Source organism: Myxine glutinosa, chromosome 9 (genome assembly GCF_964187855.1).
Source record: "Myxine glutinosa chromosome 9, kmMyxGlut1.1, whole genome shotgun sequence".
Lineage (NCBI taxonomy): Eukaryota > Metazoa > Chordata > Myxini > Myxiniformes > Myxinidae > Myxine > Myxine glutinosa.
The window spans coordinates 123,297,959-123,362,091 of NC_136269.1; the positions used below are offsets into that span (position 1 = coordinate 123,297,959).

At 43.6% G+C, this 64,133-nt stretch overlaps 2 pseudogenes; both read left to right on the top strand.

The window, feature by feature from the left end:
- Window positions 1–23,830: 23,830 nt before the first annotated feature.
- LOC144893734 (uncharacterized) lies at window positions 23,831–43,948 on the top strand (annotated as a pseudogene).
- A 64-nt stretch (window positions 43,949–44,012) lies between these two features.
- On the top strand, window positions 44,013–46,249 carry LOC144893735 (uncharacterized; annotated as a pseudogene).
- Window positions 46,250–64,133: the final 17,884 nt, after the last annotated feature.

Here is a 64,133-nt window from a genome sequence, read left to right on the forward strand (position 1 = left end):
CATATGTTGACATGTGTGACACATGACATTTATATATATATATATATATATATATATACGAGGGCATATATAAAATATGGATGTATGGATGGATGTATGTGCAGGCAGATTTTTTGGTGCCATGAGACCAAGGTAAAGTTAAAACACGATATTGCAACTGCAACACTTGGCCTTAGACATTATAGACAAAATGATAGTTGCCTGTAATCGGAAGTTTACAAGAAACAACGCCCTTGAAGACAACGATATCCTTCCTAAGTTTGTGAAAAGGTAAACACAACAACTTTGGAAAAGGTTTACTGCATACATTTTGAAAGTCTAAGACCAGGACAAATACAGTTCAGTTCATTTCAAACAGGTTTGTGTCCTCACATCGAGAAACAAAAGTTCTTGCGTTTCTTGTTAATTTTTAGGTCTGAAAAAGTATTTTGCTGTCATATGTACATACGGGTGTGTGTGTGTATGTATATATATATACACAAAGAATTAAGTTAAGCACCCCTACACAACGAATTAAGGTAAGCACCCCCTAATATATATTCTTTGTGTATATGTATACATTGGCATATATTCTAAGGTATGTGAGATCAAATAATGATTGGTATGACATTAGCAATTATCCATTGATGAAATTGAGTGATCAAAGTGAAAAAAAGTGATTGGTTGAGTCAGTGCTCCGATCACGTGGGTCCTACACACGTTATTGACGCAAAGATCGCTAGAGGTCTTCTCAGAACAATGACTGTACGTTAGAAAACATAAACGTCATCCACACTGTCCGTGATGGACCTATAGCTCCATACTTAAATTGAGGTGAAAATATGCCTAAAATTCCCAAAAAATTTCACCTTAAATTATTCAGAATAAAATATTGAAAACGGCATGATTGTTATGTTTTTATGTGACCATAATATCACTTCTCCAGAAAATATAGCAATATCATGGGTATATTACACTGTTTTGACGACAACAAACTTGTAATGTGCGAGGTTGTAAAAAAACGGGGGGGGTGCTTAACTTAATTCTTTGTGTATATATATATATATATATATTGTTGCCTTTCGTCGTGGACTTTTTTGAATTTCAAAATTGTACTCGGCGTGCTGACCCAACGCTTCATTGACAGGTTTAATGAAAAGACAGGATATTGTAGTTCACAAACATATTGCATGTCTGTCTGTGAATCTCAATGGAGATGTAAAATGCCGTAAAACACACAAATAAAGGATATCGCCATGGTTGTTGTTCTTTGTGCGCTCCTTCCATGTACTTTTATATATTAATGTGCTGCTTTGAGTAATATTATTATATTTCCTTTTGTTTTCTCCTCCCGTGGCCTTATAAAGGGTTCCTGCTGTCGTAAAATAATAAATGTTATCTTTGGAACCGCTACATTAAAGCTCAAGACCTCGCATCTTCTTCTTCAAATCTGGAAACACGGGCATTTAAAAGAGGCAAGATTGAGATTCAAGGAACTAATTTTTGCTCCAAGTAATTGGCGTGTTAGCTTTCCAATGGTACAACTTACATATTCTACAACAGTAGAAACTCTTTAGAATAAAGCGATACGGATGGAGAACCTCGGCTCCTTTTACAGTCACGTGGAAAAGTAAGGACACCCCATGTAAAGTTTTGACTTTTTCAACATATTTCAACATACAGCTATTTGATCTTCATTTCAACAATATTGATAGATAAAGGCGATATAATACAACAAATATCATGAAACATTTACATTTTGTAGTCCATTGTATAATTTAAATAAAGATAAATGCAAATTTCGCATGTGGAAAAAGTAAGTACACCCCTACATTTATCACGACTTCAAATACCTAAAATTAGAATGAGGTGCACCAGCTCAGGTGCAAATGATTAGAACATCGCGAGAGAGGATCTTGGAGGAACCTGCCTTCTTTAAACCTCAGACATATAGTTTGGTTTGCTCTTTGTTTTTGAAGTGTGCAGCATCACCATGCATATATCAAAAGAGCTCTCTGAGGCCTTCAGGAAGAAGGTTATAGATGCCTACGAGTCTGGGAAGGGATTTAAAAAGATCTCCAAACAATTTGAAATCAATCATTCGACTGTCCGGAAGATCATCTACAAGTGGAGAAGATTCCAAACAACTGCCAACTTGTTCAGGCCAGGCCGCCCCAGCTAGTTCAGCCCGAGAGCAGACCGCAAGATGCTGAAAGAAGTCTCGAAGAACCCCAGAATGTCATCACGGGACCTACAGGTAGCTCTTGCCACTGTTGATGTCAAAGTGCACGAGTCTACCATTAGAAAGAGGCTGCACAAATTTGACCTACATGGGAGGTGTGCCAGGAGGAAACCTTTGCTGTCCAGAAAGAACATCAGGGCAAGACTAAAGTTTGCCAATGAACACCGAGGCAAAGACCAGCACTTCTGGAACAATGTCCTCTGGACAGATGAGGCAAAGGTAGAGCTATTTGGCCACAGTACCAGAAGAAATGTTTGGCGAAAACCAAAGACAGCATTTGACCACAAGAACCTGATGCCAACTGTAAAGCATGGTGGTGGAAATATTATGGTTTGGGGCAGCTTTGCTGCATCAGGGCCTGGGCTGCTCACCATCATATAATCCACTATGAATTCTTCATTGTACCAGAGGGTGCTTGAGGATAATGTGAGGCCATATGTCGGAAAGTTGAAGCCCAACCGAAGGTGGACCTTGCAACATGACAATGACCCTAAACATACCAGTAAATCCACCAAGGAATGGCTGAAAAGAAAGAGATGGAGGGTTCTGGAATGGCCAAGTCAAAGCCCGGATCTAAATCCCAACGAGATGTTGTGGGTGGATTTGAAACGAGCTGTGCATGCAAGAAACCCCTCAAACATCGCACAGCTGAAAGAATTCTGCATGGAGGAGTGGGAAACAATTTCTCCCAGTCGATGTCAGAGACTAGTAGACAGTGATAAGAAACGCCTACTTGAGGTTGTTTCTGCCAAAGGGGGCAATACCACCTATTAGAGCCAAGGGTGTACTTACTTTTTCCATAGAAGGAAATGGCATCTCTGTTAATTTTTTTGTTGAATAAATTATTGCAAAGTCAATTGTTCATTGTTTTTTGTTCAATTAGATCACCTTTATCTCTAGGTACTGTTTCAATGAAGATCAAATATTGATATGTCCACATATGTTAAAAAGATTTTTTTTAAACATTTCATGGGGTGTACTTACTTTTTCACGTAACTGTATGTATATGTGTATACCCTTGCACCTTTTTCAAATAACGCACCATTTTCTCTAAAAAGTAAGTTCAAATTGACAAAAGTATTTCGTCTCCACAATTCTTTATTTCACTGTTAATATTACAGAACCTTTGTTTTTGATTCAGAACTTAATATATCCTTTTAAATCAGGAAATAAAAAGAAATGGCATTGTCAAAATTATTGACACCCGAGACTTAATATTTGGTAGCACATCATTTGGACAAAATAACTGCAGACAAAGCGCTTCGTATAGCCATGAATGAACTTCCTACACCTCTCTACTGGCAGTTTGGCCCACTCTTCTTGTACAAACTGCTCCAGTTCTCCCAGATTTGAAGTGTGCATTCTCCCAACTGCTGTTTTCAGATCTCCTCACAGGTGTTCAATGGGATTTAGATCTGGACTCATTTCTGGCCACTTCAGAACAGTCCAGTGTTTTGTCTTGAACCATTCCTGGGTGCCTTTTGAAGTGTGTTTGGGGCCATTGTCCTGCTGGAAGACCCATGACCTTCGACGGAGACCCAGCTTTCTGACTGGTTTTAACATTGTGCTCCAAAATGCCTTGGTAATCTCCTGATTTAATGATGTCGTGCATACATTCAAGGCATCCAGTGCCAAAGGCAGCACAGCATCCACAAAACATCACTGAACCTCCTCCATGTTTGACTGCAGGGAAGGTGTTATTTTCTTTGAAGGCTTCATTTTGTTTTCTGTAAACATAGAGATGATGTGCTTTACCAAAAAGCTCTAATTTGGTCTCATCTGTTTACAGGACATTCTTCCAGAAGGATTTTGGCTTGTTCAGGTGTGTTTTTGGAAAACTACATTTGGGCTTTCTTATGTCTCTCTCAGCAGTGGGGTCCTCCCGGGTCTCCAACCCTAGAATCCCCTTTCGTTGAGTTGATGACAGATGGTGCGAGTTGAAACTGTCGTACCTTGTGTCTGAAGGTGAGCTTGAATCTGTTTGGTACTTACTCGAGGTGCTTCTCCACCATTCGAACAATCCTTCGCTGCAATCTTTGATCAAGATTTCTCTTGCGGCCACATCCAGGGAAGTTGGCTACAGTGTCATGGGCCTTAACCTTCCTGATAGCATTGCATATGGTGGACACAGGAACATCAAGGTCTCTGGAGATGGACTTGTAGCCTTGAGATTGTCCATGCTTGGCTACAATTTTGTGTCTGACCTCAGACAATTCTCTGGTTTTCTTTCTTTTCTCCATGCTCATTGTGGTACACACATGACACACAATAGCAGAATAACTCCTTTTCTCCATTGAAACTGGTTGAATGAGTGATTTTTTTTTTATTGCAGGCACCTGCAACTCACCATAGGTGAGTTAAATTCCAAAGTAAAGGAGAATCACCTCCTTGAAATCTAATTATTTCTTACAACTTTTAAAAGGTGCCAATAATATTTTCACGTCAGCCCGGCGGTTAACACCGCTGGATGACGGAAAGCCGTAATGGTCCCCAATTCCGAGGTGCGCAGCCGAACCGGGTGGTTGGTCTGTCGCATGCGGGTGAGGGAACCAAAGTTCTTTCCTGGACAGAAGCCACACGGGTTTATTCTCGTACCCGCAAACAAAGAAACACAACACAACAAATAAAATGCAGCACAATAATTTGATGAAAACAAATGCAATACAAAAGTGGGGAAACAAAACTAAGATTCTACTTTGAGACGTCTCTACTCAGACACAAATGTACAATAGGGGAATGATACAATATAATAAATTGTTTTCACTCAGCTCTGGTTCAAAATGTGTTGAAGGGCTTGTCGGTCGTCGCCGCCGGCCCAGCCACTCGCGCGGGAAGTGCTCTGACAATGGCGCCGAAACCCCGCATCAAAAACGCCCAGGCGCGAAGCAAACAGTCAAACGGCCCTTCCTCGCTTCCACCACCGAGTGCTACGTGCCCCAGCTTCCCCAAAAAGCACCACAGTCCAACAACACCCCCTCCTTCAACGTTGCAAAAAGTTTGCACGAGCTCCGAAAAGTTCTCCTCACGCTCGAACACGAGCCAGGAACATACAAACCAGAGATAAAAAGCGATTGCCTCAGACGAAAACCAGACCGAGAGAGACTCTTTCCTCCCTCCTCTCGAACTTTCCCACTCTCACGTCACGCTGACAAGTCGCCGAGCTCTCGAAACACCCCCTGTCCTCTCGACCAATGACGAAGCTCGGGGCGTGGCCTTCCCGCTCTGCTCTTTCTAGATGCGGGGCTTATTTGTCGATCGAGAATGTTCGGGCTTCTGTTGGCAATTACCCTGTTATCGTTGGTTAATGGACGGTTGTTGTTGTTGTTGTTGTAATATTGTTGTTGTTGGTTTTTATAGCCGACCTTGTGGTAATTGTAAAAACATAAGGAAAAAACACCGAGGGCAATCACACACTGGGGAAAAACAGGTCTTAACCCCCTATCTAATTACCATAGCTTCACCCCTCGTGTGAAGACACATAATCAACTTAAGCTCCAGTTTCCCTACTTAAATTTCATCGAGAGGTCTCCTACTTGTCCACGAACCATACTACACCTATACGATCCTACCTGTACGATGATATTTCATCATCTACCCCCACAAACGTAACAATATTGTCTGGGCCATTTTAGCATTTCTGTGTGGAATAAGCTAAGATTTAGCAATTTTTTCAGCTTTTTTTGTTTTGTTCCACTGCAAAGAAAGAAATACACATGTGGATGTGAAAAGATTTTTTAATTTCAACAATTTTCTGGAAGAACAGTGCATTATTTGAAAAAAGTGCAAGGGTGCCAATGTTTTTGGCCACAACTGTATGGGTAAGAAACCAGGACAATGATTAAACCGCTCTGCACCTTCACCTCTGTAACGACATCATTAAGCAACCAAGTGTTGAAGAGGTGGTCTTAGACATCTGAAAGCCAAAGTTTCCGGTGCAATCTTGCCACATAAAAGGCTACCAGCAGGCTACCAGCTGGCAAAAACATGCAATTACAGTCCAGGTCACAGACTTTACAAAATTAGCAACATTGCGAACACAAAGGCACAATCAACTCGGACAGCAGTTTGTCAAAAGTACAAAGAACCTGAAGGGCTCGCGCGTTTCAGGTAGTCGGTGGTATTCACCTATACAGGTTGTGTGTGACCTGAAGGTAGCAGAGGGATTCTCTGGGTGTCGTTGTCCACTGCAGACCTTTGAGGTGAGCATTAGGGCTTTTTGATAAATACTTTCTTAGTTGATTGGTTCTGAACAAAATGCTCCTAAAATTTTAGTGGACGAAGTCAACCAACTACAATTATTGGATCTCACCTACTCTTGATGAAGGACGTGGTGGGATCTTTAACGTCCAACAACCAATGCCGACAGATGGGACCCCTAGTTTTAGCGTCCATCCAAGGTCCAGAATGATATTTTATAACTGGGTTGGTATTTGAACCCAGGTGAGTCAGCTCAGAAGTGAGTGTGTATACCTCCAGGCTCTCCTGCCAGCTCCCTAACACCTATGGAGGTAACATGAAGTTGATGTTTCGGGCGTTAACCATTTGTTGGAGAAAAAAACAAACATTTCCTTTCCCTCCGCTCCTCCTACTCCTATCACTTCCAACCCTCCCTTTTCGCTCCGACGAAGGGTTAACGCCCAAAACGCAAGCTTCTCCTTTATTCCCACGGCGGTTAACACACTTGGATGAACGTGCTGTTGATCCCATCCAATGTTCGACCCCTTGGGCTGATGCAGACCGACATTGGCCTTCACAAACAACACGAGTTCTTCATTTAATGACGAGTTTCTCTTGGATCCTTTGGCCCCGACTGAGGTCAACGCACCCACAGCAGTCATACCAGAAACTGCTGATTTGGGGAATTTTTACATTCCATCGGTTCCTATAATGTGGGAAATTGAGAAGTCCAAAACGAGGTTACAGTGTGCCAAAAAGAAATGTTATCATAAAGAACCATCTCTTCATTCCATAAAAAAATGTGGTGGAAATTTTCACTACCCCCCAAACCCCGTCCTACTTGTCTCGTACATTCCCTTTCCCTTCCTCCTTTCACTTCCCAACATCCTTTCCCTCCTCTTTACACTCCTCCATCCCACACTTCATTACACTCTCCTCCTCATTGGCTCTTAATCTCTTCCTTTTCTCACTTGTATTTTTCACAATCGAAGCCTCTGCCTCCCCTTGCATCCTCATCCGTTACCGTACGTAACAAATAGACATGGCCTAGCGAGGTTCCATTCAAGGAAAATACATCATCATCCGTTACCGTACGTAATAAATAGACATGGCCGAGCGAGGTTCCATTCAAGGAAAATACATCATCATCCGTTACCGTACGTAATAAATAGACTTGACCGAGCGAAGTTCCATTCAAGGGAAATACATCATCATCCGTTACCGTACATAATAAATACACATGCCCTGCCATCGCTGCCATCTAATTGCTTAGCGATTAGGATAGGATTTTAGGATAGGATATCCTATTAGGATATCCTATTAGGATAGGATAGGATTAGGATAGGATTAGGATTAGGATATCGCTTAGGATAGCGTAATAAATACACATGGCTTAGCGAGGTTCCATTCAAGGAAAATGCATCATCATCCGTTACCATACGTAATAAATAGACATGGCCTGGCGAGGTTCCATTCAAGGAAAATACATCATCATCCGTTACCGTACGTAATAAATAGACATGGCCTAGCGAGGTTCCATTCAAGGAATATACATCCTCATCCGTTACCGTACGTAATAAATAGACATGGCCTAGCGAGGTTCCATTCAAGGAATATACATCCTCATCCGTTACCGTATGTAATAAATAGACATGGCCTAGCGAGGTTCCATTCAAGGAAAATACATCATCATCCGTTACCGTACCTAATAAATAGATGGCCTAGCGAGGTTCCATTCAAGGAAAATACATCCTCATCCGTTACCGTACGTAATAAATAGACATGGCCGAGTGAGGTTCCATTCAAGAAAAACATCATCATCCGTTACCGTACCTAATAAATAGACGGCCTAGCGAGGTTCCATTCAAGGAAAATACATCATCATCCGTTACCGTACGTAATAAATAGACATGGCCTAGCAAGGTTCCATTCAAGGAAAATACATCATCATCCGTTACCGTACGTAATAAATAGACATGGCCGAGAGAGGTTCCAATCAAGGAAAATACATCGTCATCAGTGACCGTATGTAATAAATAGACATGGCCTAGCGAGGTTCCAATCAAGGAAAATACATCATCATCCGTAACCGTACGTAATAAATAGACATGGCCTAGCGAGGTTCCATTCAAGGAAAATACATCATCATCCGTAACCGTACGTAATAAATAGACATGGCCTAGCGAGGTTCCATTCAAGGAAAATACATCATCCGTAACCGTACGTAATAAATAGACATGGCTGAGCGAGGTTCCATTCAAGGAAAATACATCATCATCCGTTACCGTACGTAATAAATAGACATGTCCTAGCGAGGTTCCATTCAAGGAAAATACATCATCATCCGTTACCGTACATAATAAATAGACATAGCCTAGCAAGGTTCCATTCAAGGAAAATACATCATCATCCGTTACCGTACGTAATAAATAGACATGTCCTAGCGAGGTTCCATTCAAGGAAAATACATCATCATCCGTTACCGTACGTAATAAATAGACATGTCCTAGCGAGGTTCCATTCAAGGAATATACATCCTCATCCGTTACCGTACATAATAAATAGATATGGCCGAGCGAGGTTCCATTCAAGGAATATACATCCTCATCCGTTACCGTACGTAATGTTTCTTGCTCTTTTCTCTGAAACTACAAACACAATTTCAATGAAACTTCACCACAACCTTAATCACCCGTGATGTAACAATGTTTGTTGTCGCCATTAGAATAATTCGGAGAGCCTTTCACTCCGAAGCCTATCGGATTCGGAGAGCCTATCTCCGAGGGCCTTTCACTCACTCATCGCAGACAGGTAGGTGGTCTTTCTGTCTTCTACCGACTCCTCTCCGGCCTTGCTCCCCCAGCTCTCTCTGTGCTTTGTCCCCCAAATATTCCTACAGGTCGCACAAGATCTGCCAGCAACCCTCTTATGGTTAAACTGCCGAAATCTCGGCTCTGCTCACCTTCACTCTTTCATTCCTCTTTCCTCCCGCCTCTGAAACAAACACCCTCACTCCCTTCAATCCCACTCCTCCCTCCAGGTCTTTAAAACAGCTGTTCACCACCATCTCTTATCTTCCCCCATCCAAAACCTTGATCTTTTCTACCCCCACTAATTCACCCCAGATCCACCTTGTTTGAAATTCCAACTTCTTTCCTGGAAGTCCTGGCAGTGTCCATGTGTTTTATACCTCTCCCACCCCCCTTCCCATGCCCCCCCCCCCCAAAGCCATCTCCCTCCCACAGATCTCTCGATGTCCCTGCCCTCAGATGTTGTGTTTGTGTTCCTCCCCCTCTCGCCCCATCTTGTCTACCGCTCCCCATGTTATATGTTTTATGTGTCGGTTTGTCTTTCTGTGTGATTAATGTTAGCTCTTTCACGAGCCTCGATGTTGTATACAAAAAAAAAAAATTGGGGTCTGAGGAAGTATACGGGGCGTGGGGGGAGGGGGTAGAGGGTTTGACCCCCAAAATAGGTATTTTTTGTTTGTTTGTTTGTTTAAACAAAGTCTTATGATTATGTTAGTATGATTCTCGATGCTTCTCTGTCTTCTAGAAACCATTGAAATTGGTTTAAAATACCCTTCGTCGGTGCAGTATACTGTTTATTCTACCAGGTGAGCGCCAGGTGTATTGCCCCCATGTTTCTTTTTCTTTTACAATAATGAATGTCGCCAATAATTTCTAATAATGTTTATTTTTCACAGGAGGTGGGGGAGAAACAGAGAGGAGTGGGGGGAGACCATGTGTGTGTCCATATCCGTGACGTGTGTGTCCATGTACGCACCTGGTGTGTGTCCATACGGTGTGTGCGTGTGCATGTACATACCGTCTGCGTGTCCATGTGCATACCGTCTGCATGTCCATGTACATACCGTGTGTGTGTCCATGTGCATACCGTGTGTGTGTCCATGTGCATACCGTGTGTGTGTGTGTCCATGTACATACCGTCTGTGTGTCCATGTGCATACCGTCTGCGTGTCCATGTACATACCGTGTGTGTGTCCATGTGCATACTGTGTGTGTGTCCATGTGCATACCGTGTGTGTGTGTGTCCATGTGCATACCGTGTGCGTGTGCATGTACATACTGTGTGCGTGTGCATGTACATACTGTGTGTGTGTCCATGTGCATACCGTCTGCGTGTCCGTGTACATACCGTGTGCGTGTCCATGTACATACTGTGTGTGTGTCCATCTGCATACCGTGTGTGTCCATGTTCATGCCATGTGTGTGTCCATATCCGTAAAGTGTGTGTGTCCATGTCAGTATACTGTATCTATGTACATACCATGTTTACAATGTGTGTTTCTATGTACATACCAGTCATACCATGTTTACCATGCGTGTGTCCATATCTATAACATGTGTGTGTCCATGTCCATAGTGTGTGTGCATCCATGTCAGTATACAGTGTGTCTATGTACATACCATGTGTGTGTCCATGTCCATAGTGTGTGTGTGTGTGTGTGTGTGTCCATATCGTGTATGTGTGTCCCTGTCCGTACCGTGTGTGTGTGTCTTTGTCAGTACCGTGTGTGTGTCCATGTCCATAGTGTGTGTGTCCATGTCCATAGTGTGTGTGTCCATGTCCAGAGTGTGTGTCCGTACCGTGTGTATGTGTCCGTACCGTGTGTCTTTGTCCAGTGTGTGTGTGTGTGTGTGTCCATAGTGTGTGTGTGTGTGTGTGTGTGTGTGTGTGTGTGTGTGTGTGTGTGTGTGTGTGTGTCTCCATACCGTGTGTCTTTGTCCATAGTGTGTGTGTGTGTGTGTGTCCATACCATGTGTGTGTCCATGTCCATAGTGTGTGTGTGTGTGTCCATACCATATGTGTGTGTGTCCATACCGTGTGTGTCCATGTCCATAGTGTGTGTGTGTGTGTGTGTGTGTGTGTGTGTCCATACCGTGTGTCTGTCCATAGTGTGTGTGTGTGTGTGTGTGTCCATAGTGTGTGTGTCCATGTCCATAGTATGTGTCCATAGTGTGTGTGTGTCCATGTCCATAGTGTGTGTGTCCATGTCCATAGTGTGTGTGTGTGTGTGTGTGTGTGTGTGTCCGTACCGTGTGTATATATGTGTGTGTGTCCATACCGTGTATGTGTATCTATGTCCGTACCGTGTGTGTTTGTGTGTGTGTCCATACCGTGTGTGCATGTCCATAGTGTGTGTGTGTGTGTGTGTGTCCATGTCCATGTCCATAGTGTGTGTGTGTGTGTGTCCATAGTGAGTGTGTGTGTCCGTACCATGTGTGTGTCCATGTCCGTACAAATACGTAAGCTTTTTCGTTTTGTGGTTTTGAACTTCAAATCTGTTCCATGAACCTCAAATGATGTTTGCAAAATTTCAAATACATCGTCAACATCGTTACTTTATCAACATCATCACCACCGTCAGCATCACCATCATCAAAGGATTATTTTTCTCCACAAAATCATCATCATCGTCATTTTACGGGGACGCTATTTGTCAGCATAAAATTTCCCCCTATTATGTCCTACCTGTGTGTAATTCCTGCTTGTCAGGTTTGCGTGAAACGATTACACATTTAGCATGTCCCAGTGAAATGGACTTACCAAATGCTCGGATAACCTGACGGGGCAAGTCAGCTAATTATATATCTCTTCTTTTTTTCTTTTTAACCTCACTCGCTCTACTAAGAAAGGCCTCATAGGTCCTCTTACCTTCAACCCTCTTAACCCCCCGCCCCCAACCCCCCCCCCCGCCCCCCAAGCTCTCAACATCTCCAGCAGAAGACCCGTTTCCCAATCTACCACTCATCCCATCAAAGTATTCCTAAATTAATGTTTGCCATGTCCTTATTGTCGCCAGATGAGAATTGCATTGATCGCAAATAAAATTTTCTTCAATAAAATTGAATACAATAAAATTCCTTCTTCTTTATATTTTTATATACATATATATATATTGTCGTGTGCCTGCCCTATGGTGAACACCGCAGGGCGACACGGATGACCAATGAGCTTTAACTCCGAGGCGTTCAATTCAATGGCGGACCTTCGTTGAAGCCGAAGGGGAGAAGCCGTGAGCGCTTACCTGCACGGGTCCACCCGACGTCTTCGACCCTGCAATAATCAAATCAAACTCGACACAGAATTAAAATGTACAAAAATGCCGGCTTTATTGAAGAATGACGGTAACAAAATAACGCATGATAAAATAAAGTCCTAACAGGAGTGCCCCCATACAGACTCAAATACAAACAATGGGAAAAATAATTGGAAAATAAATATTGTGATTTGTGGCACTTAGCTCTAATCGGCTCTTGAACCTCGTCAGGAATCGTCCCGGCCCCGTGTCCTTGCGCACGAAAACCGCAGGCTGCACTCCGGTGGGCACGAACTAGGCCTCGCCACGTGGTCTGCTCACTCCTGGCTTTGTGCGCGAAGCGAACAGGCCTTGGCGCGCAGCTCGCTCTTTCAGCCGCGATTGTCCTCACAATCTCATTCACCAACACCAAAGCCAGACGATGCGAGCCAGCCACGAGAAGACAAAGAGGAGCGATGTCGGGACACGACCGTACATCGTCAAAGCCAGGACACGAGGACGAATAAGAGGAGAGCGGAAACCAAGAGGAGAGAATGAAGCCAAGAGCACAAAATGTCGGGAAGACGACCGCTTGCCACCAAACCCAGAACATGCGAGGAAATCAAGGGAAAGAGAAAATCGTGGTATCTCAAGGAATGTCCTTCGCTCAAGAGGAAGAAAATGTCGGTCAGAGTGCTCCTTTATAGTCAAGGTTCTGACATCATCCTACGACGTCTTCACCAATCTTATCGTCCCTTAGGGTTAGGGTCCTTTGTGGCCTTTGCCTTTTGTGTCCTGGACCAGTCCTTTGCGCCAATCAATCCCGGACCAATCACTGCTCTTCAAAGCGTGGCCTCACGGCCCTCCTGCGCCTGTGTCCTCACCAGGTCGATGTTATTCGTGGTAGTGCTCAATGTCCTGCTTCCGGTTGGTTTTTATTTAGTGTCATAAATGGGTGATTTCTTACTATGTGTGTGTGCTGCTGTTTTCATAAGGAACAGAGGAAAAATAACAGAAGCCATTACATACAGGGGATTATTATTAATCCCTAAGTAATTAACATAACCCCACCCCTCGTGATGGGAATGAAGATGTGCTCTTCCACGACATACGGTCTGACTCATGTACATCAAGATGCCTACACGACATTCGGAGCACACTACCTATGCAATTCTACCTGGACTAAGATATTGCTTACCCCCCACAAACATAACAATATATATATATATATATATATATATATATGTGTGTGTGTGTGTGTGTGTGTGTGTGTGTGTGTGTGTGTGTGTGTGTGTGTGTGTGTGTGTGTGTGTGTGTGTGTGTGTGTACATATATAATAAAAGCCAGTTCATTGTTATGTTTTAATGTATGGATGGATTGCCTTCTTGGTCGCCCCATTGGTTGAACAGCTTGCCTAACTCCACCCACAATTGTAACCTGAAAAAAAACTCATGCAACAGCCATTTTGTGAAGGCACATAGGCCTCAGGCCTCTGGTATCAGCCCATTGGCTTGTGCAATTGTAATTATGTACGTATGTTTTTGCTTCATGTATGTAACCCGGGTTATTTTTATTATTTTTGGGAGTGATCACAGCAGCGGTCTGTCACCTATACACTGCATAAATAAAGGGATGAGCATTTCTTACTATAATTCACGAACCAGTGTGTGTGTGCGAGTGTGTTTGTCGCGTTGCTCCTCCTGCAGTTCTGGGCCGTTTTTGTCCAGGCGTGCTACGTAGGATCAGCATGACCCCAATTAGTGCATACGGGTGTTTTTATCTTTGCCGGTGGTGTTGGGGTGACGAGAGGGGGAATGATGCAAATTCTCTATGTAAATGTGTGCCGTGTAGCGCCGCCTCTAGGTGGGAGAGGGTATTACAAGTGCACACCCTTCACTGTACAGTATTCCTGTCCGCACATTTTCCAGTGCAGTGAGGTGTTTTGAATTATGCAGCGAGCGGTATTTTGTGGAGGTATTGTGAATTACACGTTTGAATTATGATAATAAATTAACCGCCCTGGCCACTCCCGTGGGAGTGTGTGCTTCTAGTTTGTATAATAAATGAAGGTTTTTGTACATAATTTCGGTTTTAGCCTGAACTTTCAAGGCTGAATAGTGTGAAAATATAGAAGGGTCTTCCGTCGTTTTGTGCTCGTAAGGAATTTAATGTAGATTGTTTTTGGTGGGATATATGTCTCGTGAAGGTGGTATCTCATGCGTAGAGGATGGTGGACATGGTTCTCCATGAACGGTGGTCTTTTTAGGTTTATGGAACTGTTTTTAGATGGAAGCTCATGACAAACGACCTGAACTACTAGAGCTGTTTATTCAACAAATGCATCTAAAATGGTTTTGACCACAGACGTAACATCGCTTCCTGACCATATATTATGTCTGCAACTAGGGACTGGGTCATTTGTTATATCAACCATTTTGCTATAGTACATGGACAGACTGAAACAGCCCTTTGATGGTACATTGTGCCCTGGGTGAAATAATTTTCACCCGATAATGTTATTTTCCCAAATTTTGACTACATTCTGACAATATATAAACTATTTTGACTTTTTCGAGTTATAACGAGAACTTTGTTCTCAATCGGTTGCCAAATGTAGCTGTTGTAATCACACAGAAAGTTCACCCTGTTATTCCGGGTTGAGGTCCTGAGATTCCATTTCTCTTCGTATGAACTAAACGTTGATATAATTGTGTTTATGTGGCTGTCCGTAATCACACGATGAGTGATAGAAACACATTGTGAGTTGGGAGAGGTCGTACATCATCAATTGACCGATTTCACTCCATGGTTAACTTGGGTCAAGGAACCAGAGAAAAAGCATCAGTTTGACCTTAAACTTAACCCCGGCACATTTCAGGCACTGCTTTCATTCCGGCCGCAGAGAAGAGACTGCAACATCTGCTCCGAGCAGCTTCCCCTCACCCACTGGTAGAGCTGCTGCTCCTTGCGGAGAACGCACGCTCCGGAGCAGCGAGCCAGAGCCTCGGCTCGCTTTAATCAGCAGCTCGGGAAAAACAGTCCCCCCACACATCCCCACCTCGCTCTCAACATTATACATAGGCCTTCGTCCCAAGCTTTGCTTCAATACTTGGCATAATTCCATATGCACTCCAGCCATGTATTATAAACGGTGTTTCACCTGGAAGATCCAGCTGTTTCAAAGCTGCAGACGTTGCAAAGAAACCTTCAAAATGTAACATGAGACTCAGCGTTTTCAGAAGATTGTGAAACTTAGTAATTTGTAGTTTGTAGACATAATTTGAGGCGTTACTTCAATATTCCAGGAAGAATGTGAGAACAGATTTTATAAAGAATGATCAACATACATGTCAGGTTACCACCCTGAACCGTCCACCCCCACTAAATGTGTGGTAATGTTTTATTATATCTCTTGCCTCGTTGCTAGATTCCTACGGTTGGTTTACGCTGCATGAAATGAAAACAGTAATACATGCATGTCATAAAAATTTAATAATTGTCATTTTTAATATCAAGTATTAGCAGCATAGGATGCATGCGTGAGTGGTAGAGTACAACTTATGGCTTGGTTGCAGTGTGTGAAACATACAGGACCACACACTAATAAGTACATCGTCTGCTGCAACAACTGCTCACAGCAGTATCAGTCATCCTCCAGACTATTGGAGCCTTTGTGGCAATGCCAGCCTCACCTCTCCCTCATGGCTAGGGAATCAATCCACGGACGCGTTTCTGCCTCACCGGCCGCCATCAGCCCAGAGTGGCCCCCGATAGTTGAGCTGGCCAAATATATTCTGTGCCGTGGCTAATAATCTCCCCTTTCTGCGGCAGGGGTCAGTAAACCACTTGCATTGTGGCGCGTGCATGGGTGAAAATCATAAATCATCGTCCCTCGTCCCTCCTCACGTGTTTTCCTTGTGCATTTGACCTGCCACTGTGTACTACAAACATGTGTGCAACATTTGGTGGGGATCGACATCACCCAGTCTTTTTCTATGATTTTCAGACATACATATGCACACACATACAGAGAATTGCCTTATTTATTATCGTAGGATGGGATGATGAATAAACAGAAGTGCAGATTTTGTGTATTTGAAAAGACGCTAGAACATGAAGAGGCAAAACTTCACTCTGAAAATCACCTTCTCTTGTGGATTGAGTGCATCACCAATTTACGTTCGGAATTTGTTTGAACACCCTCATACCGAAACGGCAGTAACTGTGACATCAGATATTTATATTCGTATGCTGAAGTCTTACCTATGGAACAGGTAGCCATGTCCTGCATCTCCAATGAATGTCTCGCTTGGTTGAGGGAAATTTTTCTTAATCACCTTATCATTCACAGAATTGAATTCCCATCCCGGATAGCCTGGTTTGGGTTAACGGTTAGGGTGCGGGCTTGGGATCCTAGGATCCTGGTGTTCGAATCCCGGTCGATCGTTGAATTGACGCCAGGAGGGTTCACTCAGCCTGTCATCCTTCCGAGGTCGGCAAATTGAGTACCAGTTCACTGATAAATTGGTGCACTGCATCAGTGGCAAAAACGTGCTTCCAGAAAAATGATGCAACCAGCAGCCACAGCATGCATACGAAAACAACAACAACATCCCAGAACCCTTGATTTGTCATCACTGGATTATCTTTTTTCAGGGACTCGTCAAAGAGAGAATGTTTCTGTTGAAACAAACCACAATTACTGATTTGAAAGATGCAGTTATTCAGATTATCTCAGGAGTTACGCAAGACTCCCATCAGAAAGTGATGTATAAACCTGTTGTGCGCATACAAAATGTACAGAGCGGGAGGGGATGTCATATGGAACCACCTTTAGAGGCCATTTTTCCCCCACAGAGGAGGGGTTGGCCTTTTTTGGGCACCGTGGTCCCCTTTTTGGAGCAATGTTTTATGGCCGGATGCCCTTCCTGCCACCAAACCTGTTAGTCGCCTCTTGCAACACACAGGGAATTACCAGTGAGCTGGTACTCAATTTGCCGACTTCGGAAGGATGCACAGGTTGAGTCAACCCCCTGGTGTTAATTCTGCGATCGACCGGGATTCGAGCACCAGGATCTTAGGATCACCAAGCCGGCACCCTAACCGCTAATCCAACACCAGGCTTAGGAGAGGTCATATGGACACTTCGTTTATTATTTTAATCCTCCAGTCTGTGTGTGCATGTGAGCATGTGTGTGGTATGCGTGTATATTACAAATAAGTAACACGTGGGGGTGGATACTTGGAGATCTGGGAGGTCTCCGTTCCACATTCTGAAACCCACATTTGGAGATGACAACCAATAATACACGCACTACATTTGCACATTTTCCTACAAATGATTGAAAAATAAAAGAATAAAACCTTCAGGTGTCTTACACTAGTATGAGCATCTTGTTCGTGCGACTTTTTGAACTCCCTCTTGTACAGGGACCACCCTGTACCCCTATAATGACATATACTTTCCGCGCCAACTTTCCATGCTTGCGCAACTGCTGCCGTTTGCCCGGTGGCCGGTTAAACACGGTGAGGTGCTCTGCTTCGATTTATTTCACTGCTTCACCCACCACCTGCTCGTCTCTTCATGTAATTGACACTTCACTTGGGTAGAACAATGCGCCATGCGTAGTAACCAGTTGGATGTTCAAAAGGGAGCTGCGCGGACTTTTCAATATTCTGAGCAGGTGGAGAAGCTCAACCACCAGGTCTTCAATCGCATGAAACAGCAAGGTTTTATTTTTTTTATTTTTTGTATACAAGATCGAGGCTAGTGTAAGAGCTAACATTAATCACCCCAAAAAAAAACCGATACACAAAACATGCAATGAAGGGAGCGGGAGAGAAGATGGGGAGAGAGAGGGAAGCACACAAGCACAACAGTGGAGAACAGGGGACATCGGGAGATCTGTGGGAGGGAGAGGGCTTGGGGGGAGGAGGCATGGGGAGGGTTTGGGGGTGGGAGAGGTATAAAACACATGGACACAGCTAGGACCCGGAAAGAAGTCGGAATTTCAGAAAAGTGTATCTGGGGTGAATTAACAGGGGTAGAAGATATCAAGGTTTTGGATGGGGGAAGATATGGGATGGTGGTGAACAGCTGTTTTCAAGACCTGTAGGGAGGAGTGGGATTGAAGAGAGTGAGGGAGTTTGTTCCAGAGGCGGGAGAAAAGAGGAATGAAGGAGTGAAGGTGAGTAGAGAGTCTTGATTTTGGCAATTTCGTTTGCGGCAGAAGGTGATGATCCCAGAAGGTGATTGCGCCTGGAATGTGGAAGCCCTCGGATAATACACAACAAACTTCGGAGTAACTCAGTGCGCGACCTGAAATTCCAGGACGTTTTGTCCTGATCACGCCAGGTCATCATTAAGCTAAGACAAGTCTGCTCTCGCCCCGCACGGCCTCACATTGCCCGTCGATGCTATTTTGGACATTCAGATTACAGGTTTCACATCTGCGCAGGTCTCTCATCGCCTCCGTACGCATCAGCTGCGACAACGGTGCGATTTGCCGAGGGAGTGCCCAGAGATTTAACGCATCATTCTAATCACAGGGAAACCGTGACCACATATGTCTCTACGCATGACAGTGGGCTCGGGTATAAGGGCTGCCCTGGGTCACCTTAGGGGGTGAAAGGGTTTGGTGTTGAAATGTTTCTGTCACACACACTCATTGCTCTCCTTTTAGTGTGAGAATGGTGGGTACTCTACTTATTTAATACAGCTGCAAGTTGTTATGGGTTATGTGATCACCTTTGCTTTACAGAAGTGGTGACCACTGATCACATAAGATAGAGCAGCCACATTAATAACTAGAACGGCACTCAGTGGAGAGCATTCCTACCTCCACCTGGTTGGCCATATCACTCAATGGTGAAGAATCACTTAAGAAATTCTACTAGCTGGATCCGGATCTTCACCAAAATTGAATCGATTCTTCCTTGTCAGACACACAACCTGTCCAACAAGTTTCGTCCAAGTCCATCCATAACTTTTTTAAGATATCCTGCTATGTATCGTTTTTGTCCCTATCTCCCAATGGTGAAGAATCGCTTAAAAAATCAAATAATCCTCACATCCGAATCCATATTCAGAGCTTCACCAAAATAGAATCGTCCTTGTCAAACACCCAACCTGTCCACAAAGTTTCGTCCAAATCCGTCCACAACTTTTTGAGATATCATGCTATGTATCGTTTTTGGCCCTTTCCCCTAATGGTGAAGAATCACTTAAAAAATTCTAGTAGCCGGATCAGAATCCGAATCTTCACCAAAATCTAATCATTTCGTCCTTGTCGCATACCCAACCTCTCCACCAAATTTTGTCCAAATCGGTCCACGACTTCTTGAGATATCTTGTTCACAAACAGACAGACAGGAAGGATGAAAACATAACATGTGCTCACCTTCGTGGCATAGGTAATAATAATAGTATTAACCCCACTTTCCCCACATCCACACCTTCCCTTTGTGTGTACTTAATAGATGGATGTGAGCAATAGACACGTGTGCTTCTTGTAATTTCTGTAAACAATGTCTAACTCGATTTTCCACTTTTTGAGTGTCTTGAGATTAGCACGAGTGCATTGGAATTTTACAAAATAAGTAAGGAAAAGATAAAAGATTTCCAGTTCTAGCAAACTGTTTCGTATGCTGTTTCCAACTGAGCACAAAGCTCGTGATGCTGGGATCCCAGGTTTAGCTCTCATATGCCATGTTGAAATATGGATTCCATACTAGGAGAGCCGTAAGAGTGTAAGCTGGCATACGTTGGCAGGATATATTCAACACACACACATAATAAATAAAAAAACATTAAATTTAACCTAGAGCAATGCGACTATGTCGCCAATATGCCTCCTCAAAGTCCCACAACGGGTAGATGCCCTCGTTCACCGTCCTAAAAATAAACAAGTTTGATTTAAATCCCTTCAGCTGTTTTTAAGTATCACATTTTCACCAGCCATGACAGGTTTCGCATCAATCGGTGAAGCGGTTTCAGAGAAGGGATTTTCTTTAAATATCGGCTTTCAAGATAATATGGCTGCCACACCACGTGACATATGACCTTAAAATGTGCACTCTGCATATGTATGGGTAGGAGATCACGTTTGTGAAGTTTGGCGTTGATCGGAGAAGGTTTGTTTTTCTATCCAAGATGGCTGTCAAACCACGTGACCTACGATGTCATCATTTTCAAACTATATGCAACAATGGTGTTAGATGATATTTGTAAAATTTCGCATCCATAGGGTAAGCGGTTTCAGAGATACAATTATTTTATATTTTCCTTCAATCCAATATGGCTGCCAAACCATGTGACTAATGATGTTTTCGTAATCTTCTTTTAATCGCCATGCCTATTCAATGACACACGTAAAGTGGTGAGTCAATCGATTTGGTGATTTGGGAGAAGTTTTTTTTTTTTTCAAAGGTTTTCGGTGAAATCCAATTTGACTACCAAACCATGTGACCTATGATGTCATAAATTTAATATTTCAATACAATTGGGTCATAGATCATGTGCATGCTATTTCAGATTTTTAGGATAAGGAATTCGATTAAAACATTTTTGGCTGATATACCACTTCACCTATGATGTCATCATCATCATGCTTTTGTTCCCCATTGGGAGTAATGTGCCATTGGGAGTAATTTCAAATTTTTTCATTCAACGGTTTCTGAGAAATACATTTTGCAAATGCCATCAAACACCATTATTACATATAGTTTGAAAATGATGACGTCGTAGGTCACGTTGTTTGGCAGCCATCTTGGATAGAAAACAAACCTTATCTGATCAACGCGAAACTTCACAAATGTAATCCCCTACCTATACTCATGCAGAGTGTACATTTTTGATATCATATGTCACGTTGTTTGGCAGCAATATTAGCTTAAAAGCCGATACTTTAAAAAATCACTTCTCCGAAAACGCTTCACCGATCGATGTGAAACCTGTCATGTCTGATGAAAATGTGATGCTCGAGAACAGGTGAAAGGATTTTAATCAAACTTGTTTATTGTTAGGGCAGTCAGTGAGGGCATCTACCCATTGTCACGGGCAGAGACGAGGCAAAGGCATATTGGCGACACGGTCGCATTACTCTATTTATTTATTTATTTTTTTACAAATTTTCACCTGTTTTTTAAATCACTGTATGGGAGCTAAGCCTTTGTACGTATGTGAAAAGTAATATTAAATGATTCTCCGACCCCATTCTGGGTGTAAGGAAGTGTTTTAGCCCCCCCCCCCCCAAAAAACTCACCCCCCAAATAAATGCGAAAGAAAATCAAAATTTGATTTCCTCAAAATGCCAACAGGATTAGAACAGCACTGGGCAACACCGGGTACCCCAGCTAGAAAAAAAGAAGATATATATATATATATATATGTGTGTATGTATGTATGTATGTATATATATATATATATATATTGTTACTGTTCTACGCCGCCCTTCTTCCCCATACCAAGTGGGGATTAATCGCCTTGTTCTTGCTGGGCTTGGCGGAACCGAGGCTTGATACGTCCCTTCCTGGCAAACGCAAGGTAGGGTTTCGGGACCAAGTCTCGCACGTACCTAAATACCTGCGCTGCCATGGAAGCAAGCCTCGCACGAGCCATGTGTGGTTTGAGTATGCCGAGCGGATTGAGTACCACGTGGTCCGTGCAGTCTTAATTAGTGGAACCCGATTTGAGCGGTTCTATTCGTACCACGCTTAGCCAATGAAGAAACCACAGAAACGATAGAATGGAAGAAAGGAAGAACACAGGGTTAATTATTCCCACACGTATTTACAATGATCGGGGATGCAGAGACACAGAGCAGCCTTAATCAGTCTTAGCTTAAGTCCCAGACAATGGGCCCGTCACACTCACACAGGGAATTGCAGATGGGTAGGTGGTCAGCCAACGCGTCGACGTGGTCGTCCAGAGATGGCCTCCGTCCGGCTCTCCACGGTCCTAGCACGTCCCGCAAAGATGGTAGCAGGCGATGGCAGGAACCCGTAGCGCGTCTCCCGAACAAGGCAGATAACGAGGTGGAACAGCAAAGGGCGGGACTCTCAGCGCGGCTGGCGATTACACAGCCGTTTTCCTCACTCGCGCGTCTTCAATGCACTGTATAGTGATCGGCCTAAAACTCAACCGAGCGTCACTCATAAAAGCGCGTCTTTCAGTTCATGCGCATCGGCTTCGCTCGCGTATCTGGTACAGTTCTCGGACACTCACAACTCTTCTTCCTCGATCCTTCCAGGCTGGCCACTGCGCGTGAGTTCTTTGCATCGAGTCCTTCGTTCATCTGCGAGTCCTTTCGAGGGCTTTGCGCAGCGGGTTTTATAGCTACGGCCCCGAACCTTCTGGATCCCTCTCGAACCTTCTCACCACGCCCTGTGACGCAAACGCCACTGCTACCACCTCTGAGCCCTGATTGGCGGCTCGTGCTTACCGTCAGCGCTTCTGCCGCTCCGCCCTCGGCTCCGCCCTGGTCCTCCTAGCCTGCCTCGTGTTAACTCGCCCAAAATGAACCAACGTTAGCGCAAAAGGGCATGAGGCTACGGACGCTGTATAGTCGGTGGCAGTAGGGCCTATTCTCCTGACTCTACTTCAATGCAGAACTAACAATGGAAAGGAACTAAGCTCACAAATACTAAGACATAACTATACGATCACGAGGCTACATGTTGCTTGTGTGACTAACTATGAGGGGGTAATTTTAACCTTTATTAAAACTCACTGTACAAACTCAAAACCGCAACAATATATATATATATATATATATATATATATATATATATGCAATTTAACAAACAGGAATAAATTCCCACATGGAGCTCGTGTGAAAAAATTCTGACTCAACTCGGCACTCAAATCTAAAGACCTCATCACTTACGCGGTGACAGCGCACTGAGCTATTGAGTCTCCGGGATATCCACAGAACTTTCTCACACTAACACTGCAAGCCTTTTAATGGCCGATGCCTTATGTGCCTGCTCGGCAGACCCCGGATGTGAGTGTGTGTATGTGTAAGTGCATGTGAGATGAACTCATCGAGAAATTTAACAACTCAATCTGGGATCATGTATAAATATATGTATATACACAGACACCTCTTCTCCAACTTCATCACCTCCATCCCCTGCCCACCTTTCCCTTGCACTCTACACACTATCTATGTATCATGTATTAATTGTGGTAACCTATCATCCTGCAGCCCTGAACCATTTTTCAGGTGACCTTGAATGCCCTCCTACTGACTTGTTTTCTCTTAATTTTGTCACTCAGTATGACAGCCAAACAAAAGCAGACACAACCCTTAGTTTCAGGTGAGAAATGATCTGGTGTTCGTCACCGTACTGATTTCCACATCATGAAAACATTTTTACTCCACCTGTACATGGTTTTGGATCTTCCATCCGGTTTTCCTGTGAACTTGGAGATTGCCATACTCGCTGAATTCCAAGCTACTGGACAAATCATTACAATGGGAATGATGAGTTTTTCTTCGTCTGCAATTGAAAATAACATCAGCATGAACACCAATGAGGCTTACAGCTCTCATACCTATGCTATTATACACAGGTATGAACGAGTCGACAATTCCCCGGCGCCGCCACACACACCTGTTCTAGTGGGCGCCACTGCATTCCACTTGTATTTCAAAACAGGCAGTCCAGCATATCAGGTGCAACAAAAATCTATACGTGTGTTCTTCAGTGCAAGAGCTGAAAGTGGCAATATTATTAATTTATTTACTGGGTATTATTTATTTATTTATTTTCACTTGTGGGTGGGCAAAGTGGGCAAATGAGGTGATTAGGACAAGGTATAAGTGATGAGGGTAAAGGAAGGTTAGCTAGGATGACGTATACTTGCATTGGGTGACCTATTCATTTTGAAATGTACATACTGTGGGATTTTCAACATCAATGTGAAAGTTCTGGTGCACAGGATAGCAGCATTTAATTATATATATATATCTGCTTCCTGTTCTTTTCAAAGGTTTATGGAGGAGCTCTGACGTGCATTCCTTCCGGGATGAAGACATGAGAACACATCAAGGTACTTTTCTAACAACTGGAACATAAGACCGTCACTTCGCTGACGAGAATATCACTTTTTTTTTTCTTTTTCTTTTTTGGGGGGGGATACAAGCTCGAGGCTCGTGTAAGAGCTAACATCAATCACAAAAAAACGGACACACAAAACGTACAATAAAGGGAGCGGGAGACACGATGGGGGGAGAGAGAGGGAAGCACACAAGTACAACAGCAGAGAACAGGGACATCGGGAGATCTGTGGGAGGGAGGCATGGGAAGGCGGTGGTGGGGGCTGGGATTGGGAGAGGTTAAAAAACACATGGACACTGCTAGAACGTCCAGGAAAGAAGTCGGTATTTCAAAAAAAATTGGATTTGGGGTGAATTAACGGGGGTAGAAGAGATCAAAGTTTTGGATGGGGCAAGATAAGAGATGGTGGTGAACAGCTGTTTTAAAGACCTGGAGGGAGGAGTGGGATTGAAGAGAGTGAGGGAGTTTGTTCCAGAGGCGGGAGAAAAGAGGAATGAAAGAGTGAAGGTGAGCAGAGAGTCTTGATTTTGGCAGTTTCACCATAAGAAGGTTGCTGGCAGATCTTTTGCGACCTGTAGGAATATTTGGGGGGGGCAGCACAGATAGAGCTGGGGGAGCAAGGCCAGAGAGGAGTCGGTAGAAGACAGAAAGACCACCAACCTGCCTGTGGTGACTGTAATTGCATAAAAAAAGATTTAATTAAAAGTTAATGGGGAAAAAAATAAAATTAGGTGGTGTATAAATACCGGGCTAGCCATAAACTCAGAGAGCGAGGAGATTGTTAATAGGATATTCATCACAGAATTTTTAGATTTTGATTTGCAATTAATATACAACACGAAGAGGAAGGTCAAAATAAAAATGATTTCTCCCTCTCCCCCTCGCCCTCTCTTCTTTCTTTTGTATTGATCAAATTGTCTGGGTTACGTATATTAGGCACAGGCCATGGTAAGATACAAACTCTGAGGTCTCCTCATCCCTGCCTTTGCATAAATGCTACAAAAATGGGGCTTTCCCTTTCCTCGGCATAGTTGTGATGACTAATCTATGGAACAAAAATAGGACCTCGGGTCCTGAAGCTCACCTGGATCAGGCGCAACAGTCACTCAAACCCCCAGCAGACCTCCTTAGACGTTGATATTTTTCTGCCGTGAGCAAACTTTGATACATCGCGGTTGATGAAGGCTGTAGTCACGTTTCGTCACAATCATGTGTGTAGTTTCTGAGAGGAGAGAAAATACCTCTTTTGGGGGTCAATGCATGAGCCCCCAGTAGACCCTCATAATGAGCGCAGATTTTGATGTGGCCAATAAACCTTCGTTCGGCATCAGATACAAAGTTTGTGGCCAAGTTTCATCAAAATCGTGTTTGGTTCAAGCGATAATGACTGAAGTGTTTACGCACTCACTCACTCAATCATTGACTGACTTACCTATGGACACTGCTCAATCACATAAGCTCACCGGACTAAAGTCCAGGTGAGCTAAAAAGGAAATCCTGGGAGATCCTGCCCTCTGTGCAGTGATAACCAGCATCGCCAGTTGGCGTTTGCAGTTTCGCCACGCGTGCCCATGTACCCAATTAAAATAAATAAATAATAATTAGGTGTCGCAAACCTTCCCGAGAATTCCCTGAATCCACTGTAGTTGGATTTATTGAAATCCGATGATCCGTTCACAAGTTATAACATGACAAACAGACAGACAGACAGACAGACAGCTCCTTTTATGATACTAGTGCACCCACTCACTACGGGAGCGGCACGTGGAGTCATGTTGTTATCCTTAGTATTATTATTGGCAATTATTATTACTATAACTTATGTTAAATCAGGTCATTGAAAAGATCATACCGTGCCTCACCATTCTAAATTCCTGATAATAAAATGTACTTCCGTTAGGGTGTCATGGGAGGGAGGTGGCAATATCGCAAGTCACAAAAGCCCTTGGGGAGGGAGGAATTTGTTTTCTAATAACATTAATATTTTGCTATTATCAAATAGTGTTGTTATTACTTTTGTTATTAGAAGCCGCCTTGGAAAAACGCCACCGAAGCGGCAGGAAGGGTCATGTTATTAACCCTTGTGGGGTATATAGACGACAGTAGATCTACGATCAGATGCGGATTCCTCCAAATTTCTTTCACTTTAGTGTTAAACAGCAGTAGCAACTGTTTCAAAAAGGTAATCATACGTGTTTGTGGTTTATAACATTTTTACTTCTGGCAGAGGCCGTTGCTCCCATGAAACACCACGATAAGCTATTTATACACGTTAACACCTCGTTTGCTCAAGGTGGAAACGCCCCTTGGAGAGGGGGGGATATTATTATTATTATTATTAATATTGATTTGTAATAACATTAGTATTATGCTATTATCATTGGCATTGTTAATACCTCCGCCACCAAAGGTGGATGGAGGTTATGTTTTCACCCCTGTCTGTCCGTTTGTGAACAAGATATCTCACAAAGTTGTGGACGGACTCGGCCGAAATTTGGCAGAGATGTAGTGTATGTGACAACGACGAAATGATTAGATTTTGGTGAAGATCCGGATTCGGATCCGGCTACTTAAATTTTAAAAGTGATTCTTCACTATTGGGAGATTGGGACAAAAACGACACATAGCAGGATATCTCAAAAAGTTATGGATGGATTTGGTCGAAATTTGTTGGACAGGTTGTGTGTGTGTGACAAGGACGATTTGATTTCATTTTGGAGAAGATCTGAATATTGATTCGGATATGAGAATTATTTAATTTTTTAAGTGATTCTTCACCATTGGGAGATAGGGCCAAAACGATACATAGCAGGATCTCTAAAAAGGTTATGGATGGATTTGGACGAAACTTGGTGGACAGGTTGGGTGTGTGTGACAAGGACGATTCGATTCGATTTTGGTGAAGATCTGAATATGGATTCGGATATGAGAATTATTTAATTTTTTTAGTGATTCTTCACCATTGGGAGATAGGGCCAAAACGATACATAGCAGGGTCTCTAAAAAGGTTGTGGATGGATTTGGACGAAACTTGGTGGACAGGTTGGGTGTCTGACAAGGACGATTCGATTCGATTTTGGTGAAGATCTGAATATGGATTCGGATATGAGAATTATTTAATTTTTTAAGTGATTCTTCACCAATGGGAGATAGGGCCAAAAATGATACATAGCGGGATATATCAAAAAGTTATGGACGGATTTGGACGAAACTTGCTGGACAGGTTGTGTGTGTGTGACAAGGACGATTCGATTTAATTTTGGTGAAGACCCACATCCGGATCCAGCTTGTACAATTTTTTAAGTGATTCTTCACCATTGAGTGAGATGGCCAACCAGGCGGAGGTATGCTCTCCACTGAGTTGCGTTCTAGTTACTTTTGTTATTAGAAGCGGTTTTGAAAAAACACCACGATAAAGCTAAAAAAAATCGTCAGACAGACAGACACCCAATTGTGTATTTTAGTATGATAGATTACCAGACATCAGCAGACATCAGCAGACTATGCGCAAACCAATACTTGGAATATGTCTTTCAATCCTGACAAATCCCACACACTCACCCTGACTCTCCAAAAGGACCATCTGACAACCCACCCTTCTACTTCTTAAACAAACCAATTGAAGATGTTAAGTCACTCAAAACCTTAGGGCCTCACCATCATCCATGATATTTCTTGGGCAGACCATATTTCCAAGATGGCCTACAAATTGTCATGGAAAGGTCTTTCCTTTGGCAGTCTGAACTTTTGACAACCTACAGTATAAGACCTTCATTTACAGTTTGATGGAGTACTGCTCCACCCTTTGGGCTGGTGTCCCTGCCTCACACCTTGCCGTTATTAGTGTCACACAATGCAACACCCTCAAAATCATTGGGATCTCCCACGACGAAGCTGAGCATCTAGGCCTGTTACTCTCGCATCGCAGACAGGTTGTGGCCTCTCTATTTTCCCACCTCCTTTTTGGTCTTGCACCATAACTGCCCTCTCTTGGCTCCGTCCATCCCGGATTTCCACAGGGCACACATGGTCTGCCAGTAACCTTCTTATTGTTAAACTCCCTAAGTCCAGGCTGACTGCTCATCTCTGTTCCTCTTTTCTCTCACCTGTGGAACCAACTTCCCCAGTCTGTTCAGTCCCATTCTTCCCTCCACGGATCCAAGACAGCTGTCCACCTCTGCCTCAGGTCATCCCCCATCCATACTCATGATCGCTTCTACCTCATTCTACCTCCATTCCCAAGCACTCCCTTTTCCAGGTTATTGTGACTCTTCTACCAAACTCCTATTCCCTCCCCCTCCCCTTGATCTCACTCTCACCTCTACTCTGCTGTTGGTGATTCCCCCTTTCCATTTTGTGCCCTTCCATTCAGCTCTCACTCTTCCACGAGCCTCGATCATGTATACAAAAAAACCATATAGCATTTGTAATTTGAACCTGAGATCCCAGCCTCATGAGCTCTGTCCTCAAACAGTTCACCAAGCAGGCCAACCCAGAGTTTTCAGTTTTCTTTTTGAACGAATTCTCCATCCAGTCTGCCAGTCTCCTTACTAGGCCGGAGGCAATCATCTTTGCCGAAAACCTCGTACGTAGAATGCTAAATAATAAAAGGTTTCTGAGTAATCCCAACATGGCCAATATAATCTATCTATCGAGCAAACTTGTTACCCCTTCAAAAACAAAAATCAGTAAATTCATTAAGCAAGATACACCTTTCATGAACCCACACTGGCTGTATCTAATAATATCAAACCTGTTCCAGATGTTGCTTTACTGAATGCCTAATTACAGTTCTGAATACCTTTCCCCACTTCCTTTGAATCCTCCCTTAATGTAGGTAATATGTTCGCTACCTAGAAATCCCTTGATATCTGTCCCGTCTTAATCAGTCCATTCAATATATCTGCTGGGACTTCAGTTACTGCCTTCAGCAGACTTGCATTAGGAACTATCATATCCTGGAGTTTTGCTTATCTTGAACTTTTGATATTTAGTAATACAAACTCTAGGATCGTGGACACAACAGGCAAGGGAATGACCGAACAGGAAAAGAGAGAGAGAGAGAGAGAGAGAGAGAGAGAGAGAGAGAGAGAGAGAGAGAGAGAGAGAGAGAGAAAGAAAAAGAAAAAGAGAAAGAAAAAGATAAAGATAAAGAAAAAGAAAAAGAAAAAGATAAAGAGAAAGAAAAAGATAAAGAGAAAGAAAAAGAGAAAGAGAAAGAAAAAGAGAAAGAAAAAGAGAAAGAGAAAGAGAAAGTGAAAGAAAAAGAGAAAGAAAAAGAGAAAGAAAAAGAGAAAGAGAAAGAAAAAGAGAAAGAAAAAGAAAAAGAGAAAGAAAAAGAGAAAGAAAAAGAGAAAGAGAAAGAAAAAGAGAAAGAGAAAGAAAAAGAAAAAGAGAAAGAGAAAGAGAAAGAGAAAGAAAAAGAGTGCCTCTTGGAATATGTCTTGAGAGAAAAAGAAAAAGAGAAAGAAAAAGAAAAAGAGAAAGAGAAAGACAAAGAAAAAGAAAAAGAAAAAGAGAAAGAAAAAGAGAAAGAGAAAGAAAAAGAGAAAGAGAAAGAAAAAGAGAAAGAGAAAGAGAAAGAAAAAGAGAAAGAAAAAGAGAAAGAGAAAAACAAAAAGAGAAAGAGAAAGAAAAAGAGAAAGAAAAAGAAAAAGAGAAAGAGAAAGAAAAAGAAAAAGAAAAAGAAAAAGAGAAAGAAAAAGAGAAAGAGAAAGAAAAAGAGAAAGAAAAAGAAAAAGAAAAAGAAAAAGAGAAAGAAAAAGAGAAAGAGAAAGAAAAAGAGAAAGAAAAAGAAAAAGAGAAAGAAAAAGAGAAAGAAAAAGAAAAAGAAAAAGAAAAAGAAAAAGAGAAAGAAAAAGAGAAAGAAAGAGAAAGAGAAAGAAAAAGAGAAAGACAAAGAAAAAGAGAAAGACAAAGAAAAAGAAAAAGAGAAAGAAAAAGAAAAAGAGAAAGAAAAAGAAAAAGAGAAAGAGAAAGAGAAAGGAAAAGAGAGAAAGAGTAAGAGAAAGAAAAAGAGAAAGAGAAAGAAAAAGAGAAAGAGAAAGAAAAAGAGAAAGAAAAAGAAAAAGAGAAAGAGAAAGAAAAAGAGAAAGAGAAAGGAAAAGAGAAAGAAAAAGAAAAAGAGAAAGAGAAAGAAAAAGAGAAAGAGAAAGGAAAAGAGAGAAAGAGTAAGAGAAAGAACACAGAGAGAACACAGTCACCTGCAAGTAAATACAAGGAAGTTAAACACAGGAGACCATCAGACCCAGCATGGATACGTATATCTACCAATATCCATGTACCGCTCTATTCCCAATTCTTCTAGATACCTATAACTAATTCCATTTGGGTGATGGTTTCTGGGGTCGGTGTATCACATGCATGATGGGACAACTGGCTTCCTCCTTGCGCCAAAGTTCCTTTCCTCCTGCCACTACCTTTGGAGGAAGACACTTCCACGTATTAACAACTCTCCTAGTGATTGACCCTCACCTTGATGTCATCCTAAGTCTCCGCTTTACTCTCAAGCTGCGACCATTATCAATTTTTATGAAAAACCTTTCCACACTTATTTTGTCTTTACCCTTCATCATGTTAAACATCTCGATCAGATCCCCAAGTAATCACCTCCTTTCTAATGAATAAAGTCTTTCCTCCTTCAGCCGCTGAGTGTGGAATAAACTAGAACGACACTCAGTAGAGAGCATACCTCCGCCTTGTGAACAGTTTACGTTTTGTATCCCAGAGTAGACCAAAAAATCACAATACAGAATCGCATTTAATCAAAATCATCCGTCCACAACTTTTTGAGATATTCTGCTTTGTATCGTTTTTGGCCCCATCTTCCAATGGTGAAGAATCACTTAAAAATTATACTAGCCGGATCCGGATCTTCACCAAAATTGAATCTATTCTTCCTTGTCACACACACAACCTGTCCACCAGGTTTCGGCCAAATCCGTCCATAACCTTTTGAGATACCCTGCTATATGTTGGTTTTAGCCCTATTACTCAATGGTGAAGAATCACTTAAAAAATTAAATAATTATCATATCCAAATCCATATTCCGATCTTCACCAAAATCGAATCGAATCGTCCTTGTCAGACACTCAACCGGTCCACAAATTTTCGTCCAAATCCGTCCATAACTTTTCGAGATATTCCGCTATGTATCGTTTTTGGCCCGATCTCCCAATGGTGAAGAATCACTTTAAAAATTCTAGTAGCCGGATCCGAATCCGGATCTTCACCAAAATCTAATCATTTCATCCTTGTCATATACACTATCCTTCTGCCAAATTTCGTCCGAATCCGTCCACAACTTTTTGAGATATTTTGTTCACAAACATATTTGAGATATCTCCTTTGAAAGCTCCACAATTGCACCGTGTGATACAATAAACCTACTAGGTATTTCCCTAACATCACATTTATCCTGGAATCCACACATGACACAAATGGATAAATGGACAAACAGACAGGGGTGAAAACATAACCTCCATCCACCTTTGGTGGCGGAGGTAATAAGAACGGTGGGTTAAAAGTGTTGATAGAATAACTGACGAGCACGCACCTAACTAAGGTCTAGACGAACACAAACTCAACATCGATACAAAATGGATCAGGTAAAAACACACAAGATGGGACACAGATTTACGATGTGACTAACAACACAAACGACAGCAATTAGACGAGATAGATCCAGTGTAGTAAGCTCACAAATTGCTTTGTGACGTCATCATTCAAAAACCTCCTCGAGAAACTGTTTTTCCCTTTAGGAAAGGCAATCGGTGATCCTGGTATATTTCGGACAAACTTTTCAGTTTAGAAAGATGTGAAATGGAGTAAAGAAGGGGCAAGATGTCCTACAAGGAAATTATATTTCCCCCACTCCCATGATGACGTCACAATTGCTTTGTGACGTCATCACTCAAAAACCTCCTCGAGAAACTGTTTTTCCCTTTCGGAAAGGCAATCGGTGATCCTGGTATATTTCGGACAAACTTTTCTGTTTAGAAAGATGTGAAATGGAGTAAAGAAGGGGCAAGGTGTCCTACAAGGAAATGATATTTCCCCCACTCCTCACCGCTTGCTTAACCTCATTGATCCTGATTTACCATGTTTAGCATCCTGAACGTCCACAGCAGAGGACTCTGACTAAAGCTGCAAGTGCGTTATTACCTCTGCTGATGAAGGTGGATGAAGGTTAGCTTTTCAATCTTGTCTGTCTGTCCGTTTGCTTATCTGTAAGCAGGATATCTCAAAACGTTATGGACAGATTCAGACTAACGAAATTTGGTGGAGAGGTTGGGTGTGTGACGAGGACGAAATGATTTGATTTTGGTGAAGATCCGGATCAGGATATGTGATTTTTATTTAATTTTTCAAGTCACAAAGGACACAAACAACAGGCACTAATAACTAATGTAATGTGTTTGATATGGTGGTGTAAAAGACGGTGCATCAACAGCGGTAAAGTTCCCAAAAATTTTTTTTTTTATTCCAGTTGAATTACCTGTGCACTGAAGAACACAAATCACCTTTTTGGCACTTTCAAAAACTGTCAGTTTTGCAGCACTTGGACCAAATATCGGACCATTTTGCGCCGTCTCGACCAATCAAGTTTGCCGCCCGTGCTCCCAGAGTTCGCGAACATAGAGATTTGGCTCTTCGGAAATCTAGATGGTGCTCGGAAACGCAGAGGAAGACTTTTGGAAAGACCATATCATTTGTCTCAAGATTATCCGGGGTAAGATGTTCTATGAACTCTATAAAAATTACAATGTGAATTTTGTGTCATAAAATTGAAGTTAAATGAAATGTGTGGATTAAGTTACTTTTGATAGGTGTGTGATGCGCGTGCTGCTCGGGATCGAATGAGAACTTGTGAAACATCATTTCATAACAGTTCATGTAATAATGTATTCTATCATCAATGGAAAACAAACGTCATGGTTAAGATTTATTAGAGTGCTATTAATATATAATGATATATTATTAATATATATATATATATATATATTAATTATTAAATAATGTGCTCACGCATCATTCGTTTGCAAACCTTTATTTATTTATTTTTTGTTCTCATCTATTTAAACAGTGAATCACACAAAGTGATGGCGGTACAATTGTACAGAGGCCTAATTAGGCCATTGACCTGGAGTTCGCGGGCTTCCTGACAGACAGAGTCGCTGCTATGAGCTCCAGGTCCCTGGCTCGGCTTGAAGCTGCGCAGACAGGTACGGGGCTGTACCTGGGCTGCTCTGCAACGGAGCAATTATGAACAATTAGCACGACAGCAATAATGACGTCGTCGGGTGAAATTACCGGCGCAGTTCGTCGTGTTGTGACGTGGATGCAGTAACAGGGTTTGACAGCCCAACGTCAGCCCTCGGGGTCGAGTCTCACATCGAACTTCGTCACGTTTGCATTCGCCTCCCCCACCTGCAATAGGTGCATTTGATTTACAAAACCTGGCGTCATCAGGTCCGTCCGTGCAGTGCGTGTCCGTTAGTTATCAGGTCTGTCAGGTCTGTCCGTGCGGTGCGTGTCCGTTAGTCATCAGGTCTGTCCGTGCAGTGCGTGTCCGTTAGTTGTCAGGTCTGTCCGTGCGGTGCGTGTCCGTTAGTCATCAGGTCTGTCCGTGCAGTGCGTGTCCGTTAGTTATCAGTTATCAGGGGTCTGTCCGTGCAGTGCGTGTCCGTTAGTCATCAGGTCTGTCCGTGCAGTGCGTGTCCGTTAGTTATCAGTTATCAGGGGTCTGTCCGTGCAGTGCGTGTCCGTTAGTCATCAGGTCTGTCCGTGCAGTGCGTGTCCGTTAGTTATCAGGTCTGTCCGTGCAATGCGTGTCCATTAGTTATCAGGTCTGTCCGTGCAGTGCGTGTCCGTTAGTTATCAGGTCTGTCCGTGCAGTGCGTCGTTAGTTATCAGGTCTGTCCATGCAGTGCGTGTCCGTTAGTTATCAGGTCTGTCCGTGCAGTGCGTGTCCGTTAGTTATCAGGTCTGTCCGTGCAGTGCGTGTCCGTTAGTTATCAGGTCTGTCCGTGCAGTGCGTGTCCGTTAGTTATCAGGTCTGTCCGTGCAGTGCGTGTCCGTTAGTTATCAGTTATCAGGTCTGTCCATGCAGTGCGTGTCCGTTAGTTATCAGGTCTGTCCGTGCAGTGCGTCCGTCCGTGCGTGCGTGCGTCCGTCCGTGCATGAGTGCGGACGTGCGTGCGTGCGTAAGCGAAGGACCGAATTCGAATTTGGTGTGTGGGTGCCACCCACCCACGTCAAAATCCAAGATGGCCACCGCCATGTATCTCTGAACCTTGTGAGCGGATTATCTTGAAAAATAAGCGAAGTACCAACTTCTAATCTGGTTTGTGGGTGTATCTAGGCATAAGGAAGAACGCTATTGAAAATTCGGTCGCCACGTCAAAATCCAAGATGGCCGCCTTGCGTCTTCCACTTTGTCAGCTCACATCACTTCACCAACGGGGGACCTAGGCGTAACGCTTGTTACATATTGAGTGTACCACACACATATCCATTACTCCGTATCCGTTCCAATCGGGATTTATGTACACAGGATACTCTTTATTGCTTATTTTGTTTTCAAAGTCGAGGCTCATGGAGGAGCTCCAACATAAAACGGATCAACACAAAACAAAACTAGAAGTTTTAGGTTTTGTGTCCCACTGACATGTCGGATCAGGATTCGGATCTGAACCAAAACCTGATCGACTTGTCCTTGTCACTTACCCAACCTGTCCACCAAATTTCGTCTGAATCTGTTGTTACATATTTATGTGAAAGTATGTGAATTACCATTCAGGTCTTTGCTTATCCATGTGTAATAGATTAAGGGTTGTTGTGGTTGGAGGGTCAGGAGCCCTTCTGAAAAGTGTCCGGAAACGGAAGTGACCGGAAACGGAAGAGGAAAAGACACGAGGAAGAAAAGCGACGAGTATTCTTCTTCCTCGCCCCGCTCCGACGAGAGGTGGGATCGACCTTGCGCCGCGTGGAAAAGCGGCGTTCCGAAGCCCGTCTGGCGAGAGGAGTTACCGGGACGTGTACCTACCCGGTGGAGACGTCAAGTTGACGTGGGGCCGTGCATCGACCCCGCGTCTGGCACCGTTCGCGGCACCGTCTAAACAGACGCGTATGGGTCGCACGTTGGGGCCTAACACGCCTTGCAAGCGGCGTGGGGCTTTTGGCTTGCTTTACCGTACCCGCTTCGCGTGGCCACGAGGGGCTGCAGCCGCGGTGCCTGGTACGATACCTGCCCGGTGGAAACACGTCCACCCGGGGTTCGTTCAACCGCCCGAGTGCGGCGACGCCGACCAGCATCTCGGTCAGGAGGGGCCCAGAGACATTGTGAGGGGCAGAGACCAAAAGGGGGTCGTGAGTACAGAAGTGGACACACATATATAAGATGGCCATCTTAATCACATAGGGAATTGATTGTGGATTGGGAATTGTCGATGGTTGTTTGTTGTTGATTGCTCGGGGAATATCCGTGATTGTATCATTGAAATCGTATGATATCCTTACCCTGGAAATATATCCTTGCACATCAGTTTCTCTTGGGTGGAATTCATAGGGATTGCGTTGCGAAAGCGCATATATATAATACTACTTTCTGGCGAAGGTCCTCTCACGGTCCGGGGGTCACCGAGACCAGGTAGTCACCGAGGGGACCACGTAACAGAATTGGGGGCTCGTCCAAATTACGATTTGCGGTTTCGCAATTGGGTCTACGTCCGGGATTTAAAATTGTATAACATAATAAAATAATAGTTTTTTATTAATTAAAATTTATTAATTAATTATTAGTTGGTAAATTTTTTTGAGAAATTGGGGTAAAGTCTTGGGTGAAGGTTAACAGGTGTTAACGATAGGCACCATGGCGTTTGTGGCACAGAACTTTGTGGTAACCCCGAGTGAGGCACAGTTCCGAGCGTTACTAAAGTCGGACCTCTTGAAATTGGCCAAACATTTTAACTTGGAGGTCCGAACTAATTTGAGGAAGGCAGAGTTGCAGGCCACGGTGATACAATCTATGGTGGGATTAGGAACATGGGACGAGTTAGCCTGGGAGTGGCTACCCGAAGAACCAGAAGATGTTGAGCTCCGGAAACTGGAGTTGCAATTACGGAGCCAGGAACGGATTAAAGAAGAAGAAAGGAAAGCAGAAAAGGAAAGAGCAGAAGAAGAAAGGAAAGCAGAAAAGGAAAGAGCAGAAGAAGAAAGGAAAGCAGAAAAGGAAAGAGCAGAAGAAGAAAGGAAAGCAGAAAAGGAAAGATCAGAAGAGGAAAGGAAAGCAGAAGAGAGGAGAGAAGAGAAGCAAGCAGAGGAAAGGAGAGTGGAACGAGAACTCCAGGAAAGGTTAAAAGAAGAAGAAAGGAAAGCAGAAGCGAGGAGAGAAGAGAAACAAGCAGAGGAAAGGAGAGTGGAACGAGAACTCCAGGAAAGGTTAAAAGAAGAAGAAAGGAAAGCAGAAGCGAGGAGAGAAGAGAAACAAGCAGAGGAAAGGAGAGTGGAACGAGAACTCCAGGAAAGGTTAGAAGGGAGAAAAGCAGAGGAGAGGAGAGCTGCAAGGGACCTCGAAGCAGAGGAGAGAAAAGCGGAAAGGGAATTAAAGGAACGTGACATGGAGCTTCAGCAAGAAATCAAATTCAAGGAGCTGGAGTTAATGAGAGAACGGGGAGAGGCACCACCCTTGCTGACGGGGTCGACACCTAACCAGAAAACCTGGGATGTGGGCAGACATGTGAGGCTGGTTCCACCGTTCAGTGAAAAGGAAGTCGCGAAATTTTTTCCACACTTTGAGAAAGTGGCTCGACAATTAAACTGGCCGGAGGAGGCCTGGACCATACTCGTGCAAAGTGTGCTGGTGGGGAAAGCTCAGGAAATTTATTCGGCGCTACCAATGGACCAATGTGCAGATTATGAGGTACTGAAGAAGCACATCCTCAAAGCCTATGAGTTGGTTCCGGAAGCTTACAGGCAAAAATTCAGGAATGCCAGGAAGAGGGAGAGTGAGACCCATGTGGAGTTTGCCAGAGTGAAAGAAAACATGTTTGATCGGTGGTGTGAGTCAAAAGGAGTCGGGAAAGACTTCGAAACATTGCGGGACTTGATCCTGGTGGAGGAATTCCAGCAGTGTGTCCACGAGGACATCAAAGTGTACCTGCAGGAAAAGAAAGTACCAAAGTTGTGGGACGCAGCCACCATGGCAGATGATTATGCCTTAACCCACCGAATAGGGGTCCACAAACCTAACTCCTCGCCTAGACTTCAGCAGGGGAGTTATGGAACACCCGGTGCGGAGAACGACCTTACATGGCGGCGGCCTCGAGATGATTATGGGGACAACTATGATACCCCACCTGTTCGAAATCAGAGGGATGCGGGCCCAAGACAAACTTATAGTTCGGGGGGCCCGAGGCAGACCACGAGTTTTTCCTCCGGGCCTACTTGCGCTTTTTGCAAGAAACCTGGACACTTGATGTCCAGTTGTTACCGCATGAAAAGGGAAGACCCAGAGCGGAGTCCGACTATTACGACTCCAAATGCAATGGTCATTGTGAGAAATCGCCATCAAAAGGGTTACCAACCATTTATTTCAGAGGGGTTTGTGTCACGGGATGGAGCCTCGACTAACCGGAAACCGGTTAGGATATTGAGGGACACAGGGGCACATCAATCTTTAATGCTTGAAGGCATTTTGCCATGGTCCGAGGAAACGGCAACGGGGGATAGTGTTCGTTTACAGGGGATCGGGGGCGGTGTTAGTGCTCCCCTTCATGTCATCCATTTGGAGTCCGATTTGGTGTCAGGACCGGTCACCGTCGGTTTACAAGCCACGCTTCCTGTAGAGGGTGTATCTGTGGTTATCGGGAATGATTTGGCCGGGGGTCAAGTTTATGGTAACCTGAGGGTTGGTAAAGAGCCCAGCAGGGAAAATAACACCACACCAGCTCGGGATGGCGACAAAAGTGCCAAGTTATTTGTAGGGGGACTGAACTTCAAAACAGAGGAAGAAGTTCTGACCTCTGTCTTCAACAGATATGGGCCGCTGGTGGAAGTGCGGTTGGTAAGAGACTGGGAAACGCAACAGTCCAGAGGGTTCGGCTTTGTCACGTTTGCCAGCACAAAAGACGCCAGAGAGGCAGAGAAGAATTGGAATGGCAAGGATTTGGAGGGTCGGACCATAACAGTAGGGAAGGCATTTCGTAGGCGTCGAGAGGTCTACAGGAGAGGACAACTGGGCGGTAGTTTTGGTGGTGGCCGCAGTCAATATTATTATGGAGGCTCCCTGAGTTACGGCCGCTCCCGAAGGAAGGATGGGCAAAGTAGTGGCCGAGAAGGAGACCGCTATTCATGGGACTACAGGGACAAGTGGTCCCACCCTAATTATTAGGGAAGTTCTGAGAAGTTGAAGCACTGAATGCGGCGGAGCCGCCGAGCCAAGATTCCTACACGGATTAACCGTGAACGCCGTTCCTAAAGGCGTCCATGTAGTGAACTTTCATGCACGGACTAACCGTGAACTCCACGTTCCTCAAGGTGCCCATGTAGAGAACTTTCCTGCATGGACTAACCGTGAACTCCACGTTCCTAAAGGCATCCATGTAGTGAATACTCGGCTTGGCCTCCCGGAAAAAGTGCTATCGAGTTGCTTAACTTTGGATCTTTGATCAACCCCTTAACCTTCATTCACAAGAAACTGACGGTCAAAGTCAGAGGGTCATGAGATGGAGTTTGATTTGGCAGGGACAATGTCGTTGCTGGTGCTTAGTCCAGAGGGAGTAATCTGGAGGGGTTGTGGTGAAATTTTGGTTGCTTTATTTTTAAGTGATAACTGTGCCCGGGGGGAACTGATAATGTGGGGGGGTTGAGTTATCTGGTTTGTTTCTCCAAATTGGCCGGCAAAGAAAGTTTTCGCTGGGTTCAAACTTTCTTTCTTGAAGGGGGGGAGTGTTACATATTTATGTGAAGGTATGTGAATTACCATTCAGGTCTTTGCTTATCCATGTGTAATAGATTAAGGGTTGTTGTGGTTGGAGGGTCAGGAGCCCTTCTGAAAAGTGTCCGGAAACGGAAGTGACCGGAAACAGAAGAGGAAAAGACACGAGGAAGAAAAGCGACGAGTATTCTTCTTCCTCGCCCCGCTCCGACGAGAGGTGGGATCGACCTTGCGCCGCGTGGAAAAGCGGCGTTCCGAAGCCCGTCTGGCGAGAGGAGTTACCGGGACGTGTACCTACCCGGTGGAGACGTCAAGTTGACGTGGGGCCGTGCATCGACCCCGCGTCTGGCACCGTTCGCGGCACCGTCTAAACAGACGCGTACGGGTCGCACGTTGGGGCCTAACACGCCTTGCAAGCGGCGTGGGGCTTTTGGCTTGCTTTACCGTACCCGCTTCGCGTGGCCACGAGGGGCTGCAGCCGCGGTGCCTGGTACGATACCTGCCCGGTGGAAACACGTCCACCCGGGGTTCGTTCAACCGCCCGAGTGCGGCGACGCCGACCAGCATCTCGGTCAGGAGGGGCCCAGAGACATTGTGAAGGGCAGAGACCAAAAGGGGGTCGTGAGTACAGAAGTGGACACACATATATAAGATGGCCATCTTAATCACATAGGGAATTGATTGTGGATTGGGAATTGTCGATGGTTGTTTGTTGTTGATTGCTCGGGGAATATCCGTGATTGTATCATTGAAATCGTATGATATCCTTACCCTGGAAATATATCCTTGCACATCAGTTTCTCTTGGGTGGAATTCATAGGGATTGCGTTGCGAAAGCGCATATATATAATACTACTTTCTGGCGAAGGTCCTCTCACGGTCCGGGGGTCACCGAGACCAGGTAGTCACCGAGGGGACCACGTAACACTGTCCACAACCTTTTGAGATATGCTGTTCACAAACAGACAGATAAATAGACAACCAAAGAAGCAAGAAATATGTCATGCATAGCAAGATACTTGCGAAATCCATAAAATACATTGTTGACCTTTGACCTATGTTCACCTCGAAAGGATTACCTGACATGCAAATGGTTGGTTGAATTCCCTTACCTGACATGCAAATCCTCTTCAAATTTCAAGTCAATCGAATAAAAATTGACAATTTTACAAAACACGGCCTATGTTGACCTTTTGCCCCCCTTATTGGGCCCTAGTCGTTCGAACTATCTCGAATGAAAAATTTCCAGGTATCGTTGACAACAAAAGTTGGCCGGGTCTTTTTGGAACACCCTGTAGAACCGAAATCTTCCCCTGTGAAGAACTCCTTGGGCTATTTTACCTTTCCTTATGAAAGATACCATATCGGGTGATTGTTTACATCCCCATGAGAGAAACTCAGGATTGTTTCTTGATGATTATTTTTTTGTATTAGTGACTGTCCCTATTCACCCGTAAAACGGGTAAAACGGGGTGAATAGGGACAGCCATAAAAATCCTATTTATTCCTGTTTAACCCATATATGGGGTTAATAGGGACTATAAGTTGCTTTTTAAAAAAACAAGAGAACACTTTCAACCCAAATATCAACAAATCAGTATGGTTATCAATTTTCAGCGAAAAAAGTTTCCGAACTTTTTTTCCAGTTTGTGTCCCAATTCACCTTGCTGTCCCTATTCACCCCATTTTACGGTATTGCATTTGAGTCCGTTTGTTTGTTTGTTTGTCTGTTTGTTTGTTTGTCCGCACAGAATAAATATGATTTTCTCTACAACCGTTGGTCCGATTGACAGGAAAGTTTCACCGTAGGTGCAACTCCACCTGTAGAATTTTCAAATGAGAATTATGACGTCAGAGGTCGTCACGTGGTATGGGCGCCATCTTGGGGAAAAAAACGAAAAACTTTGCACCTCTATATCTTGGAAAGCGCTGCATAGAAAAAAAATTTGAGGCATGGCTCATTGTAAAGAACTCTCCATGTGGAATAACATATGTTAATGATGATGACATAGGTGCCTCCATGCCATGGCCCATGGCTGCCCTCGAAATAGCATTATGCAAGTTCTTACTAATTACCGAGAGAGAGGAAGAATAATTGGCAATATGAGTCACATGTCAGCAATTAATGTCAGTTGAGCTTGTGCAACGGTTGTTGCAATTCTTTGGCAGGTGAAAAGCAAGAACAGCTAAACGAAGACAAAATAACAAAGGCCAGGACCATCATGGCCTCATATGAACAGACTCTAAAATTTCAAAATGGAGTTTTGCCTTTACTACCGCTTGGGTTTTTAGCTTCGAAACCGTACGTCCTTGGTTCAACTGAAATTATAGGTCAAATTGGTGAATTTTGTTTTAGGAACTCTCACCTGAGCCAAGTGTAATTGCTCTCTATTTGCCAAAGATTGTAGCACAGTCTTGCAGACATATGGAGCAATGTGTGGAGGATCAACAGAGGCCACAGTCAGTCAGACGGGGCCTGCGATAAGACCGTGAACGCCAATTGCCAGAGCCTGGAGGAAAGAGGAAATGTGGGTGGGAAAATGACAAGACAAAAAGTTATGGGAATGAGTCAAGACAGGGAAATGCACTAGAAACCACAGTGAGCCAAACTTCTCAACAATAACTTCCAACAAGCTCAAAAAGACTTGAATAATTGCTGAGTTTTGGGGTGCAGGTTCGCGGAGGAGGATAAATACTTTTTGTAAACAGCCTCAAATTGTCTGAAAATGAGCAAACTGGAAACAAATTGTGTAATGAGCTTCCTACTAATAGTGAGCCTGACGCACATGGGTTAGCACAGGCCCCAGGGGTCGCTGCTCAAATGGGATTGAAGGACCGGAGCCTCGTGGCCTGCCATTTCCTGCAGTCCTCCTGCCTGCCATTCCTGGTTAGGATAGATGGGAAGCTGATGTAGAGTTTGGGGGGCAGGTATTGGGCGCCAGCATTGGACACAGGTAGAGGCCAGGGTCGCTTACACCAGGCATTGTTTATCTTAGGGTCGTCTGCTTAGACGTTGGGTGAAAGAAAGAGAATGAATAACGATAGATGAAGCTTGAATGAGAAGCCATGGCAGCAATTTGCTTCAATATTACACAGAAACAAACACTTGCTTTGCTTTATATTCTATTGGACTTTAGACTTCTAAACTTCAGGAATATGAGGACAAAACCATTGGAGAGAAAATGAGAGTGACAGACAGAGACAAATACAGAGGGAGACACAGAGTCAAAAACAGAGACACAGAGAAGAAGACACTGAGAGACAGAGAATGAGAGAATGTCCAGTAAAGTAACCATAACCATAACTCTAGGGGGAATTATTCAATCCACAGGGGGATTGATGGCCCCATCCATCCATATTCAATCCACAGGGGGAAGTATTCAATCCACAGGGGGAGGTATTCAATCCATAGGGGGGAAGTATTCAATCCATAGGGGGCAGTATTCAGTCCATAGGGGGCAGTATTCAATCCATAGGGGGCAGTATTCAGTCCATAGGGGGTAGTATTCAGTCCATAGGGGGAAGTATTCAGTCCATAGGGGGCAGTATTCAATCCATAGGGGGAAGTATTCAATCAATAGGGGGAAGTATTCAATCCATAGGGGGAAGTATTCAATCCATAGAGGGAAGTATTCAATCAATAGGGGGAAGTATTCAATCCATAGGGGGCAGTATTCAGTCCATAGGGGGCAGTATTCAATCCATAGGGGGCAGTATTCAGTCCATAGGGGGTAGTATTCAGTCCATAGGGGGAAGTATTCAGTCCATAGGGGGCAGTATTCAATCCATAGGGGGAAGTATTCAATCAATAGGGGGAAGTATTCAATCCATAGGGGGAAGTATTCAATCCATAGGGGGCAGTATTCAATCCACAGGCGGAAGTATTCAGTCCATAGGGGGCAGTATTCAGTCCATAGGGGGCAGTGTTCAGTCCATAGGGGGCAGTATTCAGTCCATAGGGGGAAGTATTCAGTCCATAGGGGGAAGTATTCAGTCCATAGGGGGAAGTATTCAGTCCACAGGGGGAAGTATTCAGTCCATAGGGGGAAGTATTCAGTCCATAGGGGGCAGTATTCAGTCAATAGGGGGAAGTATTCAGTCCATAGGGGGAAGTATTCAGTCCATAGGGGGCAGTATTCAATCCATAGGGGGCAGTATTCAGTCCATACGAGGAAGTATTCAGTCCATAGTGGGCAGTATTCAGTCCGTAGGGGGAAGTATTCAGTCCGTAGGGGAAAGTATTCAGTCCATAGGGGGAAGTATTCAGTCCATAGGGGGCAGTGTTCAGTCCATAGGGGGCAGTATTCAGTCCATAGGGGGAAGTATTCAGTCCATAGGGGGAAGTATTCAGTCCATAGGGGGTAGTATTCAGTCCACAGGGGGAAGTATTCAGTCCATAGGGGGAAGTATTCAGTCCATAGGGGGCAGTATTCAGTCCATAGGGGGAAGTATTCAGTCCATAGGGGGCAGTATTCAGTCCATAGGGGGGAAGTATTCAGTCCATAGGGGGAAGTATTCAGTCCATAGGGGGAAGTATTCAGTCCATAGGGGGCAGTATTCAGTCAATAGGGGGAAGTATTCAGTCCATAGGGGGAAGTATTCAGTCCATAGGGGGCAGTATTCAATCCATAGGGGGCAGTATTCAGTTCATACGAGGAAGTATTCAGTCCATAGGGGGCAGTATTCAGTCCGTAGGGGGAAGTATTCAGTCCATAGGGGAAAGTATTCAGTCCATAGGGGGAAGTATTCAGTCCATAGGGGGCAGTATTCAGTCCATAGGGGGCAGTATTCAGTCCATAGGGGGAAGTATTCAGTCCATAGGGGGCAGTATTCAGTCCATTGGGGGCAGTATTCAGTCCATAGGGGGCAGTATTCAGTCCATAGGGGGCAGTATTCAGTCCATAGGGGGCAGTATTCAGTCCATAGGGGGCAGTATTCAGTCCATAGGGGGAAGTATTCAGTCAATAGGGGGCAGTATTCAGTCCATAGGGGGCAGTATTCAGTCCATAGGGGGCAGTATTCAGTCCATAGGGGTAAGTATTCAGTCCATAGGGGGCAGTATTCAGTCCATAGGGGGAAGTATTCAGTCCATAGGGGGCAGTATTCAGTCCATAGGGGGCAGTATTCAGTCCATAGGGGGCAGTATTCAGTCCATAGGGGGCAGTATTCAGTCCATAGGGGAAATATTCAGTCCATAGGGGGAAGTATTCAGTCCATAGGGGGAAGTATTCAGTCCATAGTGTTACGGATTCGTCACTTCCGCTGTGGTGGCTTTCATCCACTTGACATTTCTGGTTCCATGTATTATTATTATTGATGTTTGAGGGAAATAGCAATTATTATTGTCAAAAGGTAAAAGGAATGTTTTAAAATGAAACAGGAACCGGACGGCGATGAAGAGGAAGAAGAGAAAAAGGGCGGAGCGAGTGAAGTCGGACAAGAAGCGAGTCGTTTCAACGTCTGGGGAGAACGTTGTCGAAAGAAAGTCGTTAGTGAACTTTCGGGGTTCCTGGGAAAGGAATTCCTGCGACTGAGTTGTTGTCGCTGTGACTGATCCACCTGCGTGTCAGGGTTGGCGTTGGATTCCGAGGAATCATCGTCGTGTCGTTTCGACCCGAGTACGGGCCGTCGGCCATTTTGACTTGCGCAGGACTTGTGCTTCGCCCGCGGTTTCGTTTCTTTTCGACAATTCTCACCGCATTCAGACGTCGATCTGGGGCATGTGTGTGACGTGGCTTTTTGAAGGCTAATTCGTCCATACCCGAGGGTGTGATCTCTCAGTCGCGTGTAGGGCGCCTTTGGATTTCCCAGTCACATTGAGGGCGCCTTTGTACAGCTTCGGCTGTGTGACTTCCCTTGCCATCCGCACGGGATTCTGGTCTCGATTGAACATTGTTCTAGCGATCGCTGGAGCGAATCAACTTCGTCTTGAAGCCGGGAATAAGAGACATTGGAGAATGTTCTTGTTACGCTCACTTGGAGCACAGTGAGTTACTTTATACTAGCTGATGGTACCATCATAAGATATACATTGATTGTACTTTTGATTGCTATTATTGTTGTACTGTTATTCTTGTGTGATTTTTAATACAATATTTGTTTGTTGGTAACAATTGGTGTGGTTTCACCATTGATTTTTGACACAGAATAACACATTTTTCTGCCGTGACTCTTCTCGGGGCTCGGCGGTACACCATGACCAGGGGGTCGGGGAAGAGCACGTAACAATAGGGGGAAGTGTTCAATCCATAGGGGGCAGTATTCAGTCCACCGGGGGCAGTATTCAGTCCATAGGGGGAAGTATTCAGTCCGGAGGGGAGAGTATTCAGTCCATAGGGGGAAGTATTCAGTCCATAGGGGGGCAGTATTCAGTCCATAGGGGGCAGTATTCTGTCCATTGGGGGCAGTATTCAGTCCATAGGGGGCAGTATTCAGTCCATAGGGGACAGTATTCAGTCCATAGGGGGAAGTATTCAGTCCATTGAGGGCAGTATTCAGTCCATAGGGGGCAGTATTCAGTCCATAGGGGGAAGTATTCAGTCCATAGGGGGAAGTATTCAGTCCATAGGGGGCAGTATTCAGTCCATAGGGGGCAGTATTCAGTCCATAGGGGGCAGTATTCAGTCCATAGGGGGGCAGTATTCAGCCCATAGGGGGCAGTATTCAGTCCATAGGGGGAAGTATTCAGTCCATAGGGGGACTGTCCATTTGGGGCAGTATTCAGTCCATAGGGGGCAGTATTCAGTCCATAGGGGGCAGTATTCAGTCCAGAATTTTAAAGCTTCAGTATCAGATACTTTTCTTTAATGTGAAACACCTTTTGACACAAAAAGATATCTTAAAAACAAATAATTATTAGTCTCACCCTGAAGGGGGTGAGACTATTGCAACGCAATGTGTGTGTGTGTGTGTGTGTGTGTGTGTGTGTGTGTGTGTGTGTGTGTGTGTGTGTGTGTGTGTGTGTGTGTGTGTGTGTGTGTGTGTATATGTGTGTGTCTGTCTGGGTGTGTGTGTGTGTGTGTGTGTGTGTATGTATGTGTGTGTGTGTGTGTGTATGTAATCTATATCATAAAAGGAGCCTGATTGTTACTTGCCGGAAAAAATTCCAGCAAGTATGGTGGTTGGTTGGTTGTCTGTCTGTCTGTCTGTTTGTCTGTCTGTTTGTGCGCAGTACTACGTCTACATCGTTGCACAGAGCATCGCCATACTTTACACACATATTTGCCTTGCCCTGGAATAGACTGTGCCCAATTTTTAACTCTCTAGGCCCAAGGTCAAGCTCAAAGTCACCTAATCAAGGTCACCCAATCATTTGCACCTCCCAATTGAAACCCTGCCCTTAGGGCGGGTACCGTTGCTAGAATATATTGTTGCGGATCTCGGGTTCGTCGACGTACTAAGGGGTGGTTAAGCCATGCTCCCCCTCGATCTCCGAGTCCACGAGGCCGCCAACCACACTACACTCGTGGTGGACGGATTGCTAAGCAATTCCAGCCACCGAGCCCGCAGCTACGCGCAGAAGGGTTAACGGTCACGACCCGAGTACCTTCAACACACGCAGCTGTGAGAACGGGGACTGAACCCTGCACGAGTCACGCTGATACTGGACGCCAGAGCGGTTGTGTGTCGCGTAACTCGTGCCGTTAACACTATTGAACCCGATCGAGCGGTTTTAATTTGGGGCGATGCTAGGCCAATGTGGAAAGGATGATGACGGCCAGGTTGGAAGCCAAACCACAGGATTTATTCACAATGTACAGTATTCACAGAAAAGGGACAAAGCGGAGAATCTTACCGGCCTTACCTAGGTTCCCAGACAAGGGCCCTCATTCGTTCGGGGAAGGGAAGGAAGAGGGTAATGCGCAAAAAGTGCGGCCGCTTCGTGCAGTTTGCCTGGACGGGCTCGTTGGACAGAAACCCCCAAGGATCGCTCCACCCCAGGACACCACAGCCGGAGATGTTCGCGGCCGGGGCGTTTATCAAGGACGTGCACGTAGCAGGAATCCGAGGAGCGTATCTCAGGGTCAGCGAGGCAGAGAGAGTGAGGCAGAGAGAGTGTCAGCCAGCATCTGCAAGAGAACGTCAGCCTGCCAGAGAGTCTATATGCAGGAGCCTGGCGCGAATCAGAGAGAGAGAGCGGGGAGTCCGGGCCGGGTTTTATAGCCCCCCGGAACCCCACTCGAATGTTCCACGGGCCTCCATTGGACGCCTGGGGTCACGTGTCGTGACAGCCCCTTATTGGTCACCCTCGGCCACTCCCTTCAGCTCCCATTGGCTGTTCGCTGCTCACTGGCCACTCCCTCCAGCTCCTCCCTCGGGCCTGCAAGGCCTGGCCGAAGGCCCATGACGAGGCACTTTAGGCTGCAATGAGGCCTACCATTATCCTTCCTGCCTCAACGCATACTAACACCGGGAAGGAGACTATACTTCACATTTAATAAGAAATAACTAACTATGCGAGGCTACATGTTGTTAACTATGGTGGGGGGGGGGGGGGGGGGTTGCCTTTATTTATAAAACCGCAACAATATCATGGCGATACAACAATTTTTACCGCTTTGCGTTGAAGAACAGGAATGAAGGGGGAGGAGCGTGTTAATATGTTTGGTTGAAGGGTTTAGGTGGTGAGGGGGCTTAAAGCCAGATTTTAATCTTACAGCCGCCATGTTGGTGCTCGCTGTCACTGCGATGCGAAGCAAAAGACTCCTCAGAGCTGTCACATTCACAATCGCTATGTCGTATGTACTCCCGATACGTGTTTCCTTCATTGTAAAAACTACCAAGTCAACAGTTAAAAGGATTTTGAGCCGAAAGGTGTTACGGCCTTGGCAAGATCGATGGAGACAGCAATCTGTTAGCTTATACACCGCCCAAATAGCTATGTGGAATTCTCTCATATAGAGATTAAACCCACGTCATTTGAACTTTGGCAGAGGTCATTATTTACTTTTAATGATCCAACATGGCCGATAAAAAGTACATTCCGGCAAGTCCTCGGTCTCTGACCGATTTTTCATCTGTATGTTTGTCTGTCTGTTTGTGCGCAGTACTACGTCTACATCGTTGCACATAGCATTGCCATACTTCACACACATATTTGCCTTGCCCTGGAATAGACTGTGCCCAATTTTTAACTCTCGAGGCCCAAGGTCAAACTCAAGGTCACCCAAAACGTGAAAATCGTTTTTTGCTAACTAGCATTGGTACCCGCCCTATGGGCGGGGCTTCAATGGGGAGGCCCAAATGAAAAGGCAAAATATCAGAAATTGAAGGCTTTTTTATTTTAAACGATTTATATAAACATCCGTTAAATCATGCCACATGTAAATCATCAAAATCTAAACAGTATCTTTAGAATTTCAATAATAATCTTACAGCAGCCATGTTGGTGCTCACCGTCACTGCGATGCGAAGTGAAAGACACCTCAGAGCTGTCACATTCACAATCGCTATGTCGTATGTACTCCCGATACGTGTTTCCTTCATTGTAAAAACTACCAAGTCAACAGTTAAAAGGATTTTGAGCCGATAGGTGTTACGGCCTTGGCAAGATCGATGGAGACAGCGATCTGTTAGCTTATACACCGCCCAAATAGCTATGTGGAATTCTCTCATGTTGAGATTAAACCCACGTCGTTTAAACTTTGGCAGAGGTCATTATTTACTTTTAATGATCCAAAATGGCCGATAAAAAGTACATTCCGACAAGTCCTCGGGCTCTGACGGATTTTTCATTTGTCTGTCTGTTTGTTTGTCTGTTTGTTTGTCGTGTTATAACTTGAGAACGGATTAACGGATGTCAATAAATCCAACTATGGTGGATTCGGGTAACTCACCAAAGTGTTTGTGATCCAAAAAAAAGTTTTGTTTTTTGGGGGGCTAATTTTTTATTTGGGGGATTTGGGGTTCACATATGTGAAAATTGCAAATGCCAACACTGCACGGAGAGCAGGATCTCCCAGGAATCCTTCCCCCCCCCCCCCTCCCCACCCCACCCCCTCCGCCCCATAGATTAGCCATCGCAGCAAAGATTGGTATTGCCATCAACGAAGTGACGGGTCTTCTATTCTAGTGTATATTATAAGTGCTGTCTGTCTGTTTGTTTGTCATGTTATAACTTGTGAACAGATCAATTGATTTCAATAAATCCAACTATGGTGGATTCAGGGAGCTCCGGGAAGGTTTGTGACATTTGTACAGTTTGTTTTTGAACTACACTTTCCATATCTAAAAGAACGTCCAAGTACTTAAGGCCTTCTAATTGCCTCATAAGCTAGGCTGGAAGATATGTCAATAGCTTTTATAAATGAGCTACCCACAAAGCCTGCCTCTTAGGCATGTTGACCACTGCAGAATAAACTTTATAAAAACGGTCCAAACTCTCCACAACAATAACCACCAATATGGAGTTGTTCCATCTACGCCAACAATCATCAGCATAAGCAGATGTTAAACTATTCTCTCTTTCTATACTTTTCTATCAATGCAGCTCTTTCATTTAAGGCCTGGTCTTGATGAGGACTATTTCTTCCATGACTGGAGCCTTCAACATAAAAATAGAATAAATACTTGCAGAGGCAGATCTGGTGAAATCCCAAACCTACTAACTTTCTCTTTTAACCTAACCAGTAACACTTTTCTAGAATATCGATGATCCATAAGGAACCCCAGAAGTTGGACGATGTGTCAAATCCTTTTCCCAACGTTACTCAGGTGGGTTTAGCTCATTGTCTATCTTAATCAAAATAAATAGATTATTATATAATTATTTAATAAAATTCATGTACCTAGCCCTTACACCCAAAGTATCCAAATTTAAATATATATATACGTCACAAACCCTACCAAAGCTTTGCTCTAGAGCACACCTAGATCAGATCTAAGAAAATTAAACCAAGTTCCTCCTTATTCAAACAAGTCCAACAGATCCGGAATTAGAAAAAGATTTATCATGAATCTATCACCCTGAAACGTTGTAAGATTGATCTGGATGTATCATGTTCCCTAAAAATGGTGTGATGTGCTTCACAATAACTGTTGAACATATTCTGTAATCCACCGTAAGGAGAGACACAAGACCCCAAATGTAAGCAGTTGAGGGTCTCCTTTTTGGGGCATGAGAGTAACTATTGGTCTTTGACAGCTCGGTGGTGGTTCCTCACACCTCACACTTTCTTACAGCACACCTAGATCAGATCCTATGAGAAACTAAAAAGCCTTGTGGAATCCCATTGGAATTCCATCCAGTCCAGGTGCTGCTCCCAAAGCTAGAGTTTCAAATAATTGTCCAATTTCTTCCAGGGATAAAGGAACTGCCAATGTATCCTTTTTTCTCGCATGTCAGACAAGGCCGACCTTATGTGAACACATGTAGTATTGCATCATCCTGCATATTCTCACAGGCCAACAAACTTGAATGGAATTCGCAACAACAGTCATAATTTCCTTTTGGCCTACACAGATACCACGAGCTGAGATTCTTAGATACTTAATCTGCTTTTGAGATACCATGTGATTTTCAAAGTCAAAAATATCGACTTGGAGCATCCATTTTATAAATGTGATTCATCCATAGCCGATCCATTGCACTCCTGGTGTTATTATCTGTTATTTCATTTAAAAAAAAAGACTTTTTCCAAACTGAAATGTTGTTTTTCTCAGTGCTTTCCCTGAAATGTTGATCCTTTTGCAACTTCATTATTCCATTTTCGAAAACATTCCTTTGAATACTCTTGCGCTTTGAGAATGACATCTGGAATTGTTGACAACATTTTGAGGACAGCATCTAGGATTGCAAACAATCCTCTTGAGGACGTTCAGTCAGTCAAACTCTGAGGTCTCACCATCGGCCATGATCTTTCTTGGACAAACCACATTTCAACATTGGCCTCCAAAGCCAGCCACCATCTGGGCATCCTCCGTCGTACAAAGTCCTTCCTTGGCACTCCTAAACTCCTATCCACTGACGAGGCCTTCATCCACAGCTTGATGGAGTACTGCTCTCTTCTCTGGGCTATCTCCCCTGACTTCCATCTTGCTCAGCTTGACGCCATGTCTACGAATAAATGAAATTATTTAAATAATTATTTAATTATTAATTAATTTAAAATCACAAGATTATTGAAGTTTCCTCCAATATATATAATATAATAACCACCTTTAGAGGCCATTTTTCCCCGCAAAGCGGGGGTTGGCCTTTTTCGGGAACCGTGGTTGTTGTTGTTTTTCGGTCCCCTTTTTGAAGCAATGTTTTACGGCCGGATGCCCTTCCTGACGCCAACCCTTTTTGCCGCCTTTAACGACAAACAGGGAATTACCAGTGAACTGGTACTCAATTAGCCGACCTCGGAAGGATGACAGGCTGAGTCAACCCCCCTGGCGTTAATTCAGCGATCGACCGGGATTCAGAACCCAGGATCCTAGGATCCTAAGCCGGCACCCTAGCCGCTAGCCCAACACCAGGGTTTCCTCCAATGAAGCTGAGTAATGGGTCTATCACTTTTCAATCGCAGACAGATCTGTCGTGTCTCTGTCTTCTACCGCATCCTTTCTGGACTTGCACCCTCTGCTCTTTCCGTGCATTGTTCCTTTCAGTATTTGTCCAGATAGCTTCCAATGAGTATTTGTCAATCAATTTGTCAATTGTTTGGAATATTCATGATGAGGCTCAGCTCTATTCTGGTCTAAACTGGCGTTTTAACCTCAAATTAGCACCACGAGCAATTATCATAAAATTCTGAGAACCAATCTGATTGGTCATTTTGACTAAATGTAAATAAAACTAGAAAGCATCTGAAGATGCAAAGCCCGTCCGCGTCTGTTTGTATTCAGACGTCTTCTTCCATATGATCAAATTACAAAAACAGTTAAAAACAAAACAAAATGAAAATTGCTGATTTTATGCAGCCTTGACCCTTGAACTTTAGATCTTAAAAATAATAATAATCTTCTAGCTTTTGATTGGTGAACCAATGCAGTAACCCGATATATGCAAATTCTTTAAATTTCAGGTCAATTGGGTGAAAATTGATGATTTTATACAACCTTGACTTTTGACCTTTTTATCTAAAAAAACAAACAATCGTCTTGTACATTTTGATTGGTGAACCAATTCAGTGACCCACTATGCAAATTCTTAAAATTTCAGGTCAATCGGATGAAAATTGACGATTGTATGTGATGCTGACCTTTGACATTTTGACCTTTTGATCAAATGGTTAATTTGCCTTCTCCATATTCTCATAATGGAGCTTTGATGAAAATTTGATGACAAAACTCTAATGGTAAATTAAAATTTCAGGTCAATCGGATGAAAATTGACGATTGTATGTGATGCTGACCTTTGACATTTTGACCTTTTGATCAAATGGTTAATTTGCCTTCTCCATATTCTCATAATGGAGCTTTGATGAAAATTTGATGACAAAACTCTAATGGTAAATTAAACTCTAATGGGAACGGGGGGGGGGGGGGGAGGGGGAGGGGAGGAGGGGGGAAGGGGGAGGGAGGAGGGGGGAGGGGGAGGAGAGGGGGGAGGGGGAGGGATGGGAGGGGGAGAGGAGTGGGAGGGATGGGAGGGGGAGAGGAGTGGGAGGGTGGGGGGAGGGAGGAGTGGGAGGGTGGGGGGAGGGAGGAGTGGGAGGGTGGGGGAGGGAGGAGTGGGAGGGTGGGGGGAGGGAGGAGTGGGAGGGTGGGGGGAGGGAGGAGTGGGAGGGTGGGGGGAGCGAGGAGTGGGAGGGTGGGGGGAGCGAGGAGTGGGAGGGTGGGGGGAGGGGGAGGTGGAGGTGGAGGGGGAGGGGAGGTGGAGGGGGAGGGCGAGGGGGTGGGGGAGGTGGAGGTGGAGGGGGTGGGGGAGGTGGAGGGCGAGGGGAGGGGGAGGGGGAGAAGAGGAGAGGGGTGGGGAAGGGGTAGGGGGGAAAGGAAGGGGGTAGGGGGGAAAGGGAGGAGCATGAGGGAAAGGGAGGGGATGGGGAGGGGGAGAGGAGGGGAGGGGGGAAGGGGAGAGGGTAGGGTGGAGGGAGAAGGGAGGGGGAGGGGGGAAAGGGAGGGGGAGCGGGAGGGAGGGGGAGGGAGGGGGGAGGGGGGATGGGGAAGGGGTAGGGCAGAAAGGAAGGGGTAGGGGGGAAAGGGAGGGGCATGGGGGAAAGAGGGGGGGAGGGGAGAGGGGAAGGGGAGGGGCATGGGGGAAAGAGAGGGGGAGGGGAGGGGGGAAGGGGAGAGGGTAGGGTGGAGGGGAAGGGAGGGGGAGGGGGAGGGGGGAAAGGGAGGGGGAGGAGGGAAGGGGAGGGGGAGGAGGGAAGGGGAGGGGAGGGATATAGATGGTTCCTGGCAATTGATCACATCCAGAAATGATGTAATCCACACAATTTATGTACTTTACATAACGTTAATAGGAATACATGGCCGTGTAGATGGGAAATAGAGTTTGTTTGAAATAAATCACAAATATCAGATGAAAGTGAAAAAAAACCTATGTGGTGTGAATGGCAATGTTCCTCGCTGAAATGTGGAAAAACTGAATTACGTGCGAACGCATAACTGTGAGATTATGGCGGCAAAGTTGGAACATCACGTGATCCTAGCAGAAGTACCCGGCATTGCCGGGTGGGGGAGGGGAGACCCGTACATTCCCAACCCGGACATTCGCCCTCTCGACTCAAGCTCGTATTAGATTCGTATTCGAAATCGAAAGGGGAAAGGGGAAATCCTTCGTATTCGAATTCGTAAACACGAAATATGAATTAAAATTTAATTCATATCGCACAAAATCGACACAAAACACGGTCGCAGTGAAAAACGCAATGGCTTTTCGCCCTGAATCACGTGCAAACGTGTGACGGACGTGTGACGGCATCACGTGATCGCTCTGAGCGAATCAGCGAGCTGCTCGCACTGGCTGAGATTAGCGGGTACCTCGCTGAGTCGCTGAGGTAAATATGAATAAAAAATATGGATCTCGTCAAATATGGTCTCAGCCATGTTCGTCCCAGGCTCAATGGCCATGTCTATGCCAAATATCAAGCATGTGAGCCTCTCCGTTTCGGAGTCTATCGGTAACATTACACACACACACAAACTGTGTTTTATATATATAGATAGCAAAAGTACCCAGCATTACCGGGTAACAATGACTCGCTTCCTGACGGGAATATTGAGAGAGGTGGAGGAGAGGAGAGGAGGGAGGGGGACGGGTTATTATATTATATCGCACAAAAATGTTAGCCAATAAAAAATGAGTACATAAAAACAAAAACGGAGCTCTGTCTACTGTAACGCCATGGCTTGCAAAAGCAGCCTGAATAGCGTTCACCGAGTGGTCGTTAATCATATTCAAAACGAGTGTTATAACACAACCAAACGTCCCCCAGCCTTGTGACTAATTAATTCAGTGCACAGATATTTGATATTTTTGACTTATTTTGTAGAGCCCTCGCCAAGCGACTTAAGCACTCTAGCAAGCACTCCAACAAAATGGGTGATAAGGAACGGCAGGCTTGGCAAGCGGTAGCAAGCTGATTGGTTCTGGTTGAAATGGCCGAGGAATTAGAAAAACAGATCACAGGTACAGTGGAGTGACACCCTATCCCATGGAAGTATGAATTAAGTTAACATTTATTATTAAGTCAAATAAAAAAACTAACCCCAGAAGGAGAATGACAGCCTCACTTAATAAATGAATATATACACTTAGTTATATAAATCGCTCGATATGGTAAATTTTGTCAGATTTCACTCCAGATACCAGATTTGAACATTTATTTAGGCTACAGCATCCAATCCTCATATCCGAATCTATATTTTGATAATATGCTTCAATTACCGTATGTAATGATAATTAATCGATCGTGTTTCCAAGGCAAGGCACGTTTGAATAGGCCGAAACAAAATTATGCCTTAAGAACCCAGCAAGTGGCAGTGGGCTGACCAATATGGTGGGCCACCATATTGGTAAGGCTTTTTCAGGTTTTTTCTTATGAGCACCTCGTTATTCATCTTCAAAAAGGGTGTTATAACTTATAAGTTTATAACACACCCAAACAACCAGTTTTCATCCTTGCAATCTGTTGGAGGTCCAGGTGTATGCATGCAAAGTTTGGGGCCATTAGGTTTCATGGTTTTGGAGTTATGGTGGAGAAAGTCAAACGGACGGACACTGCCTTTTATTATTATAGATATCTGAGAAGGTACTTCTGCAATGTCATTTATTGCTGAATCCTCAGATACTGACTCAACTCTTCCATATCTCTTTGCGTTCAAGTTTCCTGATTTTACTGCATTTATTCACTTAACCTCATCATCAATAGCATGAAGAAGCTCCTTCCCATGACTATCTTTATTTACATCTACCAATTTTGATTTTTCTGCTGGACTATTCATCATCACCATCACCAATGTCTTCTGATGATTTAAATGCAGGTGTTCTGAGTGTTTCCTCCACCTCTTCACCTTTTTAATGTCCATCTGAGGGACGGAGAGATAAAATCTGAATGAATATTGTGGATTTACCACAAATAATATGACAGGTTAACGGGAGATAACACTAACATAAACCCATTGATTATATTAAACGTGAACAAATCATTCCGCTTAATGACTCCCTGAATCATCAGCTGGGACCCATCCATCAAAGACAGAGAAATGAAGAGAAAATTCTGCCCAAAAACCAGAGAAACAAAAAGAAAGAATTTTTCAAAAATTCCTTCATACAAGAATTCCCACATTTTAGTGCCAAGAAAACAAGGGCATTATTACACTATCTTTCAAAATTAATACCATGTGTTGAATTGTGTTAATAACTTTTATTTTTACACTCTTCTTCAGTGAGCAACATCTTCCATTTGTGAATTGAACCTGTCCACAATGTGCACGTGCACTTTAGCTTTAAGGCAGTTATTTCATATTTGGCAATTCATTCCATCGTGTTCATCTATATCATTAAAACGCTTATTTCTGAAGTTTGTAATCGGAACTTCTCTCCAGCTATTGCTCCTGTCGCCCTAAGATATGTGTGATACTATGTAGTTATGACTAACCCTTCCATGTAAGCATACCTATGTCTCCAAATGTCTATAAGTGTGGAATAAAAGCTGAAAATCAGTGAAAAGTTTTGAATAATCCGTGCCATTTTGTTTTACGCACAGTGAGACTCTGCACTTGATACCGAGAAGAAGAAGACGTCCCGATGTGTGCCGGACGCGCAGCGACTCGAGAGGCATGCTACGCCTTTTAATACAAATATAAATGCGATCAGAAATGTAAAGGGGATACTTACCAGTAACCACACTATAAGAGACAATACTGCAGTTGAATACAAAGCGATATTCAGGAGATCCGCCAGAATGAATGTTGGTGCCAACTGACACAATCATTTTGAAAGGAAGCGAGACGGCGGCAGGCAATGCGCATGCGTGGCCGCCATGTGACATCAGATCAGCCTGGATATTTATCAATACCGCAAGGTGGAAGCACACCGAGCCAGGGAGCTGCGGCTTTTGTCCAGCCAGTTATCACTGGTTATGTTATCACTTATCAGTACCGCAAGCGGATATGCAGTCTATACAACAACAACAACCGCAAGGTGGAAGCATGCCTGTGTGCTGATGCCAGCGAGCTGCGGCTTTTGTCCAGCCAGTTATCACTGGTTATGTTATCAGTACCGCAAGCGGATATGCAGTCTATACAACAACAACAACCGCAAGGTGGAAGCATGCCTGTGTGCTGATGCCAGCGAGCTGTGGCTTTTGGCCAGCCAGTTATCGATCGTTGACCCGACAGCAGTGCAGCATCTCACTGTGCGTAAAACAAAATGGCGCGAGTTATTCAAAACTTTTCACTGATTTTCAGCCCGTGATTTTCACGGGTTACTGCTAGTTGATATATATTTCTGTCATATATACGTTCGTTCTACAGGCAGGAAAGGAACGAATGAGCGAAGGTGAGCAGTTATTCTGTATTTTGAGAGTTTCACCAGTAGGAGGTTAATGGTGGACTACGTGCGTCCTTCAGAAACCGTGAGGGGGCACTGAGAGAGCAGACAGTGCAAGACAAGAAAAGAGAGAGACAGAGACCTGTCGCCGATGTGAAAATGAGAGTCCCAGAGACTCCGTTCAATTGTAGACGATTCGATCGATCTTGAAGGCCTTGGTTTTGTCGTGGAAGTGTGTAGGGAGACTCAACACTCCAATGATGTCACAGGTTTACAAAAGGTCATGACTTTATTAACTGGTTGTTCACTTTCATTCCAATACCAAATTACTACCGTTTAACTCAATGGACCAGGTCACTCTATCCGCATGGTCCTTCTTGTTCGGCCGATGTTTCTCCGTAGCGCCGTACTCGTTCATTCCATTGGGCAGGGCTTCTGATGGCAAGTGATCCTGACTCATAGTTTGCTCTGGCTTATATGGGCCTTGTCGCGCTAATCCCTTCTCCGCAAATGCCCCGAGGTCATGCATGCTCGCCCCCCTGCTGGGGAGTTCCTTCACCCTCTTTGCATCCCGATGTCCCAAGTCAATAGTGAAGGCTTGGGAATGTGTGTTAGCCCGGGGCCGTGCTAAAGCTACACAACAGGACCCCCAGCTTCGACAGGGCGAGATGCATTCCTGACATTCTTACGACCACCTGCTCGTACCTTGGTTCGTTACCAGTTCCAACCAATGAGTTACACTGAGTTACACTTCCACAATTCCCTCATCTTTTTGTTTTTGTTTATATTAACCATTAATCTAAACATCAATATAAGTAAACAATCAATCACTACAAGTAAACATCAATACAAGTACTCAATCAATCACTACAAGTAAACATCATTACAAGTATAAGTAAATAATCAATATCTACAAGTAAACATCAATACAAGTACTCAATCAATCACTACAAGTAAACATCATTACAAGTATAAGTAAATAATCAATATCTACAAGTAAATATCAATACAAGTATTCAAACCATAACTTTGGTAATCAAATTCCCTTAGGCATACACCGTCATCCTGCAAGAATCACAAAACATTTCGTTGGTCATTGACTCCTTCCATATTGTTCAATCTATTGCATTTGCATCACAAATATCTTTCCAAAACAACACTTCACCATCACCAAGATACAACAATTTCACTTCATTTTCAAGTTTTGTAAAGCATCTGCACCATCTGGCAAAAACGTTTGCCTCCACACAAATGTTGACTTTGTTTGAAAGGAAGGGCTGATCACTTGTGTTTGAATCCAGGTATGAAACATTTTCTCCTAATGTCTTCATAGCACCTGCACTACTTCATGTAGGATTTCGCTGTTGTGGTAACATTGCGGAGTCATAGACTGACCCTGCTCTCCATGTAGCATTCTTGCCACTTTTTGCTGTAAACCATAGTAATTCCTGAACAAGGCCTTCGCCCAGTTGTAGTCGACTTGCCTCCTCCCTCATTATGAGTGGGCAGCAAGTGTTGGTGTAATGTTGATTGGCCAGCAAGATGTGGAACAGGGATGCCGGATGCATCCACAATGATGTTGGGACCATGGTGTTCAGGTCATCCATGGTCCATACCAGGAGTGGCCCGCAGAATCGTGCACAGCTGTTGTGAAAAGGCACAGCCATTGGTTTGCAGCTCCATGCTGGCTCCCCGGAAGTTGGTGAAGTAATAACATATGTCCCCGCATTTCACAGAGGTTGCAGGTAAGGTGTCGTTGTCCTGCAACTTCTGATGTGATGAATGTTCCAAGCCTTCGAACAAGAGTAAGTGATCGCCTTTCTTTCATATGTTGCAGTGTGATCCAGGCAAATGGTCACATAAATTTCCTTGGTGAAGGTAAGCATCCATCTCCAAGTTACACGGGAGAATGTCTTCATCATTCTTTGAGAAAGAGGGTGTATGCCACGTTTAACTTCATTTTTTAGCCACAAATTTTCTTTCTCGAACTTCTTCCCAATTCCGTTAGCACCCCCTTCAAATGTGATCTCGTCTTATCCTTATGCTCAGTCACATCTGAATCTGCTTTCCACACACACTGAATCAGATAGGGTACATCTTACCATGAAATCAGCATAATCATGTATATCTTCCGACAGTTTCACATTCAACAATTTGTTGTTTTTCCTTAACACAAAAAAGTTATATTCATTTATATGCGTCACACAAATAATATTCAATCAGGTATGTATTTCACTACTAAACTAAGAATAGCATCCACAATTGCTTTCAGGTTAATATAGTTCAAAAATTAACTCATGCAGGTATTTTAGCACTACTCTAAGAAAATAAATTGTATATGATTACAATCACAAACGGGAATATCTAATTCCCAACAACAATTTTCCCAAACCAACAAATTAAGCATTATGTATTATTACCATAATTCCTCTCCACTTTTTCTTTTCCCTTTTTTTTTTTTTTTTCTAACAGTGTGTCACTCGTGGTGATATGAGTTCACTGATATTGTAATTGACACAACTCATAACATTGTCGTTATGCCATTATCTTAATTCTACTGTATTCATTTGCAACATCACTTGATTTAATCTTTTAATCTCAGTATTTATGTCGCCATAAAAGTCTTCCTTTTCTGGTTCCACATTTCTTTCCTCATTTGTCACTTCATGCGTTATCATCGTGTTGTTGGTTACCTTATTCAAACACACCGTCACTAAGGCTTTCAAGCAAGCCACCACTAAAACAATTGCCAATATAACTACTAAACCAACAAACAAGTCTGCTACTCCTTGTATATATTCATACCTATGACATAATTATATGTCGATGACATTCAACATTATATACCAAACTAACAAGCTTCCTAAAAGGTAAATAAAGAAAATCCCTTAATATGTAACATAAATCAGATTATTTGTCTTACCCTGATCCCCCTATCTCCCGGGGTTGAACTCAATCCCCTGATCATGAGTGTAGTTGTGATACATTTTTTTCACTCATGTTGTATTAATATCAGCAGGTAATTGTATGTCATGTAGGCAAATAAATGTCCCTATCCCAAGTAGGAATATCACATGTTGAAAATGTAATGTTTATCAATGCAAGGGGTGTTAAAATGTAATTCAAATGACTGTAAATCATGACTATCATTTATCTGCCACTGAATGTTCTGCTGGGCTGCTAGGTGCAGCCTCATTTTCTGTGGGATCGTCCACCTTAGCCCCATGTGCTTGCTTGCAATGAGAGGCATGAATCCAACTTTCTATTTTGGGTCCATATTTGTTTCTATTCTTATCAATCTCCTATGGTTTATCAATTCGTTCCAAGATACCGCAACGAAAGGTTTTAACCAAAGCTCTACCAAACTATTTCCAATGTGAACAACAAATGCCAGTGAAACAATGATTCGAGGAATTAACTTCAAGGGGTCAATAAATTTATTCTATAACCAGATCTAATTTTCCCATCCAATAGTTTGCCTTGCCACATGTCATATTATAACACTTTAATAAACCTTCGAAAAATGTTTCCCATCTCAACAAATTTCCTTTTTTACAAATAGCCATGTGTAACTTACGTATTTAACTACAATTTCCTCTCAATTTGTTTGGCCTAACTGGCCGCAAAAGTGGCTGCCAGCATGCAGTACCGTTTTTTATCTACCAAGGAAGTGCTCGTCCACACAAGACCTCTACCAAAATGTTGTTTGTAAAAACAAATCTGGGATTTCTGATTACATGGATGCACACTCTCAGGACATTTTCAGGCTGCTGTTAACAATCCACTACGATAAATTAATTCCTTTACCCACAATCAAATAATTAGTACAAATTGAGGATATTATCCCTATCACATTCTTTTATAGATTCATTATGTTGGATCTAATTTTTTCCAATAATTTTCCACTGCTATAAGGAAGAACAATAGCTCTCATAAGTCTTAGTAATATCGTACTTAATTTGCCCAGCATTGAATAATTTATTTACTATCCTTTCTCATCTGTTAACCAGTGACTTTGTTTGAACTCCAGAACTGAAAACCCACAATAGTTCAAACCAGCAAAATTTTCTTTACTATTTTCCCATATCATCTATGCCTAAAACACATCCATACATACAGCACAATTTATATGCTGATAAAATTCAAGTTTATATATATAAAAATCCATGAGCAGAGTACTCTGGGAAGTCAGTGTAAGACCTCTCCAAAATTTGGCTAATTTTGTACTCCCACATTTTTATGAAGCTCATATCCATAAATAGCTTTGATTCTCATATAAATTCGATCACAATGGAATCCCAAGATTACTCCCAATTTTTACTATTAATGAATAGCTGCTCATAACTCAGCAAATCAAATCTTTATTCTCCATCTCCCTTGACAAAAGTGATAATTTTCATAATCAAATTATATTTCTATTTTTTTTAATTTTATTTTACGAATTATCTCGATATGCGATCCCATCCCCATGGAACTATCTATTTTCCAGACAAGGCACACTGTCGGTGTCAACAATCTTGTAAGATTGATACACAAAAACACTAACATTGACACACAAAATACCCACACACACATACATTATGCGTATTTGTTTGCGTTGGAACCCTTATTTACAGATCCGGATGGGTGTCAACTTTATTTCAATTTCTCAAAATTTGTCCTTCAATTTTATAAGCGCTAATACACAAATGGACCAAAAAGTTTATTCTTAGAAAACCCCTATGACGTCACATTGACATTACCCTTTCAGTTCCCACAATAATTTATCCAAATTTGACTACCCACCCATTTGTATGTCAGTCGACCACTGACCTATCAATCGTGTGGAACAATAGTCCGAAATTCCCACCTGATCATGATGTGACTCTTGTCACTTGGTTTGCCAAAAAAATTGCAAAGCAATTGTTCCAAACTTTGTAAATTTAAAATTTTGTGCCCAACATAAAAGATCCAATTTTGGCATTTGATCAATTAATTATCAATTTGCTTATAAGCAAAAGAAAAATGAATAATCCTTGCTCTGAAAACTTTTCAGACCCAAGAATCATCGACAGTTATTCATGTTTGTCCAGTAATCTAATTTGTTGAGGCCAATCGTCATTTGGGATTTGTCGCAATGAAGGCCTAATCATTGTCTGAGGTATCGGTCAGCACTGGTACCCTTGATCTTGGTTTACCCTATGAACTTGTCTTCCTTTTGGTATACGGACATCCTCTTTTCCAATGTCCCATCCATCCACACTTGAAACACCGGTTTCTGTCGTTGCCTGGTCTGTGCTCCTGTGCACTTGTATTGCTGGGCTGCATCTCTACATCCCTGAGTTGCCACTGCAATCTCTCGTTATCTCCTGAAACACGAAAAAATTCTCTGTACCGTCCTTTTTGGGGAGACAACTGGAAATCAGATGGGACAACCGTCACTTTCATTCCTAATTTCGAGGGCAGTTGTGCATTTGTCTCCTCCACTGTATCCTGTATCCTTTTTATTTTAAGTTCTTGATCCGTTATCCGTTCTTGCTGTTCCCGTTGTCTGGATTCACCATCCCAAAGATAGAATGCAAGCCAGTCTACCGTTAGATTCTGTCTCTTCCTGGCTTTCAATCTTTGTTCCAATCTTTCCAATCTACTTCGCTCAAATGTACCATCTCTTGGAAACTCCTCATCATGTCCCTTTGTCCACAAATACCAATTCTCGACCTGCCTTATAGCTTCGGCACCATAACGGTCGTACATATGATGTGTACAAGTACCTTTTTGTGGAATCTCTGGTTGTCCTTGTGTATTCTTGCAGGCTCCATTTCCCATTTTGCCTTTTATCAAAGTAGCATTGGATGTGTTGTAGTTTGTTCCTCTAAAGCTTCTCTCGTACCTCCAGGAAGGATCTCTCCACCTGTTCAAACGGTGATTTCCAGAGAATCTCTCTCACCTGTGGCTTTTGCACAATCCAATCTCACAGATCAGTATTTGCAGATGAGCCAGAGGGTCAGTATGAAATGGGTGAATCCTCAGGTGTCCGCTCTGTTGAAGGGGAAATCACACAATGGTAACCGCACATATATATCTATATATAACTCACCACCTTGCTCAATTTTCCAAGGTTGTCTTCACATTGATAATATCTCACAAAGATATCAAAGCTTCTTTCTTGAGACCGCATTTTCATCAATCAAACAATCAATATTCAATTCAATTTATCCAGTTCAATTTATTCAGTTAAATTTATTCAATTAAATTCAATTATTCAATTTCAATTAGTTTATCAATATTCATCAATAAATCAAATTAATCCTTTTGGATGACTCCTTGCATAAGCCCTTTCCCCAATGATGTCAGGACAGGTCCATCCATTGACTGAGATCGAAGCTCATCGGTCGTCACCTCTGGTTCATACCTCATGTCAATTGATGAATCACCGTTCTGTCCTAGGGTCATATCTGACATATTTCCCCATTTTGCCTGGTCTCCACAAATTTTATTTGCAACCACTAAAGGCAACTCATCCTTCATTCGTGAGACCGCCAAAATGGATGGCAGATATTAAAGTTCTTTGGGAAAAATATCTCATCATTTTTCTTTAATAGTACCCAAATCTCTTGGCAATATAAATTTCGTAAAACTCCTGAAATAAGACTGTAAAATTCCTTCAATCATGCTAAATTTTGAAACTCCATCGCTTGTAACACCCAATTTATCCCATAGGGCTTGAAAGTTCTTTCCCAAGTTCATGCAATCATTCTGCATTTGAACCCTATGATATCATTCATA